The sequence below is a fragment of the Diadema antillarum genome, unplaced genomic scaffold (genome assembly GCF_040938485.1).
Source record: "Diadema antillarum isolate AM-2024a unplaced genomic scaffold, OU_Dant_1.0 scf00000133, whole genome shotgun sequence".
NCBI classification, from domain to species: domain Eukaryota; kingdom Metazoa; phylum Echinodermata; class Echinoidea; order Diadematoida; family Diadematidae; genus Diadema; species Diadema antillarum.
Genome location: NW_027271022.1, coordinates 25790 through 97878, shown reverse-complemented (window position 1 = coordinate 97878; position 72089 = coordinate 25790). Strand labels below are relative to the sequence as shown.

Here is a 72089-nt window from a genome sequence, read left to right as displayed (position 1 = left end):
GACTCAAGATTATCTTTATAGTTTCATTGTTATTTACTTGAAGTAACCAAGGGACTATCTACGCTTGCTGCAAACAATCTATCTTTCACTTTAGAAGTAATTCAAAGCACATCCTGTGACGGACACTCAATAAGATAATATGACTAGAATATAAAAGTACCAAGACTAAGTGCATCCTCAGACTTGCCTGAAAGAAGGAATAAATCACAGAAAGCAAGGAAAAGATGCGCAGACCTTCAGACTGCCATGTTCATGTGGATCATGGTAAGTGGGTTTACAACGCGTGCTGTTTATGTACCGACTGTACAGGCAATCTCGCCTATTTTAAAGTAAGTAGCTATAGGGCGGCCGGGTGTTTTGAGGAGCAAGCTCTACGAGTGCTGGTGACCCTAATTTCTGCCTGGAGCTCACTCCAGGGTTCCTGTCCTTGCACGAGCGACGTGACGGTTGTATGCTATGACAAGATATGTAGCGTAACGATAACAGCCCATCATCGGGGACTGGATTGGATGACGCGAGGGGAGGGAAGGGAGGGGAGATTGTCAACAGCGTGTCTTGGGGCGTGTTGTGAGGTTGGCGTTCCAGTCAACTAAAGCTGTAATCGGGCAAGGCGCGCATCAAACTTATTTCCTCCCAGCTGGGCATGCTGATGTGAAAATTCTAATATTTCTTTATGCCAATGCAGATTCTTGGAGCTATACAATGAGCTTCATCTTGACTTCAGATCTGACAGACAGTGTTTACAGTTTATCATTGATTTATACAATTGTTTGTATCAATCCAGTGATGAGGAAGATGATTGAAATATATATAAAAAATATGCGCACTCATGAAGCAATGAGTTAAATAACTACATGAGATTCAATAAGTAATTAAAGAATACACTTTAAGGTGCCATGGGGAACCCTTTTAGATACGTACTGGCTGTAGCTGAATAATGTTTCATTTGCACGTTTTGTATTCTCTTGGACAAAGAATTACAGTGCTGATATTGACGCAGTTGTTCTTTCACTATATCATAAGTATCATTGATGATGTTACTATACACGAACGCTGTAATGATTTCATCATTGTCTGTTTGCTATTGTCAGGATTTTTCTATTCTCTCAACAATTTTATTTTCATTATTTTGGCAATATTTCCCGGTCACAGGAGTCCGTGAATAAAAATGAGGACATTCAGAATGGTGTGAACAAAGAAGCGAAACTCTGTTCTAAACTTTCGGCCGATCAGAACTGAGTTTTCTTGGACTTATTCTTGATTTTCGGACTCACATAATTTCAATATGGTTAATACATATTCTTATGCAACGTGGCCTCTGTATTGACGGAGATCGAAAATCAGACATTCAAATAATGTCTGTGGTTTCAGAGGTTAGCTATGATGCATGTTTGTTTGGTTTTTTTTTTTTTGCTTTGAATTGACGTGAACAAGTTGAAATTATTTTCGCATTTTCCCTTCAACGATGAAAATAGACGGATCAGAGAAAGTCTGAGGAAAGGTGTAAACATTGGTAAATGAAAGATGCAGGGTCCTATCTATATTCTCTTAGAGTATCTTCTATGCATAGTAACAAGGCAGAAAAAATAATAAGTATTGAATCACAAACTGTAAACAAGTAATAGTTAAAAGGCATTCAACTACTATCTCGGCTGAAGGCTAAGCAATGTTAAGGACGATTATTCTTATGATCCATCGTCAATCTCAGAGAGAAAAAAAAACTGCAAGAACCCTGATGGTGAAGCCCTTAGAGTTATATCTGCTTATCAGTTCTGATTACGCCTGTAAAGTCGCCTTGACCCAATGCATAGCCCAATAAAGCATATCTTAACTCGCTGGAATCTCGAGAATGGAGAAGAAAGGAAAATCAATTCCAGCAGCTTAACGTTTCATACGCATAATTACAAGAAACCTGCTCTCTTTTTTTACCTTTTGTATCTTAATGAAGGCAAAGCGATTCACGTCAGTTTTGTTTGTGTTTTTTTTCCTTAGATAATGAATTCACTCCACCCCGTTCGTTCCACCACATAATGGTTCATAAATGCAAAAAACAACAACACACACACACACACACACATACACACACACAAAACCAAAAAAAAACCACACACATACACACACTTACTATAACTTTAGAATTTCACATCTTGGAAATTTTGTGAGTTTACTCCGACGAAAACAAACAAGCAAACAAACATTTGTGGTTGTCTATTCTGTTTGGTTGCAACAAATCTTGAATGTTTCCCCATGTTGTGTACAGAATAAAAGGGAATGTCATAAGATGCATAAGATAGGCCTCCTTTTAATGGATCTATGACTTCTTGATAAGATCACGAGCTCGCTTTAAAGGGTCATTCCAGACGATTTTCATAATTTCACAATAACAGCTCCATAGATTTGTGGAATCTATTGTGGTCCTTGAACTGATAAACCAACACTCTAAAAATCTTAAACAAATTACATGCACTGAACAGTGTTGATGACATAGGAGCCTCACAGACTTCAGAAATGTGGCAGTGTAATTCCATTACAATACTGCTTGCTTAACAAGTTCACCTGTGTAGAATCTATGCATGCCTTCTTATTTTGTTCTGCTTCCATGAGCCCCAACACATGCATTCTTATGGTGAGGCTACCATGTCATCATCCTTGTCCATTGCAATTTGTTATAAATTTTGAAAACATTCTTATTCCTCGTCCAAAGCACTATAAATTCTCAAATTCTGTACTCAGTACTGCATTATTAATTAATAGTTGTTCAAATGTAAAAGTCTGAAAATCATGCGGAGGTCTCCTTTAAGCAGCAGTTCATAAAGTCGTTTAACACTGCAGGCGGAAATTCACCATCGACTTTGCACTCCCGCCTACACCTTTGGCTTTGAATAGCGATGTTTCTTTCCGTGTCTTTCTCATTTGTGAAGCAAGCATCTGCATCTATATTTGCGTGCATTGTTTTTGTCGTGGATCTTACAGTATTCTCATATCTACCGAAGATAAAGAAGACAATTGTGATGTGATATAGAAGAAAAAAGAGAGAAATAGAGGGCAAAAACGATAGGGAGAAAGACAGATAGATAGAATATAAGCAGATAAGACATTGATAGATACACACATAGACAGCGGGAGGGAGGGGTAGAGAGATTGGATGAGAGATAACATATGGTCATACCAGCCATAGCTTAGGTGATTTATACTTTGTACCGGCGAAGAACATGCGATTTTGCAGAATTTTGTTTCCCACATGGATTGGTGGATGATTTCATCATTCGGATGTTTGTAGGTGTGTTTATGTGCTCTACATGTCGACTGCTACTCACTATGCAGCTGTTTCAACTGATATTCGTGCAGTGATAGTATCGACAGCTGCCAAGTGATTTGATTTTCCCTCTTTTTTGCCTTTTTTTTAAAATCTCTATCTTCTTGGTCTTTTGGATAATGGGCATAATGCTAAACGGCTGACTCTTTCAAAAGATGAATACAAACCACACACTCACACTCACACAATTATTATACAGAATATAGAGACACCTATACCTACAGATACATGTATACGTATCCAAGCGCTTCATTGTAACATTTACTTATCTTTCACAAAACAATCTGAGTTGTTATGTGTGTTTGAACCAACAGCATTGCCTCTTTCGAATTTTACAAGTCCTGAGTCAGGTAAAACAGGTTAAACAAAGTTTTGAATGATTGCAAATCCAGAAGTGCAATGACAAAATGTGTACCTGACATTAATTTTGGCACTACGATTAGCAAATCCACCACGTCCGTAACCTTTTTTTTTAATCTCCCAAATTTGTCTCATGTGATCTTGACTGCGGTGAACATAATAAATTAATAATTCGACATTACCGCGGTAAGCAGTTCCCATCGCTGCCTCCATGAGCAATGGCGCCAAATGTGAATCGGAATGCAGCTATGACCATGTTAGTATATGTTCTTCGCAATGACAAGTAAAGAAAAAAGCACCTGTCTCCTCTGCTATGATCCATATCATATTCGGCCGGCTCCCTGGTCTTGTGACGGCAATCTCTTATGCAACTGCGTGAGCACGGCGTGAGCAGCTAGTATCACGATCAAGATCATTCGGCCTGGCTAAAAGTCGATTACTAAAGTATAAGAATACATAATTGAGAGAAGACAAGTATAATTGTACACACACACACACACACACACACACACACACACACACACATGCACACATGCACATACATTGTCATACTCAAATTTCACTCATTGCATGCTTGTGACGCGTGTTAGTTTTATAGACATGTAAATGATAATTGTGATATTCATGGTTATCAACGACCCTGGAGATCAGAGATATGAGAAGTATCAGACTCGAAGTATTTCATTTCCTACCCAAAATGTAGACTTTGTACGCACCATTGATAATTATCAGCCCTTTTCTCTGTCAAGATGGGCCGATATTACGAAGTGTGAGACATCATTGAAGCAGCCCTTTAAGGGAAGGAATTCCCCTCAAGTCCACATACAGGAGCCACTCTTGACATTAACACATGTCGCGGACCTTGGCATAATGCTTCAGACATCTGCGCAGTCAATGCTTAAAGGGAAAATTAGCCGTCCACATTTCTAGAACCTACAAAGATGGCGGATACCGAATTCTTTGCGCAGCTACTTTGATAAGACGAAAATGGACATTGATTTTCTGTGTATTGTTTATAGTCGATGCTACATGTAATCAATGTAATCACGTTTTCTACTCAAATACTTTAATCTCAGATAAATTCTGAGATAGATATGATTTTGCTTCTGTATTTCTATCTATACATCCCTTCACGTCTGTCAATATCAAATATGTTCTCTTTAAAGAGTCGTTTGATGTTAGCATTGTCGCAACAGTAGTTAAAGGTAGGGAATCCCATTTGCATGCCTTAAATGAAGAGTTGTATAAACACAGTGGTATGTTGAAGAGAGTATCATTTTAGAGACTCCCATTATCATATTGAGAGTGGAAGGTAACATTTAGTACATTTTTATTGACCGTTAGATTTTGAATTGAATTTTTTTCGGGGCTCACCGTAAATTCCAGTACATTACTAGGCTACCTTTGCAGACCCATGCACTGCATGTGTGTCCATCATGTATATTTTGTGAATAAAGTTCATCAAAGCTTACAAACATTTCTATATACATTCTTGCCACACACTCTATATGTTATTACATCAGCTCTTATACTTTTAGATTTGTGTTTATAGACAAAAAATAAAGAAGACTGCAACAAAAAGGCTTAAGTGTGGTTGACACACAAAACTACTGAGTAGTTGAGTTTTGTGCATTATTCAAATTGTAGATAACTGTTGACTTCCAAATTTCTAAGCAGTGGCCTAAACAAGTCCCCTGAGGTTCATATTTAATGTTTTGCTGCATTTTGGGAGTTCTGTAAAAGGTCTCCCCTACCTTTAAGGGCGGTAATGTGGCTCAGTCGGTTGAGCGTCTGCCTCCAGATCTAAAGGATCCGGGTTCGATTCCGAGTTTTACTGTACAATGATGTGTGTAATCCTACCGTCCCCTCTAGTAAGAGGCAAACTACTACAATGTCAGATGGGACATAAAATGGAGGTCCCGTCCTCGAGAGAGACCAAGCTCATGAACAAAAAAAAAAAAATGTCTGGTTCTGTTACAATATCACTTCCCCGCTAATAATTTTGTTACAAAGCTAATCTTCTACTGTTGATTTTGTTGCTCTTGATTTTGATATACGAATAACATTTTGGGTGATTTTGAACCGAATTACTGATTCTTTTTTAACAGGACCAGGCAAGGGTTTTTTTTTGTTGTTGTTGTTGTTGCTGGTTTTTTTTTTTTTTTTTTTTTTTTTTTTGCACACCATAGCAAAAACTCGGCCAGTTGCCCGTACCGTGCTCGGTGTAAACGGGCCTTTAGACTTGATAATGCAATAACTTGTATACTACCGTTTATAGTTTGCCATATTCGGAAACCTGACATATATCTTACGATTATTCTTTAAGGAATTATCACATCTCTGGGATATTTAAAGGGTTGAATAAACACAGCATGTTTACCATACCGCAATCGTATTGCAAGCTCACTTTCTGTCATTTTCTTTTTCTTTTTACGTTTCTTGATCTCCTCATGGAAGTCTTTAATTTCTCTCTGTCGACGGAATACCGCTTCGGAAGATTTAACCTCCTAACCATCAATTCCCCTGGCATTTCGGCGCTGTGTCAAAATATATTCCACTGCTCCTTAATATACACGCGCAGTTGATGTCATAAGTCCGTGAAAAATGTAGGGCAGTGTGGCTTCCTTCCATAAATATATATATATATATATATATATATATATATATATATATATATATATATATATATATAGGCCTATATAATATATATATATATATAATACGAAATAAACATACATAAATCATAAAAAATATATGATATGAAATAAACATACATATAAATCATATAAATACGAATGCACTAAATTACCTGACGAATGTAGGCTGACTGAAAGTGGATGGAAGCTGACGGTGTCAAGTAATGCTATATGGCTATCATTACATCAATGTAACGATTTCTCCCCCCCCCCCCTTTCTCACACAATGTCTGTTTTAGGCGAATTGATATGTCTTTTTTTGTCAAAACGCTAATGATTCATGTTTTGACAAAGTGGTTCAATTCACCGAGCAGAATCTGGAAAACGTAACCTTTTTTCATACCAAAGAACGCTGTACTGCCAAAAAAAAAAATATTTTGGAATGTGCTCAAGTCTATACACAAGCGTTAATTTCTTATCTCAAACAACAATTGCTCAAATGAATGAAAATGAAATGCTGATTAGTTTCCCTTTTTTCAGATTAAAGAACCACAATCGGCAAAGACAAATGGCACAGAAGGAATGATGCTCACAATTGTCAACTTATTCATATCAACAACAAAGAAATGCAGGCAGGCATCGAAGAAAGAAACATTTGGATTGGTTGTTTGAAGTTATGCGTGAATTAGCATATAGGGTGAAAGTGAAGGAAAAAAAAACGGATTATCCCTCACCTACATGCTCTATAATATTAAGACTGTGAATCCATTGATCTACCGAATGTTAGCTTAAATGTCATTGTTGACAATGCATATATATCATATGCCCCAGAAGAATCATCAATAGCGGCTGAGTTGATTTAGATTTGCTGTCTTTAATCTTTGTGAACCTTCACAGAAATCCAGATGACTGACAATGGCTACTATTGCAGATATACGCCTTCCCGGTGATCCAGCACCGGCGTCGTTGAGAGAACGCAAGGAAACGAAAATGACGACAGTGAAAATACTGGAGGACACCATCGACCAACCAACAAGCCCAGGGGACCGAGGGCGGCGTCGGTCGGTGTTTGAAGTCGAGACGACCACCATTTCCGAGTCATTCGCCATCATGCCTAAACCCTCGCTCGTGGTCCCACCCGTATCGAATCGACGCAGGATATCTGTCGCGCAGTGGCGAGATATCAACACATCACTCTTCAACAAGAAGATCGTATTTGATGATGTTGTGGCCGAGGAGGCAATCATAGCCTCCTACAAGGCGGCAAAGAAAGTCAAGTGCATTGAAGATACCTTCTGGAGTGACAAACGAGCCCTCATACCTCGCTACACCGTAATGGAAGACCTGGATGATTACGCAATTAACGTATGTTGTCCGATTATCGTGATAGTGTTCATTATCACCGCGTGTGATACGTACAGAAAGTTTTCAGTAAAAATGTGAAAGTTCTCGCCTTAATCAGTTATGATTTTCTCACAATTCTGGACTGTTTTCTCGTAATGTATCAAAAAAAAATGAAAAAAGTTCTAGGCTTCACTTGTCTGTTGTTTTCCGCGTTAGAATCCGAAATGTTATATCATATTCCCGTTTCCATCAAAGGGATTTTTTTTTTTTTTTTTTGGGGGGGGGGTCAATCATGGTCTGTCAATTTGTAGACAATCAGCTCCTTATCACGGAGAGTTAAATTTTATTTTAATTGTTGGGAGAAAGCCTCCCCTGATTCTTTCAGGTAACAATGTAATACAAGAAGAATCTATAGTTGCTTTAATACATTTTCATTGTTTCCCAACCAGCAACACACACACACACACACACACACACACACACACATACACACACACAGAGTCAAAGTTTAATCAGGCCTAGATGGATAACGAATAAATAAATAATGAATAAATAAATAAATACTTGGCCTTGCTATGTGATGTGCTTGGAAGAATGCGTTTGCTGTATGAAACGCTGTCGTTTTCTTTCATTTTCTATCTTTCTTTCTTTCTTTGTTTTTTTTTCTCTTTCTGGTCATCAAAATACCAAAAATTTGCAACCAACGACAGGGCCCAAGCATACCTCAGACTGACATGAAAGAACTGGTCGACACTTTGACTGAAGAGGCGGACACCGAGCTGGAGAAATTCCGACTGATCTTCCGCTGGATCGCCTACAACGTCTCGTACGATTCCGTCTTTCTCAACACCGGAGAGCGGATGGATCAAAGCCCAGCAACGGTCCTGCAAACGGGTGTTGCAGTCTGTGAAGGATTCAGTCAACTTCTATGTGACATGACCGAGTGAGTTTTAGAATTCATTTATGGTGATCATCATGCATGGAATAGCCATTTCAGTTTTAACATATTAAGATGGCCAGAATTGTTTTGAGTGTGCTTTATTTTATAAAAGTCTGGATGATTTCGGGACGATCGAGATATAAGCGGAACACATATAAAGTTGATTCATGAATGCTTTACTTTTGTCTAGCAAGACATTGCTCCACCTTCCTTCATACAAGATGTCATATGTACGTACCAGTGGCGAAGAGAGGTTTTTGTATTAATTATTTCAACTTTGTTTACAGAATTAAACCTATTGCGATGAATTATCATTATGATTGTACAGCCGTTATATGAGTGATCCATGTACTTGAATATGTGGTGGTAAAAATGTGTTTTTCACTTAGTGTAACCATTATATTATTCAAGATTTGTTACTGCATGTATGTAAGTGTCGCAAAGTCCAGATGAACCTTTTTATACCACAACGAATAAATATATCAAATGCACCTAAATAGAGTTTCTCATATTATGTCAAATTCAATAATAATCAATCATGGGCGTCACCAGGGGGGGTGCGTTGGGTGCGAACGCACCCTCTTCAGAACCAATTAAAAAAAAAAAAAAAAAAAAAAAAAATCAGTCTGCGAGCGACCTCAACGCCGGACGCTAAATAATTACTCTTTTCTAATTTGTTTTTATATTTTGCACCAGGGACACACACACACACACACACACACACACACACACACACACACACACAAAAATAATAATAATAATTCGCACCCCTGGTCACCTGGCAGCACTGATTTTGTACATATCTATTAGTATTCTACAGTGTTTACTATTTATCGACCGTACTGTACATCCGTACGATACGGAGCACTTATACACGTTTGCCCCATCCCACATAATCATAATTCCCGCAATGAAAAGATTTTCTTGCTTTTTTGTTAGAATTCAAGAAATCTGTCCAATTAGTTCACCCAAAAGCAGTGGCGTAACTACGGAGGGGGGGTGCACCCCCTCCCAATCCGCTGGCAAAAAAAAAAAGACTTACCGAAATAGTGATTCAAGTGTTAGTAAACTGCTTTTGAATGAAAGGGTGATCAAGAAATAAGATATTTTTCTATGATTCCTTTTAACCATAATTAGATAGGTATATAGTGTGAAACATTGTTCAAAAAGCCCGGACCCGACAAAAGATTGTGATTCAGCGTGATTCCTGGTTGGCATTCTGCATAATCATAAGCAGGATGTGCGCAGTGTACTCAGTACATCCGAACGAAGAGTCGCTACAATGTTGCGCAATGTGATGTATCTAGAATGTATACTTTTGTACCTTACTCTTCGTTATATCAAAGCTAGATCATTGATTTTGCAGTGTTGCTTTATACATACTAGTCTATGTAAAAATGTCTTGCATTGCCAATAAAAAGACTTGCCCTGGGCTAATTCCTAACTTTTCCTTGTACATAATTATAAGACACACACACAAACAAACACGCACAATTAGTTTATGGGATGCTCTAAAGTGCAGATTTTGGACATCCTTTCCCCGCTTGGTCACTTCGACGCCACCTCGCTGGTCATACCTCCCCCAGTCATGAACATAAACCCACACCCTTGACTACCAGTGGCGGATCCAGGGAGAGGGGCGCACCGGGCTCACCGGGCGTCCCCCCCCCCCCTTTAATTTCCAAAGCGAAAAAAAAATATAATATAGCTTCAAACGGCAGTTTTTGGACAGTAAAATGTCAAAATTTTCAAGCTCGCTCGTTCCTCTCGCTCGCATTAGTCGTAATGCCATTCTCCTGAAGTTGCTGCCAGTAATTGCCGGCAGTTGCGCCTGGTGCGCCCCCCCCCCCCCCTCCCCTTAATTTCCAAAGCAAAAAAATATAGCTACAAACGGCAATTTGGGGACTGTAAAATGTCAAAATTTTCAAGATCGCTCGCTCCGTTCGCTCGCATTTAATCTTTATGCCATTCTTCTGATGTTGCTGCCAGTAATTGCCTGCAGGTGCGCCCGGTGCGCCCCCCCCCCCCCCCTAACTTCCAAAATGAAAAAATATGGCTAAGAACGGCAGTTTTGGGACTGTAAAATGTAAAATTTTCAAGCTCGCTCTCTTCGCACGCTCGCATTTATTGTTATGCAATTCACCTGGATGTTGCTGCCAGTAATTGCCAGCAGTTGCGCCCGGTGCCCCTCCCCCCTTAATTTCCAAAGCGAAAAAATATGGCTAAGAAAAGACCGGCAGTTTTTGGACTGTAAATGTAATATTTTCAAGCTCGCTCGTTCCACTCGCTCGAATGTAATCAATATGCTCTCCTGATATTGATTCCAGTATTTGCCAGCACTTGCGCCCGATGCGCCCCCTTAAATTCTAAAGCGAAGAAATATAGCTACAAACGGCAGTTTGTTTGTTTGGTTTTTTTTTACTGTAAAATGTCAAAATCTTCAAGCTCGCTCGCTCGCTCGCATTTTGTTGTTATACGCAATTCTCCTGATGTTGCTGCCAGTAATTGCCGGCAGTTGCGCCCGGTGCGCCCCCCCCCCCACCTCCTTTATTTCCAAAGCGAAAAAATATGGCTCCAAATGGAAGTTTTGGGACTGTAAAATGTCAAAACTTTCAAGCTCGCATTTAATCTTTATGCCATTCTTCTGATGTTGCTGCCAGTAATTGCCTGCAGGTGCGTCCGGTGCGCCCCCCCCCCTTAACTTCCAAAATGAAAAAATATGGCTAAGAACGGCAGTTTTGGGACTGTAAAATGTAAAATTTTCAAGCTCGCTCTCTTCGCTCGCTCGCATTTAATTGTTATGCCATTCACCTGATGTTGCTGCCAGTAATTGCCAGCAGTAAGATGCGCCCGGTGCGCCCCCCCTTAATTTCCAAAGCAAAAAAAAAAAAGATACGGCTACAAAATGCAGTTTTGGGACTGTAAAATGTCAAAATTTTCAAGCTCGCTCGCTCACTCGCTCGCATTTAATTGTTATGCAATTCTCCCGATGTTGCTGCCACTAATTACCGGCAGTTGCGCACGTTGCGCCCCCACCCTTCCTTTATCTCCGAAGCGAAAAAATATGGCTCCAAATGGCAGTTTTTGGACTGTAAGTCAAAATTTCCAAGCTCGCTCTCTTCGCTCGCTCGCATTTAATTGTTATGCCATTCCCCTGATGTTGCTGCCAGTAATTGCCAGCAGTTTCGCCCGGTGCGACCCCCACCCCCTTAATTTCCAAAGCAAAAGAAATATGGCTACAAACGGCAGTTTTTGGACTGTAAAATGTCAAAATTTTCAAGCTCGCTCGCTCGCTCGCATTTAATTGTTATGCAATTCTCCTGATGTTGCTGCCAGTAATTACCGTCAGTTGCGCACGTTGCGCCCCCACCCCTATTTTATTTCCAAAGCGAAAAAAGATGGCTCCAAATGGCAGTTTTTGGACTGTAAAATGTCAAAATTTCCAAGCTCGCTCTCTTTGCTCGCTCGCATCTAATTATTATGCCATTCACCTGATGTTGCTGCCAGTAATTGCCAGCAGTTGCGCCCGTTGCGCCCCCCCCCCCCTTAATTTACAAAGCAAAAAAAATATGGCTACAAACGGCAGTTTTGGGACTGTAAAATGTCAAAATTTTCAAGCTCGCTCGCATTTAATTGTTATGCAATTCTCCTGATGTTGCTGCCAATAATTACCGGCAGTTGCGCCCGTTGCGCCCCCACCTCTCCTTTATTTCCAAAGCGAAAAAATATGGCTCCAAATGGCAGTTTTTGGACTGTAAAATGTCAAAATTTCCAAGCTCGCTCTCTTTGCTCGCTCGCATTTAATTATTATGCCATTCACCTGATGTTGCTGCCAGTAATTGCCAGCAGTTGCGCCCGGTGCGCCCCCCTTAATTTACAAAGCAAAAAATATGGCTACAAACGGCAGTTTTGGAACTGTTTAATGTCAAATTTTTCAAGCTCGCTCGCTCCGCTCGCTCGCATGTAGTCGTGATGCCATTCTCCTGATATCGCTGCCAGTAATTTGTCGTTTCACACCGTCATTCCATAATCCATTTATAAGGGGTACAACCCTCTCCGGCACTTCCACACCCTCCCCCCACCCTTGCTCGCTCCCTCGCATACTAACCCCTCCCCCCCCCCCCCCCCCCCCAAGATGAAATCCTAGCTACCGGCGCGCCGGTGCCCTTTTACCCGCTTGGTTTCCCTCAAAAAACAGTAAAAGTCTAGGGATTGAGAGCTTCCTATATGCCAAATGTCTGTCAAAAAAATCTCGTAAACATTTAGTGTCAAAACGCACCCCCCTTGAAAAAAAGCTGGTGACGCCCCTGTCAATTAATTATGATATGATATAAAATAAATTATGATAATGCAGAAAAAAATTAATCAATTCCTGTCATTCTATTCTGTTTACCAGACTGGCAGGGTTGAAGTGTGAGACCATAACAGGTGTATCAAAGTCCATCGGATTCCACCCAGGAGCCAAGAACTACCTCAAGGAGCATGGTAAACATGCATGGAATAAGGTCTTCCTCAAGGGAAAGTGGTTCCTCTGCGACGCTACATGGGCGGCTGGTGTTTCCAGTAAGTTTCTGTGGCTGAAGACAGAACATAGTCCTTTGAAAATGACCCTATGAATAGCGTTTGTTCCGTATGTTTTTTAGTACACTTTGTTCGAGATCACCGCTGGGTATTACAAAGGAAGTCATGAATATAATTGACATATAATTGTAATGGCCTTCGATACCGGTACCATGACATTAACTTTTTTTTCGTAAAGGAATGTCCCCCCCCCCCCGCCCCCCAGTTGCCCTAAGCCAATACTGTTATTAAAAAAAAAATACCAACGACCTCGTCAATATCCTGTTGATGGCTATTTGTTCCTCTTGATTTCCGTCTGCAAGTTTACAGGATATTAATGCGGTAAGATCAAAGATTTGGATTTAGGAATATCAGCATTGGTAGTCAAGTGATGTAATTTTCATTAATACACGGAAGTAATCGTCATTTCATTTTTTGGCTCAAAGTTCCCTTAATTTTTTATCTGTAGACAGGGCTTTTACGCAAAAGGGGCAATTAGACCCTTTCCTCCTCGAAGATTTTGAAAGTATGTCTTTTTATTAGATGTAATAAAGTGCACTGCTAGGAACAAAACAGAATAAGACAAAACGTTATATGAAATATAACGTTTAAAGATAAAGAGAAAAATTCCTGCGTGCAGACTCGACTTCAGATAAGTACAGGCAGACTTCCAAACTTGGTAGAAGATATAGACTGGAGGTATGTAAACTGAAGTGATGCAATGAAACAGGACAGGCTGTTAGAACCATTTCTTTTTTTTTTTGTAATGACTTAAAGGACAAGTTCACCTTCATAAAAATAAGAATTGAGAGAATGCAACAATATTAGTAGAACACATCAGTGAAAGTTTGAGGAAAATTGGACAATCGATGCAAAAGTTATGAATTTTTAAAATTTTTGTGTTGGAACCGCTGGATGAGGAGACTACTACAGCTTGTGAGTCATATGCGTACAACAGTATAAAGAAAATGTAAAAGAAAATTCAACATATTTTCACTTTTTCGCATAATAAAAGAGCTCTTGACTTGCCTCTTTCTAAAGGCAGGGGGAGTAATATTGCCCATAACATTTGTCGGTAACGAGTCAGGGGAATGTGTACTTTTTTCAAAAGATGGAATTTTGTGAAATTCTCTTTATATTTTCCTTATATTGTTGTACGCAAGTTATTCATACACTGCAGTAGTCTTCTCATCCAGCGGTTGCTGCACAAAATTGTTAAAAATTCATAACTTTTGAACGGATTGTCTGATTTTCCTCAAACTTTCAATGATGTGTTCTACTAATATTGTTACATTCTCTCAATCCTTATGTTTATAAAGGTGAACTTGTCCTTTAAAGACCTATCTGTTAGAAGTGATAGTAAACTTTCACGGTGCCCCAATTGAATAATGAATTGTAATTATGTGCTTTGCTTTCCTTAGTTTTCTAAACATTTATTGATTAGCAAGAATTGCCCCTTCTTTCTTGGGGGAGCACTGCAAGTAGTGTTTGCTCTGACATGTAGAGGGTTACTTACTATTGGAGTGGCTTTCCTACACTTGTGGTATGTGTTGCTAATATTCTCTCACGAGTAGAACTTCTTGTTTCACTTCATAAACGACATTTTAGATGAGGAAATGTTTATTCGTCGTGACTGCTTTTTTTTCCTAGAATAGAATGGGAAATCATAAAATTAAAAATAAAGTGAGCCTCGGCAACTCTTGTTTTTTTCTCTCTTTCTCTTTTTCGTTTCTCTTTTTGTTGATTCGTAATTTGGCCTTTAACTCCAAAACTCAGTCGCTTAACACATTCTAGACAGCATGTGGATGTAATATACCAGCACATAATTGAGTGATTGAGGACCCCCCCCCCCCCAAAAAAAAAAAAAAAAAAAATATTAATGATTGCGTCCTTTCAACCCCTTTTTTCTATTCCACTTAGATCGTGGATCAGACGGGATGTATACTTTTGAGCGAAAGTGGGGCGAGGGATTTTTCCTCGGCGATCCGTTGCAGTTTGAGGAGACTCATTTCCCGTTGGAGAATGAAGATGACCCTATCCCAGATGCTTGGATTGACTCTATTCAAGTCGGTCGGGCTGCGATCTTTTACCACATGGAATGTCTCTCTCACGAAGAAGGAGTGATAAAAGCGGAGAATAATAAGGCCTTGATTAAGATGAAGAGCCTGTTTCCTGTGGACGTGTTCTGTCGGCTAACAAAAGGGGCACAGGAAATACCTAACCAGGGGGTTGATTGGTGGGATGGTGACGTGCTTTCTTGCAGTATCACTTTGCCAGAACCAGGCGAGTATGTCTTCACCGTATACGGTACCTTTCAACAAGGAGATATGAATCCAGTAGAACTAGCACTCTCGCAAAAGATTGCCGCCTTTTATGGAACTAGCCTGGTGACGTTTACCATCGTGGCTAAAGGATCTGAGGCTGTCACGTCTCCGAAGGCATCCGAGAACATTACCGTGTGGGGTGTGGATCCATGGTTTGCGCGTCAAGGATTTACTCCCATTTCGCACATCGAACCGTTCATTGATGCGCCAGAAGGTAGCACCACCATAAGCTTTAACCAAGGAGATGATCCACAGCCGTTAATCTTTCACTTCGCGCATATGGATTCACCGGATGTTTCACTGGAGGAACATGTCTACATTGAAACAGTAGCGCTGAGGCTAGTCTGCCATATATTCTGCCCTCGTCCAGGGAAGTACATTTTCTCACTGAAAATAAAGAAACCAGATGACTTGTATTACCAGGCTGTTGCATACATGATAACTTCGTCAAGGGTCTTCAAAGGTGGCGAGGATGCTCCTGTCAAATTCCCAACTGGACACAATGGTCCATGGGGACCAAACGAAGCATTTTTCAAAATGCAAATGACCGTACGAGGCCCGGACTCCTCAACAATCCTTGCGAACGAGGGAGAGAGCTACTTCGTCATTCGATCGCACAAATCTAGAGACCTGGAGCTGAACATGACTCTTAAGAGCGCAGAGTCTGGGAAGGAGCTTAGGAATGGTCACGCCTTCATCCAGACAGCCAAGGGAAAGAACACAGCGACCTCTTCAATCAGCTTGCGTCTCAGTGAAGCTGGCATGTATCAGCTCAAGGTGTTTGCGAAGGTTGATCCAGAAGCGGAAAGGACTTTTGTCGGATGTTGGCTGGTCGTGTGCACCAAACCTTGCTGGAAGTCGCTCTTTCCCAAAGGGTCTGTCAGCTGTGGCACAACAGAGGAATTCTATGCGCATGGGTTGGAAACTAGCAGTGAAGCCCTCATTGAAACCGATGACGGAGAGTGTCAGTTGGAGGTCACAATCACCAAGGATCTTTTTCTGAATTTTTCACTTAAGCTGGGTGAGGGTGAAAAGGACATCCATCAGGGTAAAATGTTCTCGGAAATCGTCAAACGTGACGGTCAAAGGGTTGCAGTGTTCATATTTCGTCTTCATGAGGTTGGACTTTATGCATTTCGTCTCTTCGTGAAGAAAACTCATAACCAGGACAAGGCTACCTATGTCGGAATGTGGCTGATCGATTGCCATGGAATATCTTCCAAGGAACCCTATCCTCCACGAAGTGGAATGTGGGGTCCGAACAAGGTGTTTCAAAGCGCAGGTATGAAAGTTGTAGACATAGACTCCTCTCAGATTGATATGAGCAAGGGGCAAGGGAAACTGTGCATCAAGCACAGTGCAAAAATATCCGCAAAGAAGATGTCATTCCGCCTGGACAAGAATGGAAACAAATACGACTCTACACGTATCATCAGCGCTGAGACCTGCTGGCCAAAGAACGGAGCCGACATCAGTACTACTCTTCAGTTCCTCTTTGATGAACCAGGTATGTATGCTTTGCTTATCTTCGACGGATCAAAGCAATCAAGCTCTTTCGCTGGGCAGTGGCTTCTTAATGTCCAGGCGCCTACGGATCTCCCTCTGTTTCCAGAGTACAGCGGAATGTGGGGACCATCTGAGAACTTCTTTAAGATGGAAATGACGGTAGACAACACTGATTGTTCGACAGTCACGACCGATTCAGGAGAATGTCAGCTGGACATTTCAGCTTCATCTGCATTTAATGCCAGCTTTCATCTCTTTGAGGACAACAAATCAAAAAGATTACCAAAGGAACACGTAAGCGTGACCTACACCAAGAATGACAGAAATACAGTCCAGTGCAAGGTAAAACTTCCACATGAGGGTCTGTTCGGGTTACAGTTCTTCGCGGCTGAAAAAGGAAACAAATCTCTGAAAAGTTGTGGCATCTGGCTGGTGATTTGGTGGCCAAAGTGATATTTTGGCATGATATTCGCCGTTTTCACCTGTGGAAAAGAAGATTATGAGCAACAATTTAATCTTTCATTATTATATTGTTAAATGTTTGGCATACGAGAAGAAGGACGTCATTCTGGAGCTGTATAGCCGGATAGCTTTAGCTCTTGAAAAGGCAATTTCTGTTTTGATTGCCATGAGGATGCTACTTTTTGAGTTCAATGCTGTGTACAGTCCTTTGAAGGAGCAGGCACTGTCTCATGTTGAAGAAGTAACTGACTCCTGGTCCATACGCGTAAGGGATGAAGTCTGCAAATTCTGGTTTGGAGTATGATAACAGAATACGAAGTAGAAGGATAGGTGATCATGGACTTTCAACTGCATAAACATTCGCAAAAACAAAGAAAAACAAAAAAACAAAGAAAGTTCTATAAGTTCTATATAATTGCAATACATGTACAGGCATTCTGGTACAAGCCCTCAATCATGTCAATCAAAAATAGTGTAATACTCCTACAAAGAAAGTAATTCGTGCTGCTATTAACGATACATTCACTCTTCGTTTATACCTATCGATATTGATAATCAATAAAGAAATATTCATGTCTGATTCACATTTTTTTTTCAACGGTAAATACAAAAAAACTGAATTTTGTAGGCAAAAGATGTAATGATGCCGTTATTGCCAATTCTGGTGTACACACGCACCCACACGCACACACACACACACATATGTATGTATATCAGGATATACATAATTACATTACAAATTACTGACGAAATAGATCGAAAGAGAAAACACTCAGATACCAGATTAATCCTACTGAATAATCAAAGTCATAATGAAAAATTCTATGAATATAAAGACACTGAATAAAAAAGCAGGATTTTCACACCTGAACGCCTTTGCTCATAATCTGCCACGTACGGAGAAAATATATCGAGCACATCAAAGAATTTCTTACATGACACAAAAGAGTTGTATTGTTTATATCATTAAAGAGCGTGTGTCAAACAAATTTCGAGCAAACTCTTGATTTTATTTGTTATAGTTATAATTGCGTGTTTGAATATTTTTCACACTATCATTTTCGTTCGTTCTTTTTTCTACTAAACGTAGACATAAAGACTTTCCTTCCTACTTCAGTAAAGATAATTCTTTGATTGTACAGTATATGATAAGCTGGATTCAGTACTTTTGCATGACTTTTTTCACACTGGACGAATGTTAATTGTCAACTCTTTCAGTATGTCGTTAAGTACATGTTATTATGCAATTGTTAATGGATAAGATAATTTACTGTCTTTGGTCCAGTTTGTTTACTATTATCATCTCATTCTTGTTGGACTGAATGAATTTTCATCCTCTAGTAAAATAATGTTCATCGAAACTGTTATGTTTACTTGCATTCCTGTATTCAGATATCGGGTAAAGAGCATATACAAGAACAGAACAGTACAGGGAGCATGACATTTATGGTTTGAATGATTAGAAAAAAAAATTCAATTGATTTCGAATAAATACTCATAGTGTCGCCTTGATGATAGTGTTGTTATTATGATAGTGCTTATATACCGCATTCTAACCTCAAGCAGTTTCAGTAATTTGTTATCTTCTTGCATAACTTGTCTGAAATCTCTCACAAATGAAAGATAGCAAGATTGAAGGCTGGAGAATAACTGCTGGAAGAGGTAATTGTATTCAGAACACAACCTCAATCATGTCAATACAGTATGCATTGGTATGGCTGGAATGAACACGAAGAATTTTGATTTATCAGATGCCTTTCGTTTCATGTTTACTTGAATACTAGAAATGACTTACATATCTACACCATGTATATACTCAGAGATGCGAGATCTGTTGGAGGATATAAAACCTGTGACTTAGTGGTAAATTAATTCTAAGGTAGCACAAGGTACATAGGAACCAGGTAAACGTTGTACTTTGCTACTGATATGAACCATCAGATAGGATATAACAATTGATTATATATACGCCACTAGTCACACTAAACATTAAATATGGGCTCTGTTCATTGAAACATCCCATAACTTTGGAATGATGAGAAAATATAGCTCAAGAGAACTTGAGAACTATGGAGAGTATCTAAGTACATCCAGGTATGTCTAAGAAAAATCATGCCTTTGAAAAAAAAGTTTGGCATATGACTGTATGAAGTTAGAAACATTCAAAGGGGAAATCAAGTCCAAATATAAGTTAGTCTGATAACACAGAGTAAAAATATTACGAGTTCAGTGGTATATAATTTTGATTGAAATAAGGAAATTATGACATTTTCAATTTTCGCAAATTTTTCAGAAAACAATTCTTGAACAGTTAATGTGAATATGCGAATGGCAAAGTGCGCATGTCATACGACATTCCCTAACAACTTGCAATATAGTTTTGAAAATGTTAAAATTTTCAATTCTAATTCAAACGCAATTATGCCCGAGGCTTAGATCCTGGTATATGTGGTAAAGTTATTCAACCAGAAATAATATCATTTTTCAGACTTCAATGACAGAAAAATTGAATTTTCACTATTTCACGATCAATGGAAAATTGTGGGGTTATGACATGGGTAACTCACTCATTCACATATTCATATTCTCTGCACAAGAACTGTTTTGCAGAAATTAGCAAAACTTCGAAATATCATAACTTCCTTATTTTTCATCCGATTTTAGTCGAATTTTTACCGTTGAACTCGAACAATTTCACTCTTCTTTATTAGACTAACTTATATTTGGACTGGATTTTTCCCTCTAAAACTCACATTTCCTATTGAGTCCTCGTGTGTTAATGAAATTTAAGAATCAACTTGTGAGCGAGTTTTGGTGAATGACGCCTGCTCACGATTCTCGCAAAAGACGAAATCTGTCGTCAACAGGACGAAAAACTTGTCCCATACCTGTTCAGTAAGTTATTGGTCACTGTTGGTGATGTAAGAATTTGTCGCTTCAGTCTTTTGATAAGTAATTTAGGTCAGTGCATACAATTTTCAACAGGCATGCAGCTCAGCAATTACTTTTCAAGAGTTGAACATCTGCCGGGGCGTTTGAGCTGCCTTTGTAAGGGTTTAGTAGAATCTGATGGTGGAGCACTATACATTTTTATCCTCTTCCGAATGGACGGAAGTGCCAACGGAGACGAAGTTTCGGCCTCGCATTTGTGAGATGTGACTGCTGGCGTAACGGGACGCTTCTGCTTGTCCAGCAGAAAAGCTTGGCTCGGTGTGTTTGGTCGAGTGTCCTCACGCGGCTTTGGAATGGCGGATGGTGACGCTGATTTTGACTCCATGATATTGGGTTTCAATTTTGGCTTAGGAGGAACAAGGGGTACTACCAATTTTGGATCTGTGACACCGATTGTGAGTGATTTCTTACATGGTTCCGCATTGGCAAGTGGCACTGGTGATTTTGATTCCCTAGATTGCGGCGGGAAAGTCCTATGTGGCTTCATTGCAGGAGACTGTCCAGTAATATTCCGATTACCAGAATCTACACGACGGTTGGGGCTGGCTGAAGGAGATGTATTTGCGTTTTGTGTAGACTGAAAGTCTCTTGGTGGCTTTGCGGCTACCGGGGGTGGTGACCTCGATCGATTTCCTGCTTTTGTACTACAGCCGTTGAACGCACCGGCACAACGAGTGGACTTCTTCACGTCCTGCTCTTGACTTGATTTAGTAGAATTTACATTGTGGGATAGCAGCACAGACTTCTCATACACAGAAGGTCCCGTGATACCGTCTGTTCCTTCGGACTGACTTCCAATTGTTTCGGATGAGAGCTCGGGTTGAGGAGGCCGTTTTGTAGGATCCCAACCGTCGGCACTACCTCCACTTTTCGTTGGGGATGTAAGCTCATGCTTAAAAAGAGGTGGGGACCTTTTAGTACCGCCTCCTGTTTTGGTCCTGTCTGGCCGAGTCTGGCCATGCGGCTTCGGGGCGACGGGTGGTGATGCTCTATCATGGGGCTTCCATTTCGGCTTAGGAGGAACGGGGGGAGTTGGTAATTTTGAATCTTTGAGGAGGAACGGAGACATTTTGATAGTGTTTCCAGTTTTGGGTTGACCTCCAAGCTTTATTGGGGATATAAGCGCAGGTTTTTTATGCACAAGAGGTCGTGTTATTGCTTGTCTACCTTTGGAATGATCTTTAATTTTCGGTTGGGATGTGTATGCAGACACAGGTTGAGGAGGTAAAGGAAGTCTCTTTGCAGCGTGTCCTTCCAGCTGATTTTCCCATTTTGTTTTGGGAGTGACGATAGGTTTTGGAAGCAAAGGCGGTCTATACGGAGAGTCTCCTTTGGATTGACCTGTCAAGTTAGTTGCTGATGTAAACAAGGGTTTAGGAGGCAAGGGAGGTCGGTTGGTAGCATTTTGGTTAGATTTTCTATGTACTTTGGTTTGGGATGAAGGCACAGGTTTCGGAGGCAAAGGGGGCTTTCTAGGCGCAACACCTTCTTTGGACTGACTTTGGACTTTGGACTTAGGTATTTTGGTTTCTGATGAGAGTATAGGAGGCCGTTTAGTTTCCTTCGTTTCTTCATTTTGGCCCTCCCTTATAATTGGGGGAGTGAGTACAGGGTGTTGAGGAATGGGAGGCTGTTTAAAGCCACTGTTATGGTTCGTCGCACTATTGTGGAAATTGGTATGACACACGGTAGATGTCGGAGCAGTTGGCGGAAGTGCAAGTGAAGTTCCCCCATTCTCAAGAGGGAGTACATATTTTGAAGTTTGCACCTTCGCGTCATCATAGTTGCCATTAGCAGAAAGATTTTCACCTTTGAGACCTTCTGTTGTTTCTAAACTGTTGTTTTGTTTACTCACATTCATTTTGCTCTTCGTTGTGTTGGACTCAGAGTCACACGACCCAAAACCTCTACCAGGACAAAATGACACACGATTTATGCGCTGCTGTTTAACGGTCGGAAAACATCTCGGGAAAAAATTCGGAGACAAACCAACCGAAATGTATGATCGCGTGTCACGGCCTCTGGGAATATTTTCCTGTATCCCGGTTCTGGGATCATTAGACCTTTCGGCATCTTCAACATTGGTATTACTTTGGCATGGAGGTAAAGACTTGTCTGACGGTGATCGATGTATATCTTCTTCCTGTCTGACAAAATCAACTTTCTGCAATGTGAGTGATGTGCGGCTGGCAGACATAGCACCAGAGGTTTTTGGCGCAAAAGCAATCTTACTTCCCAGTTCGAGTGACGGTAGGCCTAATATTGGTGGCTCAGATGAGTCAATAAGTTGCTGGAGCCCTCTTTTATCATCGGATGCGATGTCTGTGGGAGGACTTGGCGTTTTGGTCCTTGAAAAGGCAGTAGGGGACTGAGTATCAACTGACTTGTGCATCTCCACTGAACTCGATGTTAACGGCGATGATCTTTGACCAAATACTTCATCTGGAGAGGTACTTTCGTAGTTTTTGCCTACGTCCGCCTGGGAAGATATGAGAATGGTAAATAATTCATTCGGAAGCTAGTATCTAATTCAATTCCTATGTCTTGGACTGGTACGGGAAAATATTTTAACAAAACAGCCTTACGATATAAGGACAGTGCTGAAAATGATAATGATGACAAATGACGTGAACACGTATATATCATCCTTATAGCGCATTTTTTTTATATAAGCATTTTTCCCAAGGGACCCGTCAGTTGTCATTACTCGAGGAAGCTACTTATTCGTACGTTTGAGTGCTATATATAGACAAGAATCGAACCCAGAACCTCTAGTTAACAAGACCAAATGCTCACCAATCACATCCCGTGCTTCGTATTAAGACAATTGATACTTCATTGAAATTATATCTGAACAGCAACAACTTCAGATTTGCCAACTTTCTACTACGAGGTGGCATGAACTAAATTACTTTATCCCTGTGATTTTCTGCTGGACTGAATTTTGCAAAACATATAACCGATATGTAAATGTATCTCATTAATGATTACCCCCTTGCGATTCTCAGTACTTCACATTTTAGTATTTTATTCTGAACTCCAGAGGCCTATTAAAACGGAGAAAATGTTGTTCAACCAGTACAATGATATATATGTTTCTATTTGTCGTTGATGAAAGTAGAAATACCGATGTTTTCAACCTAATTACTCTGAACAGCGAAATCCTTATACTATTGTCATACTCTGTAGCATTTCAGTTACCCAGCATTATATACGTATATACATGTATACATTATATATATATATATATATAATTAAATATATATATATATATGTATATATATACGTGTATATATATATATACATGTATACATATATGTATATGTATATATATATATATATATATATATACATATATACACATATAGTTCAAAATTATGAATGTTTTTTTCTGTCTACCTATTTCTCTCTACTAGGAACCCTGTCATTAGTTTGGCCCGTATTCTGTTTGGACAAAGCATCTTGGGCATTCATTCATTCATTAAGAAGTTTAATGACACAGGAACTGCCTCGTATGCAAGATCCAGAATGTCATCTCTAACACACACAAAAAACCCCACCCAAAACCTTTGTTTTAACAATCACATCAATTTTTTCAAAAAGATTAGATGGGAGTTCAGGAGTTTAATTATCTGCCCTTGTTATGGCGTACGGCACGAGGGCATCATCTACAAGACTTCTTGGTGATAGATTTCTTTGCCAGAGCTGGTATATATAACAGGCACGTCTTTGTTTATCCGTCTCTCGTGCATCAGCATTTATGTCCCCTTCTCATCCCCTCATATCTCATCTTACCCCTTCCCTTCCCCTTCTCATTTACCTTACACACATTGGCCTGATATGGTGCTGCTTAGCTTCTCAGGTAATATAAAGAGGTAATGTTTCCTCAGTTTACTAATGTTTGCTAATTGATGGATATGTTTCCCTGTATAGGATTTAATCATTGGTTGTGATGTTTTATAAGCGCTCATTATACAACTTAACACATTTTGGAGATTTTAATGTACTTTGCACTAAAATTTTGCCTTTCGTCATATCCCCATATCTGCTAATAATTTTCTTTCACCAATAACACATTCTTGCCAGGAAAGAATCATACCAGAAAGGAATCATTAGGTTCTTTTTGTTATGTGAAGTAATTGACCATGGATATGGGGGGGGGGGGGTTGGATGATATCAAAATAATCATAGTATAATAAGGAATTTGGCATTAGTTTGTTATACCTACCTATGCTAAATGATATCACAAACAACATTTGCGTGGACATTACCGATTCATCTCGTGCTGGAGGCGTGTCTTGAGGAAGATTATGCTCACTCGCTGGATCAATGAGATCTGTGTCTTGAACGGGGACAGATTCAACCCTCAAATCCTCACTAGGGAGAGACTCTTCAGGAACATCAGTGGCCAACGCGTCGTAAGCGACAGATACGTCGTGCCCTGTAATGAGACCGGTAATGTGATGGCATATAACACTGACAGCAGTGACTACCTGTGTTAGTTGCTGGCAATCGGCATACTGATGTCCTAAAATCGTATTCTAGTTATTGTATGATGTTGATGTGGGTGCTTTTAATAATGTCATTAATCATGCTCCTGCTCGAGTTGTGATAGCCTCAAGTCATAATCATGCTCACGTGAAACTTGAAGTCGTTTACTTGTCAACAGGTAAGTAGTACTAAGAAAATTCTACGTAAAGTAGAGTACAAATGTTTTGAAACCGAAATAGTTTAAGTGGTATGCCTATGACATTGATTGCATTACCTGTAGAATCATAAAGATTGGCTTCCATTCTTTTGGTGCCCAGCTCTCTAGAATGAAGGAGTTCATTGACCACTGAACACCAAGGGTCCTGTAAGAAGATGATCTCTTCGTTACTTCCCGTCTTCAGTAAGTCATTTCCCAGTCTCATAGCTTCTTTGAGACGTTGAACTTCGCGGTCAGACCCAGTTTCAATAATATGTCGGTTGTCATTAACATCTGCAAAATATGGTAAATCATTTAATGTCGCGCTGTCATTGAGAAGCAAAGAAAACTCCCCACTGTGCTTACGGTTGCTTTTAAGCGGAGGCACGATTAATGCGTTGATAGCTGCATCAATCCGCTCAATCGAACACTGAATGGTGTTTCTCCTTGTTTCAACCAATGCCTTCGTGTTCTTCACATCGAGGAGGTGGTCGAAGTGGAATTCGAAGCAGGCGTCACACACCATCTTTAGACACTGCAGGCAGAAGAATTTGGCTTCTGCTCGTGAATGACATTCTACGGGAATGTCAGGATCTGATGCGGAAGGGGGTTGATGAGTCTGAGAACGTCTCAGAGAAGAGATGATCTCATCCAGCAGGATATTCGATCTCAGGATCGACGTTCCGCTCCCCCACAAAACGGTTTTGCGATGGCACACAAGACAGGTTAAACAGTCGTGGAATTGATCCCGAACACCAATGCATTTCTCGCAGAACAAATGCCCACACGCCAGAGATTAGCCTGATCTAACCAGTCCTCGCAGATCTGACAGTGAAACGCCATAATCAATAATAAGGGTGGTAATCTAATCCAATTTAATTGAGATTCGTTAGTGCAAAATGTTGCATAAATTCTCTCTTTCAGTGTTGAGACTGAAATCAGCTGAAAACGTCACGTTTCAAGTATACAATGATTATGACAGCAGACTCCAAGTGACTGCCGTAGACAGGTCTACATTAATTGCTGTAAGCTGTATATGTCCACAAGCCTTGTTTGATCATGTTGTCACATTTGTCTGAATTAGAAAAATCAATAGGGCGGGACTAGCACATGACACTTCACGCGTTTGTAGCTGTATGGCACATCATTTTGAACTTCGGCCTCTCTGGCTGGAGTGAATCTATTTCTTCTATCTCTCTCTCTCTCTCCCTCTCTCTCTCTCTCTCTCTCTCTCTATCTCCCCCTGTCTCTCCCGCTCTTCCCCCCCCCCTCTCTCTCTCTCTCTCTCTCTCTCTCGTAATCTTATATACATGAACTTGTACATCATGAGCATTGTACAACATTCGCCGTTCAGATCCGAAAAGGCTGAATTCTGATCACTCATTGTACGATTAACTTTTGGGGAAGAAAATTACAATGTATTTTGAAAACCAGACCAGCTATATCAACCTTTTACATTATTTTTCCATCTTATCGCACATTCGTGAGTGTGTTCAATAGAGTTGCTACAATTTACGACATACAGTAGACTAGAGTACAGTATAGTAAAATATCAGCCATCTTATAAACCATCGGGAAATCAGTGAACGTAATTCAAAGATTACATCAATTTACTCTCATGCTCTCCAGTAATAGAAAGAACTGCATTTCTCAGTTGCAACCAAAGCAACACTCATTCGGATTTTGGCTTATGTCCTTCACGGTGGAAGCTTCAGCTCAGCAATGGAAGGAATCCCTGCTCTCCTTTTGGTGTTAGTGATTTTGTTTTAAAGGAGAATAAAAAGATCAATAGGGCAAAAAGTGACAAAATAATACCTGATTTTAGTCGTAATCGGGTGCTAGTTCTTAAACTAGAAATAAATGTAAAAACGACAGAAGTAACTCTGTTGTAAACAGGTAAAAGTGCCAAAGGTAAAGATATAATACATGTTCTAAATGTTAGCTTGGTTCAATGTGTGCCCTGCAATATTATATGATGTCCTATCCCGATGTTGCAGAATTTTGATCTTTGAAGGACCGCACAATAAAGAAAAAGTCTTGTCCGATTAAGGCCACTATCTCAAGATGCCGTGGACATTGTCTAATACCATGTGTGTTGATGGCACTGAGAAAATCAGTTCAGAAGGAAGATCAGGCAGATGCTCAATACTGTTTCACTGGGCGATGTTCATTATTCCGAAGGTTCTTTTATCCATAGATGATCTCCATCAGTCTTCCTACATACCAAGGACGACTCGGCTGGAGAACTCACTTCCCACCAACATATTTCCTTTAGCTCCAAACATGGACAGATTTAAGAATTGTGTTATCCGTGTCTAATCAGTTTGTTGTAAGAACTTACTTTTGTTAGTTTGTATATGCATGCAGTTTATTAAGTATTCAATTATGGTTTACACTTTGGTAATCTAGGGCCACCTATCATCATAACATGATGGCAACAACAGGCCCAAAAGACCAATTAAAAAAAAAAGAGAGATGTGAGTTTCATTTTTTCGAAGGTTCGAGGATCGTTATGCCGAAACATACAAAGTTCAAAATGCAAAAAAAAAAAAAAAAAAAAGTGTTCGGTAATTCCAACATTTCGTGGCATTATTCTGAAGTTTCGTAATTCCGTAAAGGAAATAACGTTCGTTAATCCAAAAATAAAAAGAAGTAGCGTTCTAACAACCCTTCGGAATTACGAGCGTTATTTTGTTTTTGGATTGTCGAACTTTTTTCCCATTTTAGGATAAACGAACCTCATCCGAAACCTTCAGAATAACGTACTTTATTTCCGTTTCGGATCAACAAATCTTCTGAATAACGAACTCTACTTACTTCTCGGAATCAATGAACCTTCGGAATAACAGACCTAAACGAACTGAAACTGTTTCACTTACCCTATCAAAGCACGTACCAATGACTAAATTTTATCCTCCTCACTCTTATTTGTTACCCCTTTGGCTCATGCCTCCACCGTAAAGAGTTATTGAAATGATATCAGTACTTTGTTTGAATGAAAATTTGGTAGTTCAGTGAATATCCCCATCCGTGCAATGTCTACGTCATGATTACATCATGGGAAGAGAAATCACTTCTGAGAAGCTTAACACGTCTCATACAAGTTGTAGGCCCTGCTGTACATCAAATGTATCTTGCCGCGCCTCCATAATTCTCCCCACCGAAGATACCATGTGCTTCATAAACATACACACAGATGCATGCACGTGGAATGCTACCTTCGTTATAAGAGATAATTAGAGGTCGTTAACGAGGAGAAATATCATTACAAAGTATACTTACTTCATTCAGTTCAGAAGATCTGTACATTCACAAAACAAGGGCATATGTTTTTCAGGTTTTCGATTTAGTGTGCAAATTCCATTACCTTGACTCATCACCGTTAAAACCGTTCAGGGCGTCCTCACCGTTGGATCTTCAGAAAGATTACATTTCTTGAACATGGATATTGCAAAATTTGGCGAGTGGAATGGATTAGTTGGTTTGGGAAATGTCAAGGTTATTAGACAATGTTCTGGGGAGTAGGGTTCAGCTTGATTTTTTGTTTTCTCCTTGTGGTGCCTTCTGTCCGTGCCTAGAAAACTCAATTATGTGAGTAATACTAAGACATCTGATTTTCTTTTAAGAAAGTTTAAACGCAAAAACCGATAAGTCCATATTTGCCAAATGGAGATATTTGCGATTAAAAGTCAAGAAAAATAAAGAGAATAATAAGACAATTTTTGCTTCTTTTGACCATAACTTCAAAAATGTACCTCTATATGTAGTGACCAATATATCATTTAAAGGTTGTTATTTTGTACTTTATGATAGAGACCGTACTGTAAAATCTTCAAAAATGGACTTATCGGTTTTTGCGAACAAACTCTTCAAATGAAAGGCATGTAAGATGATTGTATCCGATGATGATTATGATGATGAGGAGGAGGAGGAGGCGAGGGAGAGAAATGCAATGATGACCATGTGGTGGTTATGATATCTGCAGTGGCGGTGGTAGTGATGCCGTTATATACAATCATAAAAGTTTGGCGATCTAACTGAATATATACGAATGTTGTGAATACAAGTTCGATGACCTTACGAACAAAGGTCAAGGAGTGTAATGAATTTCCAGTGAGAAGAATCTGCCCTAATAAATTTTTTGAAAGGATTTCATGTCAAAATTTTCCCAGGGTAGAGAAATTTGACACTTTGAAAAATGACAGTAAGCCATAGGCGTTATCCTTGTTAAAAGTAATTGCGGTCATGACTAATAACAATAACTAATAGTAATGATGACAAAGTTAATGACGGCAATGGCAATGACAGTAATTGTTCCTGATTAAGATTTAGATGTTAGAAATACTTGGAATCAATCATATTTATAGCAGCGAAATTTGATGATTTATGACATAAGATTGGCCAAGGAGCTCATCTTGAGGACTTCTACCTGCTTATTCCTTTTCTTAGATTCAACCAGTAGAGTGTGTGCAAAACTCGAGGTGCTGTTCATTTGCAGTAAATCATTCTCAATCCCTCCTAGCAGTTTTAAACGGAATACTTACACACGAAATAAATTGTGCGGTTTTCATTGTGTTAGAATCATTTACAATCAATGATCATTTAGTGCCTTATACTCACGAAATATTGAAAACGCGAGGAAATAACATGCTGGTGATTACCACCTCATTATATGAGAATAAACAGATGCACATACACACACACACTTTTTTTTCCAGTAATCTTTATTTGACTTTTGTAATTTCCACATAACAAAAGCATTCTTCTTGAATGCATAAGCACAATATACAATAAGCAATATCTTGATTTTTTTTTTTAATGGTGCGGGACCCGAAATACATACAACTTACATTCAAACACTTAGACTTACACGCACACCCACCCACACACGCACACATACACACACACACTAATGCACCATCATCACTCATAAGACAAGACGCACAACCCACACCCAACTGATGAGTGGGCTGCTAACCTTGAAGAATTTGAGGATGCAAAACCAAACAATAGTTCGAGACAACTTCAGCCCAGGTCGAAGTGGTTTGCTACTTCACACTTGTTGCTTTCCAGGCAAGAGGAATGCCTTTTGTGAATAGCCTTTTCTTTCTACTTTGTGGAAAAATGTACGCATAGGACGTCATTAAGTAACTGCAAAGGTTTTTAATGGCATTGGGCACGGAAGCACAATAGACGTTATTGAATAGGGCATTGACGTGTGACCGAACAGGGAGGTGTGGGACGAAACAGTTATTTGCTCTGTAGTGTACCTGCTGTCAGGTCATACGCTTTCAGGTCTCTCAACAAGCTGCGATGTGAACAGGTGTTGTTTTTCGTTTTTACAGAGAGTTGTCTGTCTTTCCCATTTCTGCTGGTACCTAGACTGAGAACAACAGCGCATGTTTGCCCACAAATTTCTACTCTTCTCAGCATATGCAAATCGCGCTTAAGATATAACGTTACACCTGTACGAGTAGTCAACGATGATAATGACATGGTGAGCTTATAGAGGTATTGAGCTCTGCAAACTGGAACGGTTGAGAACACTGGCTGGTCCCGCCTACTCGCTTCCCTGGAGCCAAGTTCCCCGTTTTAAGGTAGGGTAAGTGTACTGTTTAATAGCTGCATGCTCTAACTACGAACCGTTAATCCTGTTTGCAGTTGTCATGGTTTCATGGTCTAATTGACGAGTTTAAGAATAGGATTATATATAGGCCTTTATACGTACGGTGGGTACATGCACATACACAGTTGAATCCCGTGGAATATAACAGTATAGGCCTGCATGTGTCTGTTATTTTCTACCATTTCTGTGCTTGGACTGGCAGTTTTGACACGAGACAATGATTTGGATTTGCATCCAAAGAGTTCTTCTTACATGCCGTGATAAAATTATAGAATATGTAGGATATTCTTGGAATACTAAAGCAGTAACCAAGATTCCTGCTTGCCATATCAAGGGGCAAAAGTACTCTAATTTTGTACATTTCTTCCATTGTGCGTGGGACTAACTGGCACGTTTGGTTTAGATTTCAAATGTAGAAACCCCTAACTTTTGGGTCAGGATCGTTGCTATAATAATGGCTGGTTATGGGAACAGGACTTCGTAGAAGAATTTACTTGTTTATATAGTGAACCTATTAGGGCGACGGGTAATCTACGTGCAGAGAGCAGAAGAAATCGGTTTATTTTTCACGACACTGATCAGGAATAGTGGAGAGGATATAAGACAGTAAGAGAACAGGAGGAAAATTGTCCATATAAATTCTCATCCAAACTGACGATATATATATATATATATATGAGAGAGAGAGAGAGTGTGTGTATGTGTGTGTGTGTGTGTGTGTGTGTGTGTGTGTGTGTGTGTGTGTGTGTGTGTGTGTGTGTGTAGGCCTATACATCTTTTTCATCTGCTTTTGATAATATGTGATATGATCCATACACTAATCCGGCACAAGTTATAACCATTTGGATGACTTAAAAATCCTGCGACCAGTGATAGATTTTAGGAAAAAAGATAAATTAATGTTCTACATTAATATGGGATCTTAACGGCCATCGACGCTAGTAATGACATACCATTACGGAAATGGATATTATTCGTAATTATATAGATATGTAATTACTGCCACATTTTTCTCGTTTCCTGGTTTAAAGACAATGTCGCAAATTCTATGTGGGCATAATAATTGAATTACCTTGCAGGTTTCGATTTTACCTACAGCAAGTCTCTCACTTTCGGGAGTATACAAATTTGTAGTATACACAATGGAAGCATTAAATATTTATAATTTCTGTTTAGTGAAATTCTGCGTTCAAGTGAAGTGCTTTTGCTTTGAATCTTTCCTCTAAAATACCTATAAAAAGAGAATCGCGGTGCTATACCGCTATATACAGTGTAGTATAGCGAGCAGGAAATACCATGACATTATACTGTATTCCGGCCAGTGCTCACAGTTCACATTGTGAAAATAGAAACCAGATTTCATGCACGTTGAAATGAAATATTCACTAAACAGGAAGTACACTTTTGCATGATGTTCGTGTTTTATATAGGTGTAGATGATACAGCTTTTAAAATGAAAAGGATAAATTCGAAAGCAAGCATCCCATCAGGTTCAAGGGAACAAAGTCCACTTTCTTTTTGTTCGAATCCGTGTTTATTATAGTGTACTGTATTGTCATGGACGTCACACATGCGTACCATTCTGTGTGCATCTTCCACTGTTCAAACATGGAATGTACGGAACTTCCAATTGAAGAGTTTGTTCGCAAAAACCGATAAGTCCATTATTTGCTAAATGGAGATATTTGCGATTAAAGGACAAGAAAAGTAAAGAGAATAATAAGAAAATTTTTGTTTCTTTTGACCATAACATCAAAAAATGTACCTTTGTATGTAGTGACAAATGTATCATTTAAAAGGTGTTATTTTGTACTTTATGACAGAGACCGTACTTCAAAATCTTCAAAAACGGACTTATCGGTTTTTGCAAACAAACTCTTCAATTCTTTCGAAATGAAAATAAAGTTGCCACTCACTTCACAGCCCTCCCGCCTTTCCCTACCCCTCTGAACATCTCTGAAAGTCTCTCGGCCTTCCAATGTTAATCTGGATTATTATTGTGACACCAATTCATGAACCGTTAAATGCATTTCAGATTTTGGATTGATTATCTAAGACAAATGCCAAGATCTTCTGTTCTTTTTGTTTTCTATGCCTTATTTCCGAGATTTTACTTGCTGATGCAGCTCAGTCTATCTGCTCTGTTCTCGTTTATAACATGGTTTCCTCGATACTATTCATTGTTAATCTTTCGTATTCACGAGGGGGGGGGGGGGTTATAAAGCAGAAGTTGTATGTTCACTTCTAACTGTTTGTTACGTTTTGCCAAAGAAATTATCTGGCAACAGGAGCAAAAAACAAAAAACCCTTATATCAAAAAAAGAGAGATTTACAGTTTTAAAGAAGAAAAAATGGAAGAGGAAATCTCGGCATTTCATGATCGCAATGCAAAATAGACCATCAGGAAACACTGATCAAGAATAAAGTTTTTATCAGCAAAGATCTCAGCTTAAAGTAGAGTTTTATTACTTTGGCGACTTGTCAAAAAAGTCATTTAATTGAAGGAAAACAAATTAATAGAGATGTTCAAATCTGAATACATAATGTTATAGGACTGGGAGAAATATTTGATAATACGATCCTTAATGAAGTCCAGTGATATTCTGAAGGTGTTCCTCATAATTGTCAGTAAACTTTATCTTTCTAGGTCAGCTCCCAGAGTGACAGTAATGTCTCTTTATCTAGTATTATCATCTTTATCACATTTGACATGTCTCTTTTGATGAATGATAGGCATGTACGTGTCACGCACCCTGTACTTTTTTATTTTACTCAACGAAATTCTGAAAGGTCAGACGAGAAGAACACAAAAAAAAAGAACATGTTATATCATGACTATAATAGTAGTCATGATTCGTATCCTTTCATATACATGTATTGCAATTAGTTATAGGGCATATATATATACTTGCCTATATTATGTCGAAAGGGAAGTGGTGTCATTTATTGGCTGAGCAGGTCAGAACAAAAGGGCTAATGTTATGATATGGAGCTATAGTTGCTCCATGAATATGCCATCACATCCACAATAATATCTATACAAGTCGCAACTGCTGATTAGTGCAACTTCCGTGTTATTGTTCAATGTTCTCCGATAGCAGCTTTTTTAGCATGATCGTCATTGTTTCGGATTATATGTGTTTCTGTGTGTGCCTGCGTGCATGTGTTTATTTTTTTTTCTGTTTCAATTTATTCAGATTTGCCGCCGAATCTCAACGATTCAAAGAAATTAAATACACGTCTGCTGGCTGGTGCAATGAACAGCATATTGGAAGACGAGCCTGAAGGTATAAACTATTATCCAACCGCAGTAATGAGAAAGAGACTATGTTTAGATAGATAGATAGATAGATAGATGGATAGATAGAGAGATAGAGAGATAGATAGATAGATAGATAGATAGATTGATAGATAGATACAATGTAGAGTAGATAAATAGTGGATAAGTGGGTGGATGGATAGATATAAAATGATAAAACGATGGATAGGTAGATAGATAGATAGACAGATAAAATGATAGATAGATATACTCCATAGATAGATAGAGAGATAGATAGATTGATAGATAGATAGAAAGATATTACAGATATATATGAAAATCTTTTATGAGAGGGCAGTCATCCGCATCACAGCAACCAACAATATGTTAGGCTTCGCTTGCCCGAGGCAATGTCAAATCAGGTTAAAGCAGTTATGCTGCAATTTGTCAGCTATCTCTACCATCTCGACATTGTCGACTGGAGGATTATCCCAACCATTGTCTAGAGAGTGAGCACTATCCTAAAAATGGCGCGCTGATCAACGAAACACCCACGTAAAACTGCTGCGTCTTGTGTTACGGTAACGCTACTTGACCGCGACAAGTGCTACAATGGCGCGCTAAGGACGATGGGATGCACAGCATCCCGATCGATTAATCAAGTGCTGATCTATACAATGCTTCAGTATCTGCAGATCGTCAGTCATTAGTTATTAAATCTTGAAACAGTGAAGTCTACCCTGATGAAAATGCATCCAATGTACAATTATGTTACTAGCGTGGATAAATCTTTCCCTCTGTGACGCTTAGTGTTCTACTTAATTATGATAAAGTACCGACACACTCAATAGTCATTTTGGTCTCATGAGTTTGCCGTCATTGAAGCAGCATTGTCTGCTTTAGTCCTTCGAAAGGTGAAAAATTGCACATTCTCATCATGACCCCCATTAACAATACGCAATGTTTAAATTCAATTTTTAAATAGATGTGTGGGACGCTTCCCGACTACGTAAACAGGTTGAAAAGACATAAGTTGTGGCAGATAACCATTCGATATCAAGTGAACTTGAAGTGCAACTTGTCTGACGGAATAGATGTGAAGCATTGTTCAATTTGTTTGTCTATTTGTTCGTATGTTGGTTCGTTTCTATTCATATGTGCGAAGAACATTTTGGCACACCTATGCAGTCAGAACGGTATGTTTTTTCTTCCCCTCCACCCCCACTACTTTTTCTGTGTGATATAACTTACAGCGTCCTCAGCTGTTGTAAGCGATGACGACAAGTCTACCGGAGGTCCAAGCGGCGGGATGGTTGCCGGGGCAACCATAGGGTGTCTCCTCCTCTTTGGAATCGTTCTTGGAGCGGCGCTATGCTGCATATGGTGGCGAAAGAGGCAGCCGGAGAGTTCCCAAGTCAGAAAGTGAGATACCGTTTGAGACAGAATCATTGCTTTCATTCATAATCAGGGTAGTGTCCAAGAATTGCTGGCAACTATCAAGAAAAAAAAAGGTTGTTTTTTTCCCCAATATCATCTTTAAATTTTGGGGTGAAAACATGGGCACATTTCTTAACTATAGTGTCAAATCATTCTTGTAGAGATGTACTGAAATCAAATTGGTGGTGTCACTTGCAACATGATGCAATTACGTACCACTTCACAGTGGCTTTAATGAGTAGAGACAAACATCAAAATGGCAGCAATTTCGTCGATCAAATTAGTCAAACTTTTCTAAAACTTTTTATCATAAACCACTCATTATTGCTATGAAATGAGGTGATTATATGGCAACATGTAGCAAGTTTAGCATTGATCCATACACATTTTATTCATATAGTAAATATTGCATCCTTCGCAATCATTTTCTTTTATTTATTTATTTATTTTTTTTGGGGGGGGAGGGTTGCTGTTTCCGGTCATTTTGATAGGTGATACAACTGCTTCATCATCAACAGAAAGTATGATTTTTAGATGACTTTATTAAGTCATGATTACATCATTACGTCAGCTAATTTGCATATCATGCCATTACGAGCAATATCATTTTCTGTGAAAGTGTTTTGACCTGTTAAAGTCAATCACTTTCTCATTTCCAGTCCAGTTTTCTGATGCCACCATCCTGCTCATCTCATTTTACTTTATTCTGTAACGTCAAGAGCTTGTTCGATTTTCACTTAACCCTCTGCATCCCACATGAATCTCTTGTTCATAGGTTTGTGTGTGACATTATTTTGTTCTCATTTAACTCATTGGCGCAGAATGGGTTAAAGGTTTTGCGATTATGCTTTAGAGATTTTCACGTAAGGATCGAAAGAAAGTGGGAGGGGGGGGGGGCTGGGGGATGGTGATGGGTGCTGAGGGATCATGGATAGTATTTGCACCCCTGGCCACCAATCAACTATATTTGTAGCATTCCAAGAGACATCTTCACACTCGAGCGTCCATAAGCAGAACTTTGTCACACGTCCTTTCCGTAGAGTTGTGAGTCTGTTTGACTTGCTGAGTCAAATGACAAAATGTGACAGGTTTTTGAGCAGCAGTTTTGACAGTGGCTATCTGTCCAAAAGTATATTAGCCCACAGTGCTCTCTCTAGAGTATATCGAAGTACACACAACATGCGAGTAAAATGATGGGTATTGCATACGGGGTGTACTAGGAAATGTTGGTGCTCCTTCAAATTATACGAAATATTCCCTCTCTTGTTTGTTTGTTTGTTTTGTTTTGTTTTGTTTTGTCTTTTTTTTGCATTACACTGCTTTCAACGTGTACGTGATTTCAACATGTACGTGTGATCTGCAGAAGACGACAAAAACATTTGTTTCGTTTTTGTTACGGTAACTTCTTGAAAAATGCCTTTGGGCATTTCAAATTATTTTTCAGAATTTGTTTTGATGAGTTGTATCGCTACTCCGGGTTTGTTTGTTTTGTTTTTTGTTTGTTTGTTTTGTTTTTTTGCTTACTTTCTTTTTTTTACTTTTCGTTCTTATCTTTTTAGGAGTGGGGAAATCAAACAGATGATAGCACGTCAGTCCAGCACGTTGCGGTCAGGTGAGTTTGCCCCAAATAGGAAATTATGGGACTGGTAAGACTCAGTGAACGTCTATTATTGAAGTATGAAAGTATTTTCCCTTTCACGAAAGTATGAGAAAGGCAAGCACTCTGCGATGGCACTAATTCATCTATTCATCATGGAAAAGACTTTAACCAGATGCGATTGACTCAGACAGACTCGGCGTAAAGGTGGACGCAAAAATGTTGATTGTGAGAGAGCGAACGGGCTTTTTTAGCTCACCTGAGCCAAAGGCTCAAGTGAGCTATTGCGATCGCCCTTCGTCCGGCGTCCGTCGTGCGTCGTGCGTCGTGCGTCGTGCGTCGTCCGTCGTCCGTCGTCCGTCGTCCGTCGTCCGTCGTCCGTCGTCCGTCGTCCGTCGTCCGTCGTGCGTCGTGCGTAAACTTTTTACATTTTCATCTTCTTCTTGAAAACCCCATGACCGATTTTCATCAAACTTGGCAGGTAGCATCCCTAGGGGGTTAGGAACTCAATTTGTTAAAATGGGCACCATGCCCCACCCAGGGGGCCCCCAGGGGGGCCCAAACCCCCCAAAATTAAGGAATCTGTAAAAATCTTCTTCTCTAGAACCAGAAGTGATAGAGCGAAGTTAATACTATGAGTTAGTACATTGATGACTGTAGTTTCAAGTTTGTTCATGGCAGAATCAGGGGTGCCCCCCTTGGGACCCAGGGGAGGGGGGTGGGGAAGGGTTCTAATGGGGCCTAAATTGTACATTTTCATCTTCTTCTTGAGAACTCCATGACCCATTTTCACCAAACTTGGCAGGTAGCATCCCTAGGGGGTTAGGAACTCCATTTGTTAAAATGGGCACCATGACCCACCCAGGGGGCCCCCAGGGGGCCCAAACCCCCCAAAATTAAGGAATCCGCAAAAACCTTCTTCTCTAGAACCAGAAGTGATAGAGCTAGGTTAATACTATGAGTTAGCACATTGATGACTGTAGTTTCAAGTTTGTTCATGGCAGAATCAGGGGTGCCCCCCTTGGGACCCGGGGGGGGGGGGGGGTGGGGGTGAGGAGGGGTCCTAATGAGGCCTAAATTGTACATTTTTATCTTCTTCTTGAGAACCCCATGACCCATTTTCACCAAACTTGGCAGGTAGCATTCCTAGGGGGTTAGGATCTCAATTTGTTAAAATGGGCACCATGCCCCGCCCAGGGGGCCCCCAGGGGGCCCAAACCCCCCAAATGAAGGAATCTTTAAAAATCTTCTCTAGAATCAGAAGTTATAGAGCTGAGATAATACTATGAGTGAGTACATTAATGACTGTAGTTTCAAGTTTGTTCATAGGAGATCCAGGGGTGCCCCTCTTGGGGGTAGGGGGGAGGGGGGTGGTTGGAAGGGTCCAAATGGGGGCCTGAATTGTACATTTTCATCTTCTTCCTGAAAACCTCATGATGGATTTTTGTCAAACTTGGCAGGTAGCATCCCTAGGTGGTCAGGATCTCAATTTATCAAACTGGGCACCATGCCCCACCCAGAGGGCCCCAGGGGGCCCCAATTCCCCCAAATTAAGGAATCTTGAAAAAATTGGGCCCTTATTGTACATTTTCATCTTCCACTTGAGAATGCCTCGTCAAATTTTGGTAGAGCTGTGAATAATTTAGATTAGTGACTGCGTGAAAGGTGAACTTGCGATACTCAGGTGAGCGCTAGACCCGCGGGTCTCTTGTATTTTGAAGAATATACCTGTCTTTGCATGGTGCATTCTCCGTTACTGACGAATCCATCACCTCACAAGTCTCCCATATCCGTGCGCAAATCTTCATAACTAGGTCTACTCCATCTTCACATGAAATCAAAAGTATAAGATATTGTTTATTTTGATCAAGGCATTTACCATTTGAAGAGCTTGCTTCCAAAATGCGCTAAATCCATTGAAAAATGATGGATTTAGCGTCTTTTGGAAGCAAGCTCTTCAGTTGTAGTCTTGTTATTATGTAGCAGCGATTTGTTTGAGAGGGTGTACGTTTGCAGCTTTTTGATAATTTACAGAATATTATTTTGCGATATGTGTTATTTTTGTGTACAAACTATAATGTTGTACCAGTTGGATTTAAAAAGCCTATGCCTCCTTCGTCAGTTTGCATTTAGACGTGTAAAACTTTAAAATTAAGTTACTTTCTTATAATACGAGTATCCAATTTTGCTGGAAATTCTATCGTAGTGTTTACCTGTTGTTTTCTTTGCATATAAGCATATATAGACAGGGCAGAGCCAGGCAAAAACTGCCTTTTTTTCCAGTCAAGGTTTTCTCACTTGATTCTGGTACTTTAGACCATACTTAACAAAATAAGCTTCTGCGCCATCTTGAAATCTGTCCCAAATCCAAAATGGCCGCCAAATATCCAAAATGGCCGCCAGGGGACCTAAAAAGTGCCTTCTGTGGTTAAGATTTGTCTGGGGATGGGTTTTTTTAACTCTATTTGATGATAAATGGTGAGAGGAATAAGATTCAGTGAATTAAAATTAAAATCAGGTTCTTTTTTATTGCGAAAATCCAACATGGCCGCCAGACGCAGCTCCCGAAATTAATAAATGTCATAATAACCGGAGGGCCAAACCCTAAAAACTTGCTTACTTAACAAGTGAGTTCCACTCTCTCTACAAACTAAGTAGACCATGCTTATTTTCAAATTTTTATTGTAACAAACAACATTCCACTGGTCTACCTCAAAAAATTTGTTGCGAAAGCCCCCAAATCCAAAATGGCGTCCAAGATGGCCGCCATATTTACAGAATTTGCTATTTGAAAGATAGAATTTGATAGAAACATCAGATTTCAACAAATGTGATGTCATATGAAAGAAAATAAAATTTCCTACAAGTTGATACCATTTTTGTGGGCGATTGTGATAAATGGATTGAGATATAAAGGAAAAACTCATTTTTTGATATTTTTCTGAAAAAAGGAAAATCATGAAAATGCTTGATTCAGCATAAATCAGAAAAAGAATGAAGGATTATCTTGAAACGTTTTTAAGAATTTTGCTTAACATATAATTAATATTTGGAGAAAATTAGGGGTCAGTACCATTTGCGGTTCAGGAGTTATAATGTCTCAAACTTGAAAACTCACTATGTAAAAATTTCCACTTTAGCTGTGACAAGACCTTGTTGGTCGTAAAGAGGGTCTGCACGCGCCAAGACTACTACACGCACCACTGGCACTGACGCTTGCAGCAGTGCCAGTGGTGCGTGTAGTAGTCTTAGTGCGCGCAGACTTTTTTTGATAAACAAGAGTTTGTGCCTGCAAACTAACTTTTCATACCAAGTGGTAGCTCAGGTGACGCTGATCGTTGTTATTTCAAAGTAGATTATGTTTTTATGCCTCCGCCAACGAACTGGCCGTAGGCATTATGTTTTCGGGTCGTCCGTCCGTCCGTCCGTACGTACGTCCGGACGTCCGTCCAGTTTTATTTTTGTCGATATCTCAAGAACCGTGTGGTGGTTTTACATCAAACTTGGTATGAGGGTATATCCTGGGGGATAATACTTAATTTGGATTTTAGGGTCATGGGGTCAAAGGTCAAAGGTCACAGGTTATTTTGTGAAAAAAAGGTTGAAATTTCATGTTTTTCTCCATATCTCGCAAATGGTTAAAGGTATCTTCATGGAACTTAGTATATATATGCTGGTACCGATGGGCAGTGATTATCTAGGAAAGTTGGGGGTCATGGGTCAAAGGTCGGGGGGGGGGTCAAAGGTCAAGGTCAACTCCTCAAAATATCACTACTTCATATGCAATGCCTGAAGGTTTTTTTTTAACTTGATGTATGCATGTATTACCAAATATATATTCTGTGGGAAGTTTTTGCCAAAAGGTCAAAAGTCAAAAGGTCAAGAGAAAGTGCTTAATTGCACTTTTTCCTCCATATCTCGAAAGTAACTCAAGATATCATCATGAAACTTACATATTTATGCATGTTCTACCTGGCAGTGATTCTCTTTGGAACTGTGAGGTTAAAGGTCAAAGGCCAGGTTTAGATAATGCTATTTAACCATTTGATACTGAAATCATACTTTTTCTCAATACCTTGAAAATTACTCAATGCATAAACTTATAAAAGGGTCAAAAGTCAAGTAAAAATCATCAGTTCCCCAAATACCTGCACTCTGACGTTTTAATCATTCATCCGATTGAACCTATATAGTTCTAGGAAAGTGAACATTCAGCACATTTGTGGCAAACCTGTCATTTTAATATTTTGCCAATTGTGTGAAACTGTCATCACACATTGTCAAGACATTGTACTATAGACCTATTAGGAGAACCATGCATTATGGCGGAGGTATACCAGTCGCCGTAGCAACATTTCTAGTTTTTTATACTAAGCTGTCAACAGTTATCAATGTTATGGTTTCTTGAAAACAAATGGTGATATCTCCGTATGTTTTAGGCTTTTGTATATATATATATATTTTTTTACATGGTAGAATGTTTTGTGATACAATTAACCTGCACATATAAATCAAATTTGATATCTCTTCCAATGGTAAACGATACCTTTAGTGTGTTGCGTCAGAGTCAAATCTTGATTAATAATTTGATATATTTTTAGAATTTCTTGTATTGCTGTCTATCATATATATTGTCCTTGTTTAAACCATAATATTGAGGGTTTATTTATTTATTTATTTATTATTTTTTTTTTTGGGGGGGGGTGGAGCTCATTATAGTGTTTGGGTAAGGCCCGATCTTTGATTTAAAAAAGAAATGCTTCTGTATCAAAGATATGCTTTTGTACTTGTATGTTACTCTGCTGTTGTAAAAACGTGAATGATGATGGCATATGTGTAATAATATCTGATCCGTACATGTCCTTGAAAGCCCTTCTGATCCGAGCACCCCCCCCCCCCCGAAAAATCCGACATGGCGGCAATTTCTCAAAGTTGCTTTTGAATGTGTTGTGCGAAATTACTTTTTAATATATTGTTCAAATAACACTGTCCAAAATGATTATTCATGCTGTATATTCACATTTCTGAGGGGCCCACATTCTACAAGACTTGTCTTTTTAGTGGGTCCCTCCATTTTTCGAATTATCCACAATGTTTACTTACTTCAAATCACTCGAGTTTTATGATGATCTGTAATGATTGTAAGGTGCTACAATTATTGTATTCTTTTCATCCTACATAGTTTTGAGCACCTGATTTTCTGTTACCAAAAAAGAAGAAGTGATGTTTATATGTTCTTGTCGAAAAATCAAATAAAACATTAAATTGAATTGAATTGAATTGAATTTACAAATAAGCATGCTGAAAGTGTATTCACTGTGAATAGATTTTTCTTACATCATTTTAGGCTGATTTCATGTGGGTTATAGTGTCAAAATTGAATTGAACTAATGCCATTGGTAGATGCTTTCACATTCTAGATATCAGGATCACTCGAGAGTGGAAATGTTCATTTTCATTCCTTTTAGAGTGATCTCAGGGATCACTCAAAGAGTGACGAGTGATCCCTTAGGTCACTCTAAAATGAGTGAAAATGAAAATTTTTACTCAAAATTCACTCCAATTTTACTTTAAATTTTCTGATTTCCGTTATTAATTCCTTCAAAAATGAAACTCAGTCCACTCGATTTTTTTTCTTTTTCGGAGTAGAATATCACTGGTTTAGAAAAAATATCTCTATAAAAACCCTTGACGGTTTGAAATAGCACTACAATGTTCAAAATATATAAAAACTATAAATAGATAGCACAAAAGACAAAATTGTACCAAAATTAAAATAATACATTTAATTTGGCGCAATAAACCATGTCAGCTTTGATGGCCTGCAATCTTGAAGTTTTTGAGTGATTGATCCAAATTTTGTTTTAAACTTTCTTTAGCATGGTTGTTTCAAGCTTCTACCTCTATTTGAAAGAAATTTTTTGCTTCATCTCATCTGCTCAGTACAATCTACTTTGAAATGATAGCGATCGGCGTCACCTGAGCTACCACTTGGTATGAAAAGTTAGTTTGCAGGCACAAACTCTTGTTTGTCAAAAAAGTCTGCGCGCACCAAGACTACTACACGCACCACTGGCACTCCTACAAGCGTCAGTGCCAGTGGTGCGTGTAGTAGTCTTGGCGCGTGCAGACCCTCTTTACGACCAACAAGGTCTTGTCACAGCTAAAGTGGAAATTTTTACATAGTGAGTTTTCAAGTTTGAGACATTATAACTCCTGAACCGCATATGGTACTGACCCCTAATTTTCTCCAAATATTAATTATATGTTAAACAAAATTCTTAAAAACGTTTCAAGATAATCCTTCAGTCTTTTTCTGATTTATGCTGAATCAAGCATTTTCATGATTTTCTTTTTTTCAGAAATATATCAAAAAATGAGTATTTTTCCTTAAAATCTCAATCCAGTTATCACAATCTCCCACAAAAATGATATCAACTTGTAGGAAATTTTATTCTCTTTCATATGACATCACATTTGTTGAAATCTGATGTTTCTATCAAATTCTATATTTCAAATAGCAAATTCAGTAAATATGGCGGCCATTTTGGACGCCATTTTGGATTTGGAGGCTTTCGCAATAGATTTTTTGAGGTAGACCAGTGGTATGTTTTTTTTTTTTTTACAATAGAAATTTGAAACTAAGTATGGTCTACTTAGTTTGTAGAGAGAGTGGAACTCACTCGTTAAGTAAGCGAGTTTTTAGGGTTTGGCCCTCCGGTTATTATGACATTTATTAATTTCGGGAGCTGCGTCTGGCGGCCATGTTGGATTTTCGCAATAAAAAAGAAACTGATTCTAATTTCAATCCACTGAATCTTATTTCTCTTACCATTTATCATCAAATAGAGTTAAAAAAACCCATCCCCAGACAAATCTTAACCACAGATGGCACTTTTTAGGTCCTCTGGCGGCCATTTTGGATTTTTGGCGGCCATCTTGGATTCGGGACAGATTTCAAGATGGCGCAGAAGCTTATTTTGTTAAGTATGGTCTAAAGTACCAGAAACAAGTGAGAAAACCTTGACTGGAAAAAAAGGCAGTTTTTGCCTGGCTCTGCCCTGTCTAATAGGCCTACACTCATAATAGTAGATTTGAAGGTGTGGAGACACATCGAAATTGAAAGCTGTCATCCTTGGTTCCTATACATTTCACCGTGTTCACAATTAGCTGTAACGTGTGATTACGTCTGATCATTGCAGATAAAAGTGATCACCCGTACGAGAACCCCTCCTTGACTCCAGCGCAGGCAAAAGCAATAGGCCAGCGTATCGCTAAATCGGAAGAGCAATACATGGGACTAAAAGGCCAATCGCTGCCTCATCACTACGAAGGGCTTGGCGCAAAGTCTCCGACGTCTGGCAACATCCCCACCCATGATGATTTGCTGGAATCAACAGAGAGTGGGAGCGGCGGTTACTACTTCAAAATTGATCCAAGTGTTCAAGGGAGTAGGGGAGACAGAGACAAGCACGTGGGTCCGACAGCACAGGGAATGAATGATAACCCATACGATGAGGTCAAAATTGGAGCACAACTAAAACAGAACAAACGGGAAAGCAGCAACGAAAAGGAGAGCAACTATTACTTTCGATTAGAACAGCCAGTCAGTAAAAGTGACTCATGGAAAGTACAAAATGCTAATCAAACGAACAACAACGACAATGGTGAAGCTTTCATGAAGGCCAAGGATGATGGCTATGAAGATAGTCACACAACTGCCGGTAATGAAGTGCCGTTGATATCGGGCCCGACTGCAAAAGGGATGGACTCCAGTTATGATCGTCTGGACCGATCCGAAAAACTTGTTTTCCCGCAAGAAGGTGATCGCTGTAATGGCAACGAGTACAGCAAACTGCTACCGCGGCTCGCCGTTCAAAACAGTCAAGCGCCCCCAACGGGGCAGAACGATTATCTCAGGGTGCAACTCGGGAGCAATTGTGACAGAGCAGACGACAGTGAAGGCGAAACGTCAAACGGAGGAAATGACTATAATGAACTTGATCGAGGGGTGGAAAGAGAATTCCAAAAAATATCCGCGAAGGCGGATGAGGCTAAATCTAGTGAGGGAGATGCTTCCTATGAAGTTCCTGTTGAACTCTAAAATTAATTTCTGAGGACAGAGATAATCAAATTAAGACGCATACGAGAGGAGCCAAAGAACATTCGCTTCATGGTGATGATCTCGCGTTATCATCTATGTGCATGTAACTGAAATAGTATCGTATCGCAGTTGAATCTTCAAAGGCTGCAAACGAACGTCGAGATTATGTTTTCAAGTCCAGGGTAAAGAAAATGATACATTGTTCCATTGTGTCTGTCGATGTGTTGTAATTGTAATTTCATGGTAAGACTATATGCACAACAAACAATGCATGGGCGTTCACGTGTGAAATCCTTTTCAATTGTTTTTGTGTTCAGGTAGAAATTTTACATTAGCATATGCTTTACACTCTTCAAAAGTGCACACTCATCTTTATCCAGTTCGTCAGCACTACAATACCTTTCAGTACTACTTTAACTCTTGCAATTTCATATTTATCTGTTTCTTGGAAATCATCAGTTTATTATGCAGAGAGAGCACAAATAAATAAGGCTGAAAGAAGTTATTAGTACAAAAACTCAGTATCTGCATGTTTCTTGCATGACATTTTTTTCCCTGTTGAGAAGAGGTATGTTCATTGTTTGAAGTGGTTTTTTGTTTGTTTGTTTGTTTTTTTAGAGAGAGAGAGGAAGGAGAGGGAAATGCGGTACCATGGACTTGCTTTTTTCTACATAGTTTCGGACCATTAATGATTTCTTGGAGGCTTCTTTCATTCCTTTTTCCTGCTCTTGCTAGTTATAATCTAGCTCCTTGCTAGTTATGATGAAGTTTACAAAATCAAATGATAGGCTTGTGAAACTTATTTCAAGTGATTTAGGATCATTCTCTCAACTTGCAGGCGTCAAAAAGCCCTTGCATATTCAATTCCATAATACACAGTAATCATTTCAGTTTTGTCGCTGTTTCTGCACATGGAAGGATTATGCAGAGGACAACGTGCAAATTCATCTGTTTTTGCCTCATGTGACTTCTTTTGCCATCAGTGAAAACGAACGTGCATTTTACTTTATTTTACTTTCTGAAGTGAGGATCACGAGAACTGCGGGAGATGTCAGCAAGCACTACCGGCGAACTTCACGGCGTGTTACGAGCACTGTCTGTCTTTGTTCCTCTCCTCCCATCTATATTTCTGATTTTAGTTGTCTGTCTCTGATCTCTATATTTCTCATTGTTTTCTTCTTTTATTCCCTTTTCGAGCATTGGACAAGACACATTTAGCGCTTTTATAGTTTTGGTTGATGGAATTGTTTTAACGGATGGACGAAACGGACAAGGCGGTAGGGTGGGGGAAGTTGGGATGTTTCGGGAAAGAATTCAGATATTCGTGTGGCTTCTGTATACGCGTGTGTACGTGAGTGTCCTTGTGCGATTCTCACCTGTGCGTGAGTAGTTTGTGGGAGTTAAAGGATCGCGGATTATTCATACTCGAAAACTCTGGAAGACGCAAAGTTGGCAAAAATCCAGATTAATAAGAGTTTATGAGCAGACATGACACAGAGCCTGCTGCGGTTTCTCGTAGTTCGGATGTAGACATGAGAGTAAAAACCATGGCCACTAATTGGAAGTGACATTTATGACTAGCACAGTAAAAGGGAAGTAAGCATGCGTCACAGTACAACTACTGCCCCCCCCCCCCTTCTCCATCTTCCTTGAGGTGTAAAACTTATGAAACGAGACCATGACCTTTAGTTATACGCAAGGCAAGGTTGTGTGTACAGTGCTCCTTCAAACGAAAAGCTAACTCCAAATATGGAATCTGGCAGTTGCTATGTCAGTTGAGATTTCGTAACCTTCTTAGTATCTTATTTTAGCTCGCGACTTGCATCTGGAAGCCTCTATTTAGGTGCAGGAAGATTGATTTCATGATAAGTTGAACAAATATCTCAGAGGAGAACATATTTAGCAAGATTAATCCGTGATTAGAAAGAACATAACTTGTTCGGGGGCATACGCAAATCCAAGGAAACATCCGTCTTCTCTCTTTCTCTCACTTTCTTCTTCTATCTCTTCACTTTTAATATATATCTTCACTTCGTTCATCGTCGCGCCGTCTTTCGATTCTTTCCATCTTTTCCTTTTTTCCTCTCATGGTTCTCAGTTTCATTTTGTTCTACGTCTTATTTTTCCTATATCTTCTTGTTCCTTCTTGTCCTTCGTTTCATCATCCTTCATCGTTTTCATCTTCTCTTTTATCGTTTTGTTCTTGTCTTTTTTCCTCCTCTCCATTCTTCGTTCGGATGCCAAGAGTCCTGAAGGCGAAGTGTTCAAGGTATTCAGAGGCGAGATTGTTGACTTCTCTTTTTTTACTCACTGGAGGCAATTAACCGAATGTTGCAATAACAGTGTTTTAGTTGATGGGATCTTTTGTCGACAAGACGATAGATACCTGTTCGAGATCCCTGTTTATTGAGATACGTAGTTGAAAGCTGCAAACCGGTTACGGTACGTGATGTTGGAGGGATTCCTACATCGCTGCCATAAATAAGCATTAGGAGCGAACATCCGTCATTTAGGATGAAGTTCCATCGCTGTTTGGGTAGGAAGTCAGCACAGAGCAGTATCCCCTCCTCCCCTCACGTACACACACACACTCACGAATATAGACTATCCTCCCAAAATCCCCAAGGATCTAGAAATGACAATGTGACAGTTGGAGCGATGACCCATCGAATAAGTATGATTTTAAGGTCAATTCATAACCGCACCTGCCCTTGATCAAGGGAAATTATTGTACGAGAAAAGTGCGGAAGACAGTTGGCAGTGAATAGCTTGTAGAGACGAGCAGAAAAATATAAGCTGCGAGAACAATTCTTCTATACGAATGGCCATAAAGATAATTAACTACTGTATATCAGCAGCTGATATTGTAAAGCGATGTGCTATATTCTTTTATACACCCTCTTTGCCAAGTTTTTGTGGAGATTCAGACCGTTTCTATAGCAATGTGCCATGACGAACAGTGACATTTTTAGAAAGACAAGAGTTGACCCAGTTGTCATGAGGTGTGGATGTTCGGGGAGAGAGAGGGAGAGGGGGGGGGGGGAGGGAGGAGGAGAGAGAGGGAGAGGGAGATGGGAGGGACTGAAGAGAATCAAAGCTTTATGGGCTTGGGAGGGGGCAAGTAGATATAGGAACACTACTGAGCCCGACCAGCGTGTGGTTTTTACTGACAAGAGCAGCAGGAAAACCTGTAAAGATGTTTGAAAGAGATGCGGGGAGTTCGGGGAGGCTGCTGTTCCGCTCGGGACATCCTATACAGCCAAAAGCGGAGGAGGCCATGAAAAATGTTTGCCGTCACCACTTAATACTCCCCCATTGTCGATTATGATTCACGTCTAAGGGAGTATCTAAGGGAACTTCGTCTTGAGACCCAGTATTATCCGTTAGGAGAACTGAAATCCAAAAAGAAACCTTCAGATATTTTCATTTGAGTTAAAAGATGGACAATGTTGTCACCATAGGTAACACGAAGGGCTTATACTCGAGCAAAACTACAAAATACCATGTCAATGATGAAGATTCATAATTAATCTTCATGATTGGCTTGTATATCGTTTTATGCCCTCCAAAGATATTCTTTGTAAAGATGGAATCCCTGGATGGGTTAGGTTATATTAATTGTATACCCCACGCTTTTTAATGAAAGACTTAGATACAGATGAACAGATACGAACAGGAATATACAAAGGCCTACTCAATACCATACACGCACATATGAGTACACAAACATAAAGTTGATAAGTATATAATACATCGAAATGTACATACAACGTATCTATATGAAAGCATATAGACGTGATATACATCACGATAATTTGTAACAGTTTCGGCTACAAAAATTTTGAGTTCTATCACATTAAATTCTTCAATACTATAGTACTCGGAAAGTACTTAAATATATTGTTAGTGTTTGCAGGGAGATTTTCCATATACAAAAAAGCTTGTCCTCTATAGCCCTTAGACACAGGCGAGGTTAAGACTATATACAGAGTTGAATCTCCAAAAAAAGAAATCCTTAAATGAATTTGAGATATTGAGATTAATGCTGCTGAAAATCAATGGAAATCATTAACATATATGTGATGATTTCGATAAAGCCCTCAATAATATTTCTTATATTTCTTGTAACGAATGCAAAATAATTGACAAAATGTGAATTTTTCTGTATATGATGATGACCTTACTTTAAAAATTTTGAAAATTACTTTTGTTTTTGCAAACTCTTCATGTATTTCTCTTTAAGTATACACACACACACACACACACACATTATATGTGTATATATATATATATATATGTATTATGTATATATATATATATATATATATATATATATATATATATAAACGAATTACTGTGTATGCATGTTTCCTCACCAGGTGCTAATAAAATGGGGAAGCGGGGAGAAAGGCTAAAATTATTTAAACATGGGGTGAAAAATCTGAAGATTTCCGTGGGCACATAAAGAGCGCACCCAGTGTCGCATCCTGATTATTCCCCAAACTCCTCCAGGCACTGCCTGCACGTCATGTGCAATCTCTTGTGTGAAGGAAATCGATGCTGACCAGCTTTCCGGAAGTGAAGGCAAAGGTCCTAAAGTTCATGGTATGAGTCACGTGGCACTACATATCACAGGGGGCCAGGGAGCGGGTATTAAATAATGAGTGGTTAAAAAAAGAAATCTGAGCAAGGGGGCAACAAAGAATTTCGCTAGCGTTAGCGGTTTCATTCCTCTTTTCAACGTCTGAGTGAGCGGACGACACCAACCTTGGCCTCCGACAGACAGCGAGGGTAACCAAGTGTACACAGGGACGAAAAATTGACATTCGAATTAGCACTCGGAGAGACAGGAGTCAGGTTGTCCCACTTCTTCGAAGAGACAACTAGACAGAAACGTTGGCTTGTTGCCGTCGCGCGGATATGCTGAATGAAATCGGCGAAATCACCTTCAGTTTTAACCAGGATGTCTGAAAACTTCGTCAGGAGGCGTAAAGGTAAGTTAATCCTTTACCAGTCTATTCAAGAGTAGATGACAAATTGTTACATCATCCACGCATGCAACAATGTTCGTGTTATTATGATGCATTCTGCCCAGTTACAATACATATGTTAGGATGGGAGAATTTGATATTTTGCCAAAATGGTAAAATAGTTCCTTTGTGCTGTGTATTTTTTATTTTTTATTTTTTAACCATTTGTCAAAATTACTGAATTATATCCATATCTTCCGTCATTTCTTTTTTTTTTTGTCACTTCGTGGCGTAAGGAAATGACATTTACGTTGAAAAAATAGGTATTGACTAAAAGTCGCATAATTATCTCCAATTCTTAACTAACAGACTTTTTAGTTTCCCTTCAGTATGTAGTACGTTGTTGATCTTTTTGTGTCTTTCGAAAAAGACAATTTTTTACCATACTTTGGAATTCAATACTGCATTTTCAAGCATGATTTTGAAAGGTTGCGTGTGAGAATTGAAAAAAAAAAGTGATGGACGCGCCAAGCTGTATTAGATATCTGGTCTGCATGCTCCGATCAAAAAAGAAAATACCCTCAACTAAAAACAAGAAATAATCTAACATTACGAACCTTGTGATTTAGATGGCGGACAACGTGTCAGAAACGAAAAATATGACGGTTTTTTTCTCTCTCAGTGAAAAAAAAAAGACGGGTTTGTTCAGCTCCACAAATACTAATGTTCATCTTCATGTCTTTCTTCGCTGTTGTTCTTTTATATTAAAGTGTAACCGGTCATCTGTATTTTGGGAAATGCGAGAGACAGAGTAAAGTCCACACTGTCATGGCCTAGCCTACTTGACGGTGTACTTCAAAGTTGTGTACCCGCTTTTCGATCACTCTCAGTAAACAATTCAGGTCGGGTCATTCTTATTCTGACACCACCTGTTGACAGTAAATTGCTGTTCTCAAAGCGGATGCCATGCGTGCCGCAGCCTGTGTGTCATGAATTAAAAATTACGGCAAAGTTATTCTACAGACTGTCCCTCTTTCTCCATAATTCTTCAACACTTGAAACTGTTTTTTTTTTTTTTTTGACCGAAGGGATATCGCTTATTTCCGGTCTAGCCACCAATTATTTCATTGCTTAGTAACCACCTGACGCTCAAAGATGAGACAGGAAAACTGACGTGTTGTTTGTATTAACCCTGAAATCAATATTTTTTGAAAAGCGCATGTAATTTTTGTTTGATTTACTAAGACAGGAATTTTGTTTGGTTTTGTATTGTCTTGTTTTCCAAATCCGGAGATAAAATGATAAAATTCTTGGTATTATTTTTTTTTCTCGTATTGAGCTACTGAAATAAGAATATATTGGAAATCAAAATTTACGAAGATGAGTAAAAGTGCTTTTGAGCGTATGGAGGCTCCATGATCTAGAAAGTGATTATTAGCCGGAAATTGACAGTTCCTTTGAAATAATGTGTATGACAGTCATCAGATGCTAGGCACGAAGGGCAACCTTGAACATAGCTCGTTGATCAATGTAGATAAAAAGTACCTTCAGTATAAATTATGTCTTCAGAAGTTTCATACAGTGTCATGTCTATCTTTTCTCGTCCATTGTTGAGCCTTTGCTGTTGTCTTACAATCTATTTTCTTCTATTTGTTCCTAACGGCAAAATGATATAGTGACACATAAGAGGACAGTTCAATTCAAGTTAAATTCCCATGACCTTCACTTGATTGTTTAGTTTCAAATAAATGACTCCAGGTCTTTTCTTCCAAATTCAAATATGCCTTAATATTGATAAAACTTCAAGTCAGACATTCCATTGCTTTGTTTTTATTTCATTACAGTAAAAGTTCCTTTGTTCTGTTTACAGACTTTACTCGTCTTGTCGAACATGGATTTCTGTTAATATCAAAACAATACAGAACAAAGCGTCTGAGATCCCTCCCTCGAGCACTTTCTTTTTCACATCCCCCACGAATTGCATCTTAATTTTTACCTCTTCTTTTTCTCGCAGTATATATATATATATATATATATTACCTCTTTTTTACCATGATGACAAATTCTTTGGAAGGGAAACCGGCGATCGAGCATGACAAAGGGGAAAGTAATATTTGTCTTTCAGAGAATTTCTTCATGTAGACATTTGACTCTAATATTACTGATATGTAATATGGTTCTATAGCGTATCTATACTCCCTGAAAATTAACATGATCAATGTAATGTTATTCATGAATAATTGTCGTCATGTATCCGGAACACAACGCGACACTCTGTGTTGGTGAGCGTGGGTATCAAATCTCAAGAGTACACCCTTAAAATCTGGGGGGGGGGGGGCCTTCATGAAGCGTTTTGTCATATATTTTTCAAACTGTTATGAGCTACTGAAATCATCGATCATCTGATTGGCTGAGAACAAATTTGTCCGACAAATTTGTGGGACAAACGCTTCATGAAATGCCCCCAATTATATATAAAACTGACTGAGTCGAAATCGCAGATTCCCAAGCAAAATAATGTACATTCTTAGATTACTCTTTGCTTACTTTACTTTCATTTATGTCTTTCTTCAGTTACCTCAAAGACTTAGAAATAACAAGCCAGTTCGGAGTTCCACTTTGCGCATGAGCAGGAAAAAAAAGTCATTTGTACCAACAGGCATGTTGGTTTTTAAATTCACTGGGATAAGCATCTGTCATGTAATGATTATTCATGTAATTCTTATAAATGCTGCTTGCCAGCATATCCACCTGACAGCAAAAGTGGTATTTGGCAAAAGCAATAGAAAGAGATTGTTAATGATGTAATGATCATTCATACATGTAATCCTCATAAATGCTGCTTGCCAGCATATCCACCTGACAGCGAAAGTGGTATTTGGCAATAACAATAGAAAGAGATTGTTGATACATTTAATGCAAAATAATGAAATAGATGCTTTCCTAAGTGTTAATTGACGGATTTACGCAAGTTCATTCTTTGTTTGAACAGGATTGATGAATCCCATAAGTTGTTACTTAAAGCTTAATATGCATTAATCGCTCTGAAAACGAGTGAAGTCCCCCTAACTGATTGAGAAAAAAAAGAAAGGTCATTCGTGCCAATGTGCCCATGAGCTAACTCCGAACTGGCTTATTGGCTAGTTGTAATCTTCTTCCACTTCGATGCAGGGTCGTTGTCATGATAGTAATTAGGGGCTGCCTTTATTTGACTATTTGTTCGATACACGGTTAACAATCACATTTCGATTGACACAAATCGACAATAGAAAATGGCTCACTCTGTCATCAAAGCTCATTCATACCGTATGGCAGTAACAGAAAGTTTGGTACACAAAAATGTGATACGTTTTCTTCTCATTGGCTTCTTTCTTATCGCATACTTAAAGAGAATAATATTTCTCTGTTACTGATATTATAAGTACCTTGTTTTTTCTTAATGCTTGACAATGCAGGGCAATCCAGCCGTATCCCAGTTAACAAGTATGATTATCATTTGTGTATATCTTATGTTGATTTTATGCAGAAAACAATACAATACAATACAATACAATACAATTCATTAACTTGCAATCTCCTGTCTGCTTATTTGTTTTCCTCAGCGGCACAAAGAGTGAAAGTTGCAGCACCAACCATAGCGACCGTGCCAGAGAGCCAAGAGTGTGCGGTCTGCCTCGCTGTTTTCGACAAACCGATAGGTCTTCTGTGCGGCCACAAATTCTGCAAGGTCTGCTTACAACGCGTGGTCGACGGTCAGACCGATGACCAGGTGGTATGCTGCCCTGTGTGTCGGGAGTGTACTCCTGCTCCGAATGGATTTATGACGTGCTTGCCCACAGAAGCGCCCCACATCTTTATTAACGGTCATGTGATGAATGCTAGCCAGAATAACACGACTTCCGAGCCGACCGAGACTACACCAATCATGTCTGACAAATTGGACAGAGATGTGACAGAGAACAATGACAGGAATGTACCACCACGCCCTATATTCCGAGAGGGCGTGACGAGGGAAGTGCCCAAGGTTGTCGTGGACGAACCTGCCACTCAGCTGCCCAAGGGTACCCAAGATAGCGAAAAAAACCAAGTCTGCAATAATTGCGAGCCTGACGAAAAGCTTGCGGCGGTGTCCTACTGCCGGGAATGCGGAAACTACATGTGTAACTCTTGTCAGCGGAAACATTCCCAATGGAAGGGATTCACCCACCACAGGGTGATTGATGCGAGTGAGGCATGTGGCAAGGCATGCTCAAAGAGCCTGCGGAGATGCATGTCACACCCAGGCGAGGACAAAAATTGCTTTTGTCTTGACTGTGGGCAGTATATCTGCATCAAGTGTTTGATGCTGGAGCACGCACCGGAAGGACATCACCTCCTTGACGCCTCAGTCCATGAAGCTCGCCTGGAGCAGAATGTGCAAGAGCTGAAGGCTAAGGCCATGGCCAAAAGGACCACAATCAACAGTTTCATCGACTTGGTCAAGGAGCAACGCCCCCTCCTGGGTAGTGTTACGAAACGCATCAGTGATAACATCCAGGCTGCTTTTGATGAGTATGTTCAGGAGCTGAGAAAGAAGAAGGAAACCCTTGAGAATGAAGTGAAAACCTGGGTCTCCGAGTTGGATGCCTACCTGCAGGAGATGGAGGCATCGAGTCGCCAAGAAATCGCCCGCATGAACTGGATGGAGGAAAAAATGTGCGACAGCCTAGAATTCATGTTGGAAAAACAGGCTTACACCGCACACGAATCCCTTTGTCGGGATCTCGAAGCCATCCTTCGTGACGAGGATCCTAACATTGAACAGCCACGGAACGTGACTAAGAGAGCCGAGAGACTCCGATTCTACAAGCATGAGAAAGCCGCGAGAAGGGACAGTCTCAGTCTGGGATACATCAGGGAGGATTATGGCAGATTGGTTCCGAGGAAAGAGATTCAGTTTCCTGTCCCGGACAGCATGAACTCAGTAACGCCATCAACTGAAGGAGGGATTGCTGTCGGATCACATCTGGGTGGGATCTACCTCTATGGCCCGGATGGTCTGCTACAGCAGGCTGTCTTACCAGATATCAAAGTCATGGAGACGAAGTTTTTGTCCGATGGTAGATGTGTCGTGCGTGACATGTCCAACATCGTAGCGTTGTACACGCCATTGTTTAAGAAGATCAAAGTGAGGTTCCTGACCAGGAGTGTGGATAATGGAGGGCATGGTGGCCTGGCAGTGGACTGCTACGATCGCATCTATGTGGGATACAGGAAAACGAGAACCATTCAGGTCTTCATACCAGAGGGTGGAAAGGCCATCCGAGAAATAACTTGTGGCGACAGTGCCTACAAGCCGATGCAGATGTTTTCCATGAACACCAAGCAGGTGATTCTGGTCAAGGGAAGCAACCGATCCTTAATGATCATCGACTCCACGGGAGAAGTGAAAAACAGCTATGTACGTGACGGCGATGTCATCTTACATCCAACCATTTGCCATGATGACTCCGTCATGGTCGCTTCTGTCAGACAAACCGAGGGTCTTCTTCGCATCGACCACTACACCAGCGACCTGAAGCACATGAAGACTCTACTCCAGGACTACCGCATACAGGTTCCCAAAGAACGTGAGTGGTACTACTTGCAGCAATTCCAGAATGACGGGGCCATTGCTTTCTGCACTCCGGATAGTCTTCACATCTTCGGGGAAGATTTATAATTACTGCCATCGCGTTGAGAGAACTCGGACAAAACGGCACCATGAATCTCAGTCGTTGTACAGTTTTGAGTCAGTGAAACGATGGACACGGCGTTATTTTGCCAAGCCGGATTTCTGTTCATCCTCCATCAAGATTACATTGTAGACACTGCCAGCTAGAAATTGGGTAACACAAATTCTATGGTTATTGGTAAATCTACCGTGCTTGATTTTTGTACTTTTACATCTAAATGTAACTTTATCTATGAATTGACATATTTTCCTTCTAAACTCACTTGTTCTTGTCATCTCTTCAAGGTGGCATCATTACTAAGTGCTTAAAAGGAGGATGTTTTCAGCTAGACATTCTCCACAACTTCATTAGGGTGTGAAAACAATATGATTCTGTCATTTTTGCATGAGCTATTTCGAAAATGTGTATGATGTAATGTTTCAATAAGAATAATGTATATTGTTTGTCGACTGTATTAGACTATAATGATATACACACAAGCTAATAGTGCTGCTAAATGTTGAGTGACATATATCTAGAATACATTTGATGAGGAATAATGGAATGACATGATATTCTTTGACAACGGTTGGTAAATAGAGGAAAAGGGCGAATGGAGACCGTAAAACATTTTGTTATGTATATTTCGCACAAAGTGTCATTTCACAACCAACATTACTACTCTTTCGCAGCTTGTTATATATGCCTTTTATATATTTTTCATGTACTTAGTGTCGATTTATATCATAATCGTGAAATACATGTTTGTACATGTTTGTCTGGCCAAAACGCGCATGCCTCTTATTGAAATGTATGATTCCTAGTGGAGGTATCAGAGGTTTATTAAAAGATTATCTTATCATTTATTACTCGTGCATATTATAACTTGAGTACCGAGCCATTCATCCTATACATACACTGTAGTCATATTCGAAACGCATGATGCAATCTTACATAATATATATCCTCCAATATATCCGTATTTCAAAGTTGTACATATGATTATAATCACTCTGTCTTGATATCAAACACTAACTACACATAACGATGATTACTTGATTAAAGAAATATCTATCCTCTACATATACTCTTTTTATATAAGTGCATGATACAAAAATACTATAATATCCATTTTTGTAGTGTATATTTTTAGCGCTATAGTCTCGTTTGTCATACTGTTGTAATAATTATCTTCTATTTCTCTCAATATCTTTGATGTCTGAATTCTTACTGTCCTTGGTGTATGTGAACGATCTTTTGTATAATGTTATCTTTTAGTATCGAGTGTTCTTTTTTATCTTTTGTATCCTGAAAAAGTGTATGTTTTTATTTTTCACAGTTATTTCCCATAATATGTAACATTCAAGTTATTTAAATTGTAAATTTTCCATTTTGCACGTCTTGCCATTTAATTTTGATCATGTAAATCCAATTTTCAAAACCAGCCTAGTTTAAGAAAAATGAAGTAGGTCTGAAATATTTATGTAAAAAGAGAATTTGCGTTGGATGTAAGAAAGAAACAATCAATCAACATGATTCCCCTCTGTACCAATTATGTCTCTTTAACAGACATTTACAGCCACAATGTTGGAATCATTGCCAATTATACAGCAATAGTAATGTTGTGAAGTATGCATTTTATCATACTGCTAATTTTCCTCATCAATTTTCTTGGAATGTAAAAAACGTCTCATCAGTTTCCTCTCTTTGATGATATCCCGGACCGTCGTGATTATCTGAACTTGCATATCATGTAGAGCAAGCCATCTCTTTTATTACTCCTGGCAGCATTTTGACATTTGTCATTCTTTTTATGTTGCTGTTTTGTGGGACGGTTGGGATCTTCTTTTCAAACGGAAGGACGCTGGAAGAATATCAATCTCATGTTTGTAAGATGCAGCTCTTCATTATTCTTTCACTTCTAGGAACTCCTGATATATTTCGAAAACCAACGGGAAAGAGTGTATGTAAACGAAATCGCTATACAGTTTACATGCAGAATGAAAGTGGAACACAGTGTGTAACAGAGATCGCATTGTCTGCATCGTTTTCACTCTCTTATGACGTTGGACTGTATACGGGCGATCCGCTTCCGCTAAAGTGAAAGCGCAAAGGTGTAAATTATTTTATTAGTTTATTTGTCACGGGAAGCCACTCATTAGAATGTACCATCTCTGAAGTAGAGTGTTTGTTGGCGATTGCTTTGATATAGTCCTCCTAAAGTCATTGCGTGCTGCACACATTTATTTCTAAAGGGTGGTCGTTGAAAAGAACGATTGTACCAGACAGAATATGATGCGTTGACAAGAAAGAACATTAATTTTTAAACCTGTCAGATCATAGCTTTCCTTAAAGTTTATCTTGCTCACTCAGTAATATCCAATCTCTTACACAGTAATTTTCTTCTGGGGAAAAAGGTACCATCATGACCTGTATGAATCAAGTATTTTATGTTTCTTTATTTTGGGGGTAATATATTCTTGCTGTTATTCACTCAACTTTTTGTACACGAAAAGAAGGTCCTTTAAAAAGACACGCTTTAAAAACCTCAGGAATTGTGCGGGAAAGTGTGGATGTTTCTACTCCTACTTCCCCTTGCAATACAACCGCACTTGTTAGTGGTTATAGATAGTGTCAAAAACTTAATGCTGCGTTAAATTAAATTTGATAAATATTAATTATAGGGTCAAATAATCATTTTACATTCTATTCCTATATAGTATAAGCATTTCGTGTATCGAAGCCTTTCTATGCATCGCAGCTTGAGAACTACATTTTTATTGTATGACTGCTGTCTTTCATAGTGATTAATCGCTTTTAAGAGTCTTCTGAAATAAAGTGCTTCATAAATGAAATATTTTCATTTATATCGTTGTGTCTCATGTCTCAAGGAAAGATTATTGCTTAAACACGATGACGTTTGATATCTTTTACCCATGCGAAATGGGATTATTTCCACCATAACCAAACTGGAACACTCCAGGACAAATACAAACACACAAACACACACACACACACACACACACACACACACACACACACATTAAAAAACATGGTGGCATGTCTTAAAAGCGAGCAATATGACCGTAAAACGGAAGGCAAAGAGAGTAAAATTGCACAATAACCCAAAAACAAAAATAACACTGAATTTCAAGAGACGACTTGGTGAATTAAATCTCCTATCAAAAAACATTTACCTTACACACACACACACACACACACACAACAAGAACAAACTAGAGATTGTAATTTGTCATCACTGACAAATTAAGGTGATCCGATTTTTTTTTAATCAATGATTCGAGTCCTGATCGTAATAGGCATGACAATACAAGTTTCATCTGTGTTTAGAGACATTGGCCGTGTGAGGTTTGGATTCTCATTTAGAAAAGGGAGTCATATCTGCCATCTTTGGTACCAATTCTGTATACACTGAATAACGAAGATACAGCAACGAATACATATGACCTTTGACCCACCTTTACACTCCCAAGATGGCATCTGAGGAAAAAGTGGTTATTTTGTGAAATGATTCTTGCGACATCGTCTATATTCGTGTGCAAAATATGGCAAAGATAGGACAGGTATTCACCAAGATGCAAAATGCAAAGTCTTAGGTACAACATAAAATCTGGGAGAAATTCACCGAAGGGTAAGTGAGAGCTAGTGCTCGATAAAGAAAAGCATGTCGATTTTCACATTAAAAAAAAATCCCTCCCATAGAGATAACACGTCATAACGAAAATACAGAAAGAAGTACATATGACCTTTGACCTCACTTTGCACACCCAAGATGGCGTCTGAGCAAAAAGTGGTTATTTTGTGAAATGATCCTTGTTACATGGTCTTTGTGTGTGCAAAATATGGGAAAGATAGGACATGTATTCACCAAGATACAGGATGAAACATTTATGACCTTTGACCCTAATTTACATACCCAAGATGGTGTCTGATCAAGTAGTTGTTATTTTATGAAATAATGTACGTGACATGAACTAAACATGTGCAAAATATGGGATTGATAGCCATTGTTGTTCATCTATTGCACAGAAAGTAGTAGAAAGAGAGAAAAATAAAGAAAAAAATATGTTATTTTATAGAAATTTGAAGGAGAAGCATAAAAAAATCAGAAAAAGATAAAGTTAGGAAGGGAGATTAAGAATAACTAAAGAAAAAGAAGAAAAAAAGTGTTTAAAAAAATGAAAAAAAAAATTGGCAGGGGTGAGCCTCGAACCAGGGACCTTAGGATTACGAGTCGGATGCGCTATGCAATGACCTATTTCATGCTCCATAGGCCCTGTGTATTAAGCAAAATGACGCTGCATCGAAGCCACGTGCCATTTTCAACCAAGTTTTTCGACGTGATGCCGACGTCGTATGAAAAAATGAAGGGCACACTTACGATAGCCCAAAGTCTCAGCTACAACATACTAAAATCTGGGAAAAATTCACCGAAGCAAAAGTGAGCTAGTGCTCGAAAAAGAGAGTCATGTCAATTTTCACTGCCAGAAAAACTGCTCTCCCATAGAGATAACACGTAAACTGGTCAAATTCTACAAGGATACATTCAATCCATTTTTACGAGGCGATGACGTCATCCAATCAAAATGTTGTTTTTACATTAATGAAAGAACATTTCATAAGCTACAACATACTGAAATATGGGAGAAAATTGGCAGAGGATAAGTGAGATACGCTCGAGTAAACTTGTAATTTGATGACGTCATTTTGAAAATTTACTTTTTTTACTTTATTAAGAAATTTGATATCTTTTAATCATTTTGTCAGCATTGCCTACCCATGAAATGACATGTACAACTCATCAGCTTTCAATATATGTAAAGAAAATGGGGGGTCACCGTCCATCCTGACGAGTAAAATCGGATTTAAAATTGGCAGTTTTTTGGCATAGTTGCACTGTATATCGCCATTGACGCGCGCGCGGAATTTCAACTTTGACGGCCCCGTATGACGTCATATTGAGTCGGATTGACTTGAAACGTGGTATAAATATTCCTTGACATTTCAGACATGCGATCAAAGTGAAAAAACTGGAAATTTCAATTGCATATGAGCTGTGCGTGCGTATATGCGCGCGCGCGTACGCGTCCGTCCGATTTTTTCAATTTTTCAAAAAATGCTCCAAATGGTCTGAAACGTGTGCAAAAAAATTTTGAGCTCGATTGGAGCATACAAATATTTCAACGCGCGCGTACGCGCACGTTTTAAGAGAAAATATGAATTTTGAGAACATGAGTAGAATGCGCATAACTTTAAATATATGTGACGTAAATTTCATTGAAAAATTCAATTTCATTAATGAGATATGATTGAGAATGTGTTTTCATATAATGACGTCATAGTGACGTCACGGTCGACTGATCACAATGATACATTAGATTTGCCGTCTTTGGGACATGATGCATACATGATATAATTTTGAAATTGACAGGCAGCGGACTTTCTGAGCTAACCTCTGCACAACTTTTGAGGAGAAATAAAGAAGAAGAAGAAGAAAAACAAAGAATCCGTACAGATACAGAAGGTGATCCGAGAGGATACTCGGATCACCTAAAAATTCGTTCATATAGTTATGTCATCCTAGAAACTTAACATTTTATACCGATATATGTACAACGGGTAGATATAAAGTGAAGAATGTAAGCATGTATGATTAATCCTCGGATAGGACATAAAAATGGAGGTCCCGTGTATGAGAGAGTCACAGCTTATGCACGCAAAAGATCCCACTTCATTCATTCATCGCAAAGAGCAGGGTGTCTAACCCGGTGAAGTGGTCCCACCCCACATCCAACTGGACCCCATGGAAGACCAGCTTAGTGTAGCTGAATATGGGCTATCCAGCCATCTTTACAAATGGAAAATGAACAACAACAACAACAACAACTTGTGTATTCTCTGTATTGAGCTGTTGTATTCTCTATATTGAGCTGTTTTTTCATACTTCACGCAAGAATATAAACTAGAATTGGAATGACAAACATGAGCAGGAATCTTCAATTTTAAAGACCCAAAACAAACTGATTCAGTGTCATGTAACACTGATTTGAATACGGGGAAATTATTGACGATAAAATCCACAATAAATTTAAACTGTGTCAGAAATAACAGCAGACTTTATAAAAGATGCACAAATTTTGAGTAAATTAAAGGCATCACGTTTTTAAGGACATTAATGTAAAGCAAACGGCAGAAACGACGGATTCTGGTGCTTGATCAACATGTTACTGCATCAATACATTATTTTGGTCCTATATTCTTTAGGTTTGACTATTAGTGAGAGAAAATAGAGCTGTCAATACTGTCACAACAAACACAGACACGAAAAACCAACAGTTTATTAAGCAGACACAGCACCCGGGAGAGTAGAATGAAACAATAGCCCCCCGCCCCCCCCCCCCCCCCTCAAAAAAAAAAAAAAAAAAACTGCATGGGAATCCTCAATATTGAACTCTGTAAATATGTACGCCAAGGAGCATTTAACTTTTCCATTGGTAATACATTTTCAGGAGTTGCAATATCTCTGTGATTTTGATGTTCTCTTCACGCCCCCCCCCCCCACCCACACAAACACATTATCAAGCTCACATACTTGAAACGGGGTACAAAGAAATATTGCAGTCTGTACTCCTCTACTACCCGAATACAGTCATGAATGGACTACTTTTAACGTCGGCTACATGGACAAATGGAGTATAATTTGAAGAGTCTCATCTAATTAATGAAATCATTGAAATAACATTATACATGACGACTATTAACATTATTAAGGAGAATTCGACTTTGAAAGAAAATAGCCTACAAAGACTCCAAGGATTTTGTCCAATATTAGCCCTGGATCCTTTCAGATATCAGAACACGCTCATGATGATTAAATGGAACATTTTTTTGAACGTAGAGAGCATATTCTAGAGAGCATAAAGATTTCGAAAGCTTTTCCAAAGTCATCACTGAGAGGAATTAACCTCTCCGATCAAGGGAAGGAAAAGTGCATTGAAAAGGGAAGAAAACTGATCTGTACTTGAGATTACTCTTGTCTGTCTATCTGTTGATATAATCCCAGGATATCTTTTTCCTCCTAGACAAGAAGTCTAACATACATCCCCTCGTGAGCAACCTGACACTACTTCTATATTCATGTCAACGACTCAGCATTTTTTTTTTAATTTGATGAGTGCACATGAGAATAGATATTGTCGAATGAGAGGCAACTAATGTGACATGAACATTAAAATTCATGTGCTCATGTTTACTGTATTCTACGTAATACAGGGTCCTATATTATGTAGGCCTATACAAATTGCTTCTTGAATTCAAGTTTCCTATGATATAGGAAATTTTATATGAAAATGATTGCAAATAAATGACAAGAAATCAAATCTAAGAATTCGCGTGTTCTAGGCCACTGAACATCATTATAGATGCTCCATCCTCGCAAACAACCCTGACATGCCCCTTTAAACAAAAACAGCGTAAAAACCATGATATATTAGTGTTGCATGTTCTTTCTAAATTTATTTTCTCGCTCCCGTGTCACTCTTCCTAAACAAGGGAAAAAACAACAGCAAGCGGTAGTACAAATGTACAATATTCTAATTGGGATAAAGGGGAATTCCATGTCATGTAAAAAGAAAATGAATAACTATATTCCCGTTGTCTGCAATAGAAAATAGAGCTCTTATTACTTATAAGGTCTTATTACTCATGAGCATTAGATATACATTTACGTATATATATTACATTAATATACATAGTTATACATGTATGTGATATTTTTTATACGCAATACTTAAAGGAGAATGGTCCCCCATTGAATCAAATATACTGGCCAGTGACGGTGGAATCATTATTTTGCTTTTTACAGTGATAACATGATAAGCAAAAATCTCAAATAATCAGGAAAACTGTGGAAAATTGTGATTATAATGTATGAGGTTGTATACAGGGGCCTACAAAGTAGCATAAATGATACAAATACAAGATTTAAACCCATTTGTGTGCATGGTTTTAGTTATTTATTGAATAAATGGGGTGGAAGAGTTTGTATTATCAGTATTAACTTAATGACGTCATCATTTACGCCTGCTTGGCAACTTTCCAAAATGTTGACATCTGCCTACTGAATGAAGTTTAAAATTTTGGGAAGGACAAGATGATTTGGCGTGATCTGACACTCTGTCTTCAACAAATGTCGCATTCTCATTTTGTGTATTTGTATGTGTGTATGGAGGGAAGGTTAATCTTGAGGAGCGGCATGGAACATTTGGTATCAGCAAAAACTACATAAATTACGTGAGATATTAGAAAGTGCAAGCGTTTCAAACTTCAGACGTATAACACTTTGACAATCACGTGCAGTAGACTGTACACGCGTGACATGTGTTGAATATCAAGGAGCCATGAACGAAAATGGAATCATTTAATGGTCTTGAACATGAAGTTCTATTTTGGTAATCATGTGACAATGATGTGTGTAGTTACACTTTTACATCACCATGTCAACGGGGTTGTGATTAAGATTACTGATCGGCGCGTCATGTACTCAAAATATTCAACAGAAATGAACGGAATCCTTTAACTCTTGATATTAGTACATTGTTCATCCCGCTGCCGTCTAGTCTGATTGCAACATACGCTCCTCCGATGCCAACTGCCGGCTATGCCAAATATAAAACTTGGCCACTGCTTTTCGAGCGAGTTTCCGATTGGTTGGGAACTGGTTTGTCAAAAAAAAAACAAAAAAAAACTAGCATCATAATAAAACAACAACTTCCAACTACCGTTATGATCGAAGACACAGACAGAGAGAGAGAGAGAGACAGAGAGAGAGAGAGAGAGAGAGAGAGAGCAAATAATGGTATGAAAAAAATGAGTCCCTGGATTCTTCCTCCGAGACCTTGGAGCGGATATGAAGCAAGAATGCTGGGAAAGGTACAAGGATTGTGCAATATATCTTCATCTATCCTACCCCTCTATGTAGGCTACATGGGATATTCAATAGAGTGCCTAATACTGTATAACTGTATCACTCAATACGACTCCGGCAGATAGGGAGACGAATCATTCCAGCTGAGGAAAAGAGGTTGTTGGAAGGTAGGCCTCGGGGCGTGTTAATGTGGCAAGATATTATTTTTGTTGTTTAACAAACTACACACCAAACACACTCTCATCATACAGCCATATTCCAACGTCTTGAGTTGTGATTCGACTCGATTTACTAATTGTAATAACGGGCGTTGACAACAGAATATTTAAGTTTCAATACTATACACGCTTTATTGTCGTGTACATCATTATATCACACGCAGGTGATAATTATAGGGTATTTCCCCCAGAATATGAATCAATCAGTGTATTGGTTATTTACGACTCTCCATGAGCAATCACACCAAATTATATTTGGTCAAAACGTTTAAAAGGAGGTCTTAAAATTGAGGGGACACACATATGATTATAATTATTAGGAGCGGTAATACAAATAAAAGGGTGCATAAGTTACGAACCACCGCGACAGTCCGAACAGAGTCCCAAGTCGCTTCCAGCGTAAAATAGCGGCCACGTCACTCTCCAAAGGGGACCTCAATCGCGATCGCGAACTGCAGTGCGCACTGCCACGATGAACTCCGGGTCGAGATGCTGACGTGTACACGTACTGTCTGGAACGGGACCGGTGTTCGCCGCCTCGTCGTCGCCCGGCACTCACATCAATAGCGTTGACATCGATTGTTAAGGATGCGATCCCACTTGGAGATTCACAATAAATTTACGCTAATTCGTGGTGAGCTGGACATAGATGAAGTTCATCCTTAGTCATTGACGACGGGGTTGTCGATGGGAGGAGATGCGAGATGATGAGCTTTGATGCAAGCCTCATGCAGCGTCCGCAAATATGACAGGAAGGCATCTCATCTTCGTAGTAATTGTTCCACAACTATTTAGAATTAATGTTGCTTGAAACATGCACCTCCCCGATGTGGTGTATTGTATGAACTCCAAGAATTATAGTACAATGTAAAACTGACTCAATACGGGATGGACTTGACTCTGTAAAGTATAATATCACATCTCCCTTTTGTATCGGACGCAGGAGAGCGATGGTCTATGTCCATCTCCTTTGGAGGTTGAGGAGCCAGAGTGAGAGAAAAAGCTATGTCCACGGTTAATGTTAGGGAAAGGGGGCTACGTGGCAGGTATTATGGGACAAGCCTACGTGTACCTTTTACATAACCGTGGTCAAAGGACTGGTCAGCAAAAATTAGCTCTTTTGTTTCTTTTTGCCATCGGGGAGCGTCCGGAGAGAGTAACATGATTATATAATACCGATTGAAATAGCTCCCTCTCTCGGCCGGTGACTTATAGTCAGACTAACGGGGTACGTGCTGCTACAAGGAATCCCCCCCTAGTACGTAAGTCCTGACCAGCACTGACGTACGACAAAAGGAAAAATAACTGTATGTACACCGTTTTACTACCTGCCAAAAACACAATATCAATACAATGGTCGTGTATATACCCTTGAGGACTGCATGCAGGTTGTTAGAAAGCAAACAAAACTTAGTGTAAAATACTGTACATAATAATATGCTATGAGGTCGATCTGACTGAACTGCGTGTTGGTTCAACGGCCTCAAGCACGGACCATGCATTATAGCACGGACTCGATAATAATACAACAGATAAACATTTGTAACGGAAAGTACAAACAAAGCATATTGTCAAAGTATGACACAAAAAAGTGTATGTCATGTTGCTCGTGTCGTTCTGCGATTGCAGCCCCTAAGCGTTATACAATGTACTTACATTTAGAGTATCGCAGAAAGCACACAAAGTAATATACATGTACGATAAAAATACGGAAACTTAATGTATCTGGTTGCAGTGAATCCGCCCGTGGTAAGTTTTCCTTCCGCGAGGGTAACTCTGAGATCACGCAAAAGAAACTAAGATGATAACAAATTATCAAAAAAAAAAAATTCCTGTACAAACTGTATACGGCCAAGGCGTACACATATAACATACATACTAATTACCTATGACAGTCACATAGTATTCACATTAATTAATTAAATCTGCCTTAAAACCTCGACATCATCAAGAGTGATGGCAGACGCCTCGTAACTAAATGAAATAACGTTATCCTAACGATACCACATAACGCGCCGGCCATCTGACGTGGCGCCCCGATCTCGTTTGTCGGACCGGTGGATCCGACTTCGCAGCGGGCGTATCCGACGCCGTCGACGTCGCTGGGGAAGATTCGAGTGGGGAACGCGTTGTGTCGCGAGGCACTACTACATCGTCCGGCGCGCTGCTGCTCTCGACATGCGCGACTTTTAAGCGATCGACGCTCACCTGCTCTTTCTTGCCATTGATTTCGAGTGTGTAATGCCTAACGTTGCGTCGTAACACTTTGTAAGGCCCATCGTAGGGCTGTTGCAAGGGCTTACGAACTCGATCAACACGGACAAAAACATAAGAACAAGTGTGCAGGTCTGTCGGCACGTGAGTAGTCGTGTGTTGGGAGCGAGGCGGAGTAGGTGTGAATTGAGACATGTGGTTACGTAATCGAGAAACATAATCGCTCGGGTCGACAGTGGTCTGCTGAGGAGCAACAAACTGAGCGGGCAAGCGCAGTGTCGTGCCGTAGACGAGTTCGGCTGGGGAGCACTTGAGGTCATCTTTTACAGTAGAGCGAATACCCAATAAGATGATCGGGATATGCTCAGTCCAGTGGGAGGGGTCGTTCTTCGCTTTTAGTGCAGCTTTCATCTGGCGGTGAAATCTCTCTATCATCCCGTTTGCTGCCGGATGATAGGCGGTAGTGCGAATCCTAGTCGTGCCTAACAACCGCGTTAATTGCTCAAATAGGCGTGATTCGAATTGAACTCCACGGTCTGTGGTGACCGTTTCCGGCGCGCCGTGCACTGCTACCCATCGTTCGACAAACACTTTAGCTACCGTCTCGGCTGTTATGTTGGGTATGGGCACTGCCTCGGGCCACCTCGTATATCGATCTATACAAGTGAAAACGTATGCATTGCCCTGTGAAGTAGGCAGTGGTCCCACTAAATCAATATGAACATGCGCAAATCGTGCGTCAGGTGTACTGAATGTGCCGAGAGGAGCTTTGACGTGTCTATGAACTTTAGACTTCTGGCAAGGAATGCACTCGCGTGCCCACTTTCGAACATCTTTGTTGATGTTTGGCCACACGAACCGAGAAGTGATAGCTAGTTGGCTGGCTTTAACACCAGGATGAGATAAGCCATGGACTGAGTCAAATATCGCGCGCCTGTGGGATTGAGGAACGTACGGACGTGGCTTTTGGGTTGACATATCACAAATAATCTCACCACCAGTAGAAATGAGAGGCAAACGTTCGAGTTTAAGGCTAGTACGTGGGTTTCGCAGCTCTGCTTGCAACTCGTCATCGCACTGCTGTGCTTGTGCCATCGATGCGTAGTCTACTGTTTCAGTCGTGTGGAGCGCGTTTACCGCAGGGCGGGAGAGCATGTCGGCTACTACATTTTCTGCCCCTTTTACGTGCCGAATGTCGGTAGTAAACTGGGATATGTAGTCAAGTTGCCGTACTTCGCGCGGGCTGTGACGGTCTGGCTTTGCATTGAACGCGTAAGTCAGGGGTTTGTGGTCTGTATATACACAGAAGTCACGGGCATCAAGCATGTAACGAAAATGCTTGATAGTCAAGTAGATAGCAAGTAACTCTCGTCCGAAAGTACTGTACCTCGTCTCCGCTGCGTTCAACTTCCGAGAGAAAAAGGCGATTGGCTGCCAGGCCCCGTCAGTCAGTTGCTGTACCACGCCCCCGACTGCTCTGTCGGACGCGTCAACCATGATACTCAACGCTGATTGGGTAGAAGGGTAAGCCAATAGTGTGGCCTGTGCAACTTTCTCTTTGATTTCGGCAAATGCCACGTCGCATGCTGGTGTCCAGTGCAGTGGTTTTCGTGAGCGTGTTGCACGATTCCGGAGGAGGTCCGTGAGCGGTGTCAATGTTTCTGCGCAGTTTGGGATAAACCTACGGTAGAAATTGACCAGGCCTAAGAATGCACGCAGCTGCTTGACCGAAGTGGGCGTGGCGCATTGACGTATGGCTTCAACCTTTTCGGGCAGTGGGCTCACACCTTCGCTATTGATGCGGTGGCCCAAGAAATCGAGCGAGTCTCTCCCGAATTCACATTTGCTTGGGTTTACTACTACGCCGTACTCTTGCAGTCTTGCGAAAAGCAAACGCAGATGGCGCTCATGTTCTTCGTGATTCGCGCTTGCCACTAGGAGGTCGTCTATATATGCATAAACGAACGTGAGGCCACGAAGAACTTGGTCAATAAACCGCTGAAATGTCTGAGCTGCGTTGCGTAGCCCAAATGGCATACGCAAAAACTCGAATAGGCCAAATGGTGTGCTAATCGCAGTTTTGCAAATGTCATCAGTCTCTACGGGGATCTGATGATACGCCCTTACCAAGTCTATTTTCGAGAAAACGCGCTTGCCGTGCAAGTTTGAGGCAAAGTCCTGAATGTGAGGGACGGGGTAACGGTCGGGGATAGTTGCCTTATTCAAGGCGCGATAGTCTCCGCACGGCCGCCAATCCCCTTCAGTGCGTTTGGGCACCATGTGTAAAGGTGATGACCACGGGCTGTTGGACGGTCGCACAATGCCGAGCTCGAGCATGTGTTCGAACTCGCGTTTGGCTACGGCTAGTCTGTCAGCTGTCAGTCGTCGTGGTTGTGCACTAACGGGTGGTCCCTTTGTCTCGATATGGTGTGTGATGTTATGTCGAACGTCGCTCTCTTTGTATACCGGTTTGGTTATGTCACTGAAGTCGGTCGTAAGCATGCATCGGTATGGGTCGTTGTCATCGTCGGCTGTCATATGTAAGCCGACGGGGTTGAGTCCGACGTTAACCGCAGTCTGTCCTGTGACATGCAAGTTTGTTACTGTGTCTATCAGTCGTCGTTGTTGGACATCGACCAAAAAGTGGAAGTGATGCAAAAAATCGGCACCGAGTATCGGTGTAGCCACATCGGCAATTATGAAAACCCATCTAAAATTACGGCGCAAACCCAAATCTAATGTTAATGAACGTTGGCCATATGTGGCTATTTGGGAGCTGTTTGCGGCTCGCAAGTGATAAGAGGATGGATACTTTCGCTCATGTTTGCCGGGTGGGAACACCGACACTGCGGCACCAGTGTCAATCAAAAATTGCTGTTGCGTATTGTTGTCAGTGACGTAGAAGAGGCGACTGTTGCTATGGGAACCAGTCGGGGTCGTCGCGCCTACCCGCTGGTCGCTTCGTTTCCCTTGTACGAGCAAGGTGGAGTGCATCGATGTGCGTTTGCACCAAATCGGTAGTGGTAAAAGCATAGCTGCTGTGTATTAGCTCCGGGCTGATCACTTGACGCTGCTGCCGCAGCGTTCGCTCCTTGGCTTTGCTGGCCGTGCTGGCCGTTGTGTTGCGAGGGGGTCTTAGCGCCCCTGCCTGCCGTGCTACGACTGCGACTACGTCCCCGCTGCTGCATCTTTTTGACGCTAAACGTCAGATCAATCAACGCACGCTTTACTTCGGCAAGCTCGCTCGTTAGCTGTGCCAACGTCGCTGGAGGCGTAACCCCTCTCGAATTTCCCCCACTACTGCTTACTGGTGCTATTATCGGAGGGCTAGCTGTCATTGTATTGACACCCGGTACGTGGGCATCAACGATCCGATCCGCGAGCTCGGCCAACTCCTGCAAAGTTAGGGCGTCAGAAGTAGATGCTAAGATTAGTCTGACATTTTGGGGGAGTCTTTGCAGAAACAGCTGCTTCAGAATACCCTTTTCTAGCGTTTGATCGCCTACCAGCTGTTCCATTCTCCGCAGCAGCTGAGAAGGTTTACGATCGCCGAGTTCCTCCTCAGTTAGGAGTCGCTTAACGCGGCGCTGTTCAGATTCGGACATTCGTGCTATGAGAGTTTGTTTCAGTTTGGTATATTGGTTGGCAGAAGGTGGGTTAACAATCAAGTCACGCACATCCTGCGCCACTTCGGGTGACAATGCGGCGATAACATAGGCGTATTTTGTCTCCTCTTTAGAAATGCCGCGCGTGCTAAACTGTGCCTCCGCTTGTGCGAACCAAATTTGGGGGTCGTTTGCCCAAAATGGGGGCAATTTGATAGAAACTGTGCCTATGAGTGAGCGTTCCTCGGGCTCTTTTGCAGGCGAGGCCGCTGGGGATAGAGTTTGCTCCGCACTTTCGGTAGCCATGGTTACAATCTCTTCACGCAAGAATAAAATCGCCTAACGAGGGCGCAAGGTCCTGACCGGAGTGTTATGTGGTATCGGTCACTGCCGCAGCAATTTGCTACTGAATACGAACTATTAGGCCCACAAACAATCGTGAATAATTTGCAAACTTAACAGACAGCAACATACATATTACGTAAGCATAACACAAAATTGCCAATCTATGTGGTATGAGCCTATTATAGTAGCAAGAATATGCTCAGATAGTATGGTTCACACTAAGTGCGTGTGTGGTTGTCAACTACAACATGGGTATTATAAAGTCATATTATCAAATGGAGTGGAATCACACCTCTTTTAGATCACGTCGGGGTCACCACTTTGTTGGAAGGTAGGCCTCGGGGCGTGTTAATGTGGCAAGATATTATTTTTGTTGTTTAACAAACTACACACCAAACACACTCTCATCATACAGCCATATTCCAACGTCTTGAGTTGTGATTCGACTCGATTTACTAATTGTAATAACGGGCGTTGACAACAGAATATTTAAGTTTCAATACTATACACGCTTTATTGTCGTGTACATCATTATATCACACGCAGGTGATAATTATAGGGTATTTCCCCCAGAATATGAATCAATCAGTGTATTGGTTATTTACGACTCTCCATGAGCAATCACACCAAATTATATTTGGTCAAAACGTTTAAAAGGAGGTCTTAAAATTGAGGGGACACACATATGATTATAATTATTAGGAGCGGTAATACAAATAAAAGGGTGCATAAGTTACGAACCACCGCGACAGTCCGAACAGAGTCCCAAGTCGCTTCCAGCGTAAAATAGCGGCCACGTCACTCTCCAAAGGGGACCTCAATCGCGATCGCGAACTGCAGTGCGCACTGCCACGATGAACTCCGGGTCGAGATGCTGACGTGTACACGTACTGTCTGGAACGGGACCGGTGTTCGCCGCCTCGTCGTCGCCCGGCACTCACATCAATAGCGTTGACATCGATTGTTAAGGATGCGATCCCACTTGGA

The 72089-nt window shown here is 40.0% G+C and overlaps 3 protein-coding genes across 3 annotated transcripts; 2 read left to right on the top strand and 1 right to left on the bottom strand.

The window, feature by feature from the left end:
• Window positions 1–7227: 7227 nt before the first annotated feature.
• On the top strand, window positions 7228–17483 carry LOC139720783 (uncharacterized). The gene is made up of 4 exons (XM_071632124.1): window positions 7228–7677; window positions 8367–8599; window positions 12993–13159; window positions 15077–17483. Exons 1-4 carry the CDS (start codon window positions 7228–7230, stop codon window positions 17437–17439), a joined length of 3213 nt encoding a protein of 1070 aa, XP_071488225.1. The 3' UTR covers window positions 17440–17483.
• A 15815-nt stretch (window positions 17484–33298) lies between these two features.
• Window positions 33299–45286, top strand: LOC139720782 (uncharacterized). Its single transcript, XM_071632123.1, has 5 exons — window positions 33299–33341; window positions 33911–34000; window positions 35226–35394; window positions 36969–37021; window positions 44209–45286. Exons 1-5 carry the CDS (start codon window positions 33299–33301, stop codon window positions 45108–45110), a joined length of 1257 nt encoding a protein of 418 aa, XP_071488224.1. The 3' UTR covers window positions 45111–45286.
• A 24811-nt stretch (window positions 45287–70097) lies between these two features.
• LOC139720781 (uncharacterized) lies at window positions 70098–71063 on the bottom strand. Its single transcript, XM_071632122.1, has one exon. The coding sequence runs from the start codon at window positions 71061–71063 to the stop codon at window positions 70098–70100; it is 966 nt and encodes a 321-aa protein (XP_071488223.1).
• Between the last annotated feature and the right edge of the window lie 1026 nt (window positions 71064–72089).

Coding starts and splice junctions, on each gene's coding strand:
- LOC139720781 (XM_071632122.1), bottom strand. CDS start 71,063: ATGGCTACCGAAAGTGCGGAGCAAACTCTATCCCCAGCGGCCTCGCCT.
- LOC139720782 (XM_071632123.1), top strand. CDS start 33,299: ATGAAGTCCAGTGATATTCTGAAGGTGTTCCTCATAATTGTCA. Junction 35,395..36,968: donor GAGAGTTCCCAAGTCAGAAA/GTGAGATACCGT, acceptor TTATCTTTTTAG/GAGTGGGGAAATCAAACAGA. Junction 37,022..44,208: donor GTCCAGCACGTTGCGGTCAG/GTGAGTTTGCCC, acceptor TGATCATTGCAG/ATAAAAGTGATCACCCGTAC.
- LOC139720783 (XM_071632124.1), top strand. CDS start 7,228: ATGGCTACTATTGCAGATATACGCCTTCCCGGTGATCCAGCACCGGCG. Junction 7,678..8,366: donor TGGATGATTACGCAATTAAC/GTATGTTGTCCG, acceptor AACCAACGACAG/GGCCCAAGCATACCTCAGAC. Junction 13,160..15,076: donor ATGGGCGGCTGGTGTTTCCA/GTAAGTTTCTGT, acceptor TATTCCACTTAG/ATCGTGGATCAGACGGGATG.